Here is a 72,089-nt window from a genome sequence, read left to right on the forward strand (position 1 = left end):
CCATACTTTGCGAAATAGATCAATTGAAAAACTTTTCCAATGAAACTCATTTCACAATCCCCAATCCTTATTATTAGTATAAGAATACCAAATTCTTGCCACTTTTAGAATATGTCAGATTCTAACATTTTATGCAATGATTCTTTCGTAATGTCATAGCACAAAAGTCACCAAGACCCGGCTAATGAAATTACAAGGTATTCTATCATAAATTGTTACAAGACAATTCCATAGACGTGAAGTCTCACATTCAAAGTACATTCCTTTGAACATCCTTCTCACATAAAAGTTTCTAATCTAGACATATTTCTTAATATCCAACTCCCATTAATGGAAACATTTTCATATTTGCCATATGACAACTCATTCTTAATAGAATATTATCTATTCATAATAATGTCAATATAGTCCATCTAGTACTATACTTCCAACTACTCACAAGCGATAAATCCTCAGTGAACCTCAGATCGTCCTTTGATAGTTGTTTAATTATTTTAGTCAAAACCGATTCTAGTCCCTTTTTCCCTCTTAATGCCCTAGGCATTTGGAAAATTTTAGAATGGTCAAATATTACAGCATATGCAATCGATCCTATACCCGAAGCGTATTGGACACGATGCATAATGTCTCACATAAAGACATGATACTTTATCAGTCTTTTGCCATAATATTTTCTTAGCCATGTTCTCACAATTCGAACTATGAAGAGGGATGCCGTAATCATAATCGAATTTTGAGAACGTGTTATGTATCCTTGACTAAATTTTATTAACATTTCTTGATCTAAGCTTTTAGATTTTGAAACGAAGTATAATATTCTCTCCCTTAATTATAGCAAAACAACTTTTCAACCCCTACAACTTTGCAAAGTTAATCTTTGTTTTCTATAATTAATATTGCTAACTCGCAATACTTGAAATAATAATCATGCTCCCACTAACACAATGATTATTTCCATACAAGCATAACACTTATGCTCCCACTAGCTTTGACATGTATTCAGAAAACACTTGAACTTCTAGAAAACAATGCTTATTGAATTCCTTAAGTTCATATTTCTAATACCTAATGCTTTGTAAGCCTTTATCTAAGCTTTTTAAGCTCATACACCTTTCCTTAGATAGCTCACATGTGTGTCTAAATAATTCAGAATTTATGTTACTAAGTCCCAAATGTTCAGACTAATTGCCAAATCTCATAATTCGAACTATGAAGAGGGATGCCGTAATCATAATCGAATTTGAGAATACAATTATCACAATTGCTATCTTCTTAAAATCTCTCTTAGTGAAAGCATTTCCTCACAATCATTTTCATGAAGGAGGGAGACCTTGTGACACTTAGATTTTAAAGTGTATGTATTCCTATCCATTTGAATTTGTCATAACAATAATCGTAAGACAATGTTCGTGACAAATCTAACTCATATGGACTGAACTTGTTCAATCTCGATTTCCTGCCTCATGGTAGCACGAATGCCCACCATTGCTTCCAGGTCGTTGAGTAGTTCACCCTTTCCTATCAATGTACTTTCCATTGATTAGGGTGCCTTGCCTTTATGCAATCAATTCATAGAACTCGTATTGCATAGTTGACTTCATCTGGAATGGCGTAGAAACAAAATTATGTCAACACGATAGGTCGCCAACCTCAAGTCGTGTGCTAGTGATTAACTATCGGTTTATTCTTGATTTGTTCTTGAAACTTTTCAAGACAATTGAGACTCCCACTGACCTCTTGACATATATGATTCTCTTGTCAGGAACCTTTCCTAGACAAAACAAATATTCAAGAGTTAGTGTAGTTCTTATCAAGACAAAACACTTCACATAATTGGTCCTAGTTGGTCTTTGTCTTATCCAAGACAACCAACTTACCAATTTCAAAAGTGCAAGAATAAGAAAGCCTTTTCCAAACTCCACATTTGATGAGTGTTATAAACCTACTTAAGACTTGTCACTCAATTCACAATCTTGGAATATAACTCTAAGACTTGATATTGGAACGAAGTATGATTGACTTCTTGATTTTAACCATTTCTACAATTCTTGATTCCTGTTCTTAGACATACAAATGCACTAAGACTCACTTGGAGGATCAATTGAGATATGGTTCTTAATCATTAAGACTTATCATAAAACACAATAAAAGGTACTCTCCCTTCTTCTTAGAATAGAGAAACTTTTATCTTTCTGCCTACTTGATTCTTCTTATTCGTTCTGCTATTGATTGAAACTCTTTCAATCAACTCAGAAATATACTTAATCTTATAAGTATAACCATATTTACTAAACTTTAGTAAATCATGACGAATATCTTTATCACTATTGTGGTGGACTTGATCAATGCACAACCTAGTGTACTCGATCTCCTAGTCCTTCTCTTGACACTTTGTCAAAGAATTAGTCTAATTTCCAAATATGAAGTTTCTCATTCATCACGCAACCAAGTTGCATGACTCCAAGTTTCTGTCCAACTGAAACTTGGGCGATGAGAATCTTTCCTTATTTGGCAAATTCTCGACATTTCCACAAATAACATAATTAAGAATCAAATCCATTATTGCTAACAATAGAAACAATCAAACATCAATTTTTCATACACACCATTGCAAGGATAAATAAATAAGACAAAATCAAAATTTATTTTATTGCGGAAAAACTTGTCCTTACAATGCAATTCAACTGAAAAACTATGCTATTACATATTTCTTATCAATCTATCCTAACTCTAGAGTAGCAGCTCAAAAATCTGATCCTCGAGTCCATGCGATCGAAATCCATTTCTTCATGATCAGATTCAGCACGCTTCTTCCTTAAGCTTCCTCTCTTTTCTTCGATCCTGCAAAAACATCAAAATGTAATCTTGTCACATCATGTATTAAGAATCAAAGAATAGGAGCTTATAGAGTTAGTTAATAGATTTTACCTGAAGTAGAGCCATACGTCTTGACTCTCCCATCTCTCAGATCTCTCAGGTAAATAGGGCAACTTCGTCTCCAATGCCCCTTCTCTTGGCAATAGAAGCAAATGCACTCTTTTGGAATGGCACAAGGAACTATCTTAGAATTTTCCTTTTCTGGATTTCCAATGTCACCATTTTCAATGTCCATTGAAGTTTGGGAGTTTGATTCACCAGACAAATTTGCTTGATCAGCACGCCAAATCATTGCTGATTCAGCAGCTATAAGCAAATAGGTCAAATCAATGAGGGTCACGTCATGGTTCATCATATAGTACTCTCTAACGAACTCACTATATGATTCAGGAAGCGACTGAAGAACCCAGTCAACAGCTAACTCACCTGAATTCTCGACACCCAACATCCTTAACCTGTCAATGTGTGACGTTATCTCCAAGACGTGTGCACACACAGGTTTCCCATCTTCGTGTTTACTTGCCAATAGGGCTTGAGTGAGCTTGAACTTTTCAAGCCTTTGAACTTGTGGGTTAGGGAGAATAATTGGAGGAGGTGGAGGAAGTGAAGCATGACTCTCATTTCCTTGATCGTATCGTGGAACGTCATCTTCATTTGGAAAGCTTGTTCTAAGGGATTTGGGAAGACCATGATTGTCAGAACTAGACATCTACAAAACGGGAGAAAATTCAAGTTAAGTTGATTGAGTCCTTAATAAAACACCCAAATGAGATATTAAGGCTAGGATCCAACACAATACTCTACAACCTAGAAGAGGGATGCCGTAATCTAGTTGCAGAATATTTGAAGGTAGGTAAATGACGATTTACCAATTTCCACCATGAAAAACGAAAAATGAAGTTTAAGTTTTAAATGAATTGAAACTCCTAGATCTTTTTGAGATTCATTGAACCTTTCAATGGCATGTTTAATCTCGATTATGCCCTTCATATTTGTGACTGGGATGCCGAGGATCACAAACAAGGTGTGAATAACCATACGAATCACGTGGTGCACTCAATGATACTATCACCTAACCAATATGCCGGTTATCCACACACGCTCCATTGATCTATGATAAACATCGAGCCACCCTTCGCCACCAATGTCAACCCCAAATTAGTGTGCCTGTTAACCACACACGCTCCACTAACGTTTGACAATGGTACGAAGTGTAATTCCATGGATTAGCATACAATTTCACATTTTGCATAAAGTAACTAGAATTTGGGAATTTGTAAAAGCATGTAGTTACTTTGTACTTCATTATAATTATAATGCAAGGTTTCTTCCTATCCTACCCGTTCGGCTAACGACCCTCCACTAGTCAAGAGTGCGGTGGGTAAGAGTGGATACCCATTCAATCGCCATTTTATAGGCAATTTCCTTAAACACCCCTTATAGACCAGCTTCGTGAATGAGGCCTACTAACGATAAGACTGACTGTTTACTCATACATATATATAATTTTAGACTTTTAATGTTATATATAGTATAGGGTGTATTTTATACTTTTAAAATACTAGGTGGTCTAATTTAATAAATTATACTTTTAATTTAATTAAATTTAAACCAAAACTTTATGGAATTATTAACTCTCCTTTAATTATACACTTTAATTAATTAATAAAACCATCAGGGTGTAATTTGAACTTTTCAAAATACTAGGGTTTTAATCATATTTAACTTTTTCGAAAAATTAAAACTTTTTAATTTTAAACTCTTAAATATTAAAAATTATTGATTTAATAATTATCCAAAATTAAACAATTAATTTAAAATTATTAAATCTTGTAGGATTATCTATTAAATTAGACAATTAATTTAATCTAATCCTATATCCCCTAAGATTTGAAAATTTATGGAATGAGATAATCCATAAGATCTTTAATTATCTATTTAAGGAATCAAGGATAATTACAAGATATGGCATTATCCAAATCCCTAAAATTTGGGAATCCTATCTAGGGGACAAGGCAAATTTCGAAATTCTAGGGTTAGACAACCCTAAAATCGAAATCTTGGGGCCAAAGGAAAGGGTTTAGGAAACCCTACCAAAATTTCGAAATCTGGGGTTTAGAAACCCTAATTTCGAAAATCAAGCCTCCAGGGTTTATTAGCCATAAACCCTAATTGTCATATTCATACATTTGTATCAAATCTAATTGAAAACAAAAACCTAAGGCTCTGATACCACTGATAGGTTTTATACAAACAATCCTATGTGTGCATGCAACCCTAATTGGATCTATGTTTTCACTATTAGACATACAACTTTATGAACACAAAAAGAAACCTGGAATGCTCCTCTAATTTTCGAAATCTACATAGGAGAATAGAATACATACCTTTTGTTGTTATATAGCAATAACAACTAGTTCCTTGAATTTCCTTAGCTCTTGAAAGCAAGTACCACAAGTGTAGTACCTCTAATGGCTCACAAACACACTAGGTGAAAGGATGAATATGGGAGAGAGGAGAGAAGGGTATCTTGCCCTAAAATTCGTCCCTTTTAGGGTTTCACAAGGGTTTCCCAAGGGTTGGACGAATTCTAGTGCCTTAGGGTGCTATTTATACTGGAGGCTAGCTAGGGTTTCAAGGTGGAAACCCTAATCCCTTAGCTTAGGGCCTAAGCAAGTCCATAGACTCCTTTCCTTAAGCCCTTGGACGAAAACTCCTAGATCCTTCTAGGATTTTCGTTCAAGCCTTAATAAAGGTGATCCAATAGCCCAAAGTCTCAACTATCAAATAATTACAAAACAGCCCCTGTACTTTTAATTAATTCCTTTAATCCCGAAATTAATTCCTAATTAATTTCTGATTAAATACTAATTAATAATATGATTCCAAATTATTATATTAATCATATAATATAATAAATAAATCATATTTATACCCTAATCAACCTCTCTCCTCAACTGTCATCCTGTCTAGTCACCCGTGTGAAGGCAACCCAAAAGGACCATGCTCACAATCGGGTCAAGTACATACCAAAATAGTTATGGACTTAGACACTAATCCAACACCTCAAACACTAGCGCTCAACCCGAGGAGGAAACTCCTGTTGAACCGATTGACGAGTCCTTACCTCTAAGACGTTCCGATAGATTTAGTGTCCCGCCCGTATTATATGGCTTTCATATAACTGTTGAAGGTGATATATTTATTAGTGATGGTACACTGATAAATATAGATGATCCCTAACAACTACAATGAAGCCATGACAGGCCCGGAGTCTGCTAAATGGAAAGAGGCAATGGACAGCGAGATTCAGTCCATGTATGACAATCAAGTTTGGAACTTGGTTGACAATGTACCAGGTCGTAAGACGGTCGGGTGCAAGTGGATCTTCAAGAAAAAGACCGACATGGATGGGAAAGTGCACACATTCAAGGCTCGACTGGTTTCGAAAGGTTTTACTCAAACTCCAGGAGTTGACTATGACGAGACCTTCTCACCAGTGGCTAAGATCAAATCTATAAGGGTTATGCTAGCCATAGCTGTGTTTCATGATTATGAAATATGGCAGATGGACGTCAAAACCGCTTTCCTTAATGGAAAGTTGGCTGAGGATGTTTACATGAATTAGCCAGAGGGTTTTGTGGATGCAAAGTACCCGAATAGAGTGTGCAAGCTTGAAAAATCCATCTATGGATTGAAGCAAGCATCGCGCAGATGGAATCTTTGGTTCGATGAGAAAGTCAAAGAGTTTAGGTTTTCGAGAAGCGAGGATGAGTCCTGTGTATATGTCAAAGCTAGTGGGAGTATAGTTAGCTTCTTGGTATTGTATGCGGATGACATACTACTCATAGGAAACGATGTCCCGATCTTGCAGGAGGTTAACTGGTTAAGACCTGGCTTGGGAATTGTTTCGCTATGAAGGACCTCGGAGAAGCTGCTTACATTCTAGGGATAAGGATATTGAGAAATAGGAGTAGGAGACTAATAGGACTTAGTCAAAGTACTTACTTGGATAAAGTGTTGAAACGTTTTAGCATGGAGAATTCCAAGAAAGGGGAGTTACCAATCCAAAGCAATACCAAGTTGAGTAAGACTCAAAGCCCGAGTACCGAAGCTGAGATAGCAGAAATGATTCGAGTACCATATGCTTCCGCCATTGGCTCGATCATGTACACTATGACGTGTACTCGCCCTGATGTGGCTTTCACTTTGAGCATGGTCAACCGATATCAAGGGAACCCTGGTAGGGCTCACTGGATAGCAGTAAAGAGCATTCTTAAGTATCTACGAAGGACGAAAGACTGGGTCCTCGTACTTGGTGGAAGTGAAGACTTGAGAGTGACAGGGTATAGTGATGCTAGTTTTCATACCGACAGAGATAACTTCCTCTCTCAGTCGGGCTAGGTATTTACCCTGAATGGAGGAGCAGTGACTTGGAAAAGTTCCAAGCAGGAGACTGTAGCTGATTCAACGTGCGAATCAGAGTACATAGCAGCGAGCGAAGCATCGAAGGAGGTAATATGGTTGAAGAACTTTATTGGAGACCTTGGAGTTGTACCAGCCATAAAAGAGCCTATGGAGATTTTCTACGATAACGAAGGAGCGGTTGCCTTGACCAAGGAACCGATGGATCATGGGAGATCCAGGCACATCGACAGAAAAAACCACTTCATTAGACATCGGGTAGAAGAGGGACTCCTCGTAGTAAAGAGGGTATCGTCCGAAAAGAACCCAATTGGTCCCCTCACAAAGGGTCTGAGCAGGGTTAAGCACTTACAGCATGCGAGGTGCATTGGTCTGAAGGACGATATAGTTTTAGTGATTAGATAGTTGTTTAGAAACTTGTAATAGATAAAATGTAATTGACATTTGATGATTGAATAAAGGAGTTTTATTTATGAGTAAAGTTACTATCTTGTGTAAATTGTTTACTATTGGTTCACTTTTGCATGTTTTGACTTCCAGAATAATAGGATTATTCAAATTATCCACAGTTGATCATACTTTGGAAGTAGGCTATGAGGTTAGACTGTCATGAATTGGCTTGTAGATTGTCTAAGTGTTTAGACCTAGCAAAAGTTTGCTACAACGTTCATGAGTACTTCTGAAATAAGATTTGAGTATTGGATTAAACCCACGCTCATATGAATCACTTCATGGAATTTATCACGAGTGATTGTGAGACGATAATATCATATAGTCTTTAAATCGAGATATATGATGTGTTGTCTACAAGTTGGTTGTGCATTGATAGTGCGTAAATGCAACAATAACTTGATGTTATAAAACATATTGTTGTGTATGATTTACTAAGTAAATAGTACAAGCATATAAGTCAAAGTTTATCTGTTCCTTTTATCCTAAGAGGATTAAAAGCGATATCTTGGGCCCCTCGATGATTTTGTGTTGACTTATGTGTCGGGCCCGGTCAGGACTGAATTGATGTGTTCAATTAAGTTTTGTGTCAAACAAATCAGAAATCGAGAAACAAATTGTTGGACAATGAGTATGAATTTATTCCATGTCTTTGTCCACACGGTATCTTGAGAACGGAGGACTACATGATCCCTTATCTAAAGGACGCGTTATTGACTAGGCCAGAGTTCGACAACAGCTTTTGAGAGCTACGATTGCTAATCGGATTTTGAAGTCGTACTTGCAGTTATAGTTATTAGACTTATCCAAGTGGGAGACTCTTGGATTAGGTGTCTAAGCCCATAACTATAATTGGTATGTACTTGACCCGATAGTAGCATGGTCCTTTTGGGTTGCCTTCACCATAGCAACTTGACTGGATGAATAATGGAGAAAGAGGTTAATTGTTATTTATTAATATATTACAAGAATAACATATTAATTGAGAAATAATATTATTTAATTAGTATTGATCAGAAATTAATTTGGTGATTAAAAGAGTCTAATTGAATTAAAGGGGACTAATATTGCAATTATATGATAATTGAAAGTTGGGCTTATAAATCCCTAGGAAGGGGTGGACGAATTTCCTTGTGTAGCCCACATGGAATTCGTCCATAAGGGCCTTCTGGAAGGGTCTTGTGGGCTGCTTGAGGATTAAGCAACCAAATTAGGGTTTTACCTGAAACCCTAGTAGCTCAACTATATAAGGAACCCATGGGGTGCCTAAAATCGGCCACTACATTCTAAGAAGAATACCCTAGCCGATTTTGAGCCTCCTAACCTCTCTCATATTCTTCCAACTTGCTACTTGGTGTTTGTGATCCATTTGAGGTGCAACAATTGAGGCACTAAGCTCTTGAAGGTCAAGATCTACAAGCTACAAGTAAAAGATACTCTTCTAATCTTGTATTATGTTGTGAATTTCGAAAATTGTATGCTAGTTAGGGATCATGCTTTGGATAACTTGATTTGCATGTATACCTTGAGAAAAACATAGATCCAAAGCATTCGGGTTGCATGTACATCATATGAATGTTGTAGTGCTCAAAAGCCATCCGTTGGTTGACTCTTAAACTTCTTCAAGAGCAATCTCACTCCCACTAGCCTCTTTGGATATCAGCTTCCTCTCCCGGAAGACTGCCTTCGAGCAACAAACACTTTATTCTTTGAAGGTTTGTAAAAAAATACCCAAAAGACTTGGTATGATATCCAACAAAGTAACACTTCTCGTATATGGGTTCTAGTTTGTCGAGCACTTCATGAAGAACGAAAGCCTTACAATCTCTAACCCTTACATGTGCTAGTGAGGGTGGAACCCCACTTTAGATTTCAGAGAGTGTCTTGGAAAACTTAGTGGTTGGTACAAGGTTAATGACTCTTGTATCGGTCTTCATGATACAATCCATGAGCTATGCGGAAGCATAATGTAACTCATCATGAATCAAATCAAATAATGATTGGTTTCGCATCCCAACTACATTGTTTGTAGCAATGTCTTGATTGGATATTATTGTGAAAGGATTTCACAATTCCTTAGATGATCGTTGGATTTCTTGACTAAGATGCTCACTACCCCTATTGGATCTGAGTATCTTATACTTTTGCACAGTCGATTCTTTATTTCGTTTTAGAAAGCTCTGAACACCTTGAAGATCTCAGACTTATGTTTAATCAGATAAACACATTCATATTAACTAAATGTAACAAAGTTTTATCTAACCATGTATCGTAGCCAGTCTGAAAGGACGCATTAGTGTAAACTAACTCCAATAGATATTTTCCCCACCAATTGGTGCTCTAGTCATCAATCTTGATAAATAAGAATTGCATTTATCATAAGGTTGGTGGTCAAATGACTTCCAAAATCTTTTCCACTTGGATATTTGGTAATACATTTCTCATTTATGTGATCAATAGGACAACCCCATGAATACATTTCATCTAAAAGTTTTAGATGTAGTTGAATCAACGTTGAACTATTGTTATTATACTAGTTTTATAGATTTCATGACTGAAACTTGGGGTAGCCCATGACACATGGATGTAAGACCATAGGGGTAGCCCATGGCATTTCAGGGTAAGACCATGGGGGTAGCCCATGAAACTTGGATGTAAGACAATGGGGGTAGCCCATGACATTTCAGGGATAGACCATGGGGGTAGCCCATGGCAAATGTATGTATGGTATATGATATTTTGGGGAACTCATTAAGCTTTGTGCTTACGGTTTATGTTTTAAATGTTTTCAGGTACTTCTAGTACCAAAGGGAAGGACATGACTTGATCGCTTCGCATCCCTTGGAGGCTTTTTCCGCATTGATTATTACTATTTTACTCTGATGTTTGAGAGATACATTTTACTATGCTTTCTTTTTGAACAAATAACTATATGGATTTGGTGGTTTGAAATGAAAATTTTTACTAGTATTTTTGGGACGTTACATGACGACTCACAACGATCGTTGGTAGAGAAACGGTGTTTGGAGGTGATTATCTTGGCTACGGTTTGGGTGTTATGGAGACATAGGAATTCAGTTTTGTTCGATAACAAACCAATTCGTAGAGATGTTATTTTTTATTATATGGTTTGAATTCGTTCAATTGGATAAATAATCGAGCTTCCAAAATATATGTTAATTGGTATGCTTGGATGAAGTCTCCTTTGTAATTAATGATTTGTTTTGGTTCTAGTTACTTGCTGGAACCTTTTTGATTATATGACATACTTGTTGTTCAAAAACAAAAAGGTGAGAAAATGAGTTTTTTTTTAAAAAAATGTTTGGATTAGCTTTTATAGTTGCAAAAATCAATAAGTCAATATGTTAAAAAGTTTTTGGCTTAATTTTGTTTTTTATCTACTTTGTAAACCTAATAAGTTATAAGTTGTTTCAAGAAGTTAGAAATTGTGAAGTCTTAAAATCTCATTTTCAAATACTAAACAAAAAAGTTTTTTTAAATGCTTTTTTCTATACGGTAAATATAACAAAAATCATTAAGTTTACACAAAAAAATCACTTTTCACATTGCATTATTTTTTGTCTCAAATTGGATATTCGTTTTCATTTTTTTACAATTCTGACCACTTGACTGGTCAACCCGGTTTTCTGCTGACGTGACATGATGACGTGTTAGTTTTTGATGACGTGGAAAGTTAGCATGGCATGCTGACGTGTCAAAATTAAAAAAATAGTTACACAAAAGACACTAAGTTTTCACTTTTTTCAATTTTGACACTTTATTTTTTTTGTTCCAAATCAAACATCATTTTGTACATTCATATCATAATGTTATGTATAAATATGTATCAGTTATATTATAAAGATATTTTTAAAAAATACACAATTTTAAAATGAGTTATGATGTGTGAAATGCACAGTCAAGCAAGCTAATATGGTCTTGGGAACACAAAGGTTTGGGGGTCGTTTTAACTACCAAGGGACCGTTAACTGTATATATCGATAGTTTTTTGTTCTTGTTGATATACTTCTTGATATGTTGGAAAAAATTATAACATGCTAATAATGAATGAAAAATATAGTTATAATATAACTAATACATATTTATACATAACATTATGGTTTGAATGTAAAAAAACCTTATATTTATACAAAAAATGTCGTTTTGAAGTGAATATATATATATATATATATATATATATATATATATGGAGAATGGTCAATTTTGATTGAAAAAAATGATATTCGATTTGGAAAAAAAACATTGAGTGTCAAAATAAGGCTATCGCGTATACAGACCACGAAGCCCTCCGTGGTTTACGTGGCAACGAAAAAAGTTCGTGAACACCACCCCGACCATTCATGGTCGGGCGTGGTCGTGGTGTTCCGTGTTGCCGACGACGAAGCCAAACGCACAATAGGGCTCTTCCTCTTCTTTGACCATTTCACTAGCCCTTGAACGGCTAAATTTTAAAAAAAAATTGTTTTTTTAAATAAATTTTTTTACATACAATTTTCACCTATAAATACTCCATTCTAAACCTTATTTCTTACACCATTCTTTTCTTACTCTATACACAAAATACCCACAACATTTTCACAACAAAAAAATATGGTTCTCAACCAAAACACCCCTCCAAACTATAGAAATCGCAAACCCGATAACGCTTTTGCGTTAGACACAACCACTCGCCAATTCCCGACCATGGAATCACCTCAAGGTGGTTTTGTATAATACTTCAAACCGGTTCCCCTATCTAACAAACAACACTTTTTCAACAACAATATCAAGCTTTCCCGGCCTTCCAACAACAACAACTTCAACAATATCAAGCTTTCCAACAATTCCAACCACAACAATTCCAACCGCAACCATCACAACCACAACCATCACAACCCCTCATTCGCCGGATTTTGTTTCGGAAACTAAACCTTCACCACCAACTCAACCTAAAAAGAAAAAAGGAAAAAAACGGCACGACCCAACACCACCCAAGAAAGAGTCCCATGGACAATAGAGGAAGAAGAAAAAGTTCGTGTAGTGTTTTACGAGCTAACAGGAAGTGAAAGCCGAAATCCCGATCAAATTAGCTCGAAGTGGCGTGATATTCGACTAAAGTGCACCAAATTTAGAGGAATTTACAACAACGTCCTAAACATACGAAAAAGCGGGGCAAACGATTTTGATGTCTTTAAGGCGGCTTTGGACCAATTTGAAAAAATAACGCCAACACTCAAAGCTTTTCCGTATGTGAAACCTTGGCTAAAGTTGAAAGATGCTCCGAAATGGAAGGAGCAAACGGAATGAGGTTCAAAATCTTCCGGTTCAAAGCGTTCTAGAAACCCCGACGGAACGTCTCAACAATCAGATGAGCGAACACATTTCGACATCAACGATGATCCGCTCGATATTGAAGACGAGCAACCTCTTCGTCGACCCGTTGGAAGAAATAAAGCAAAAAAGCGGCTTCAACGGCTTCGGGATCTACTGTTATAGATCAATTTGGAGAGAAATTTTATCATTATGTCACGTTCAAAAAACGAAGGCGGAGATGTTGAGTGGTGTGTTTAGTGGTAGGTATCCCATGGGTAATGGTAGGGAATGTGGTGATGACGTGACACCCACCACTATAATAATTAGTAGTGGGTAGGGATGAGAGTGAGTCTAAACCCGGACCCGGAAAACCCAGGAACCGGTTAACGAGTTATTTTAGGACCGAGAACCAGACCGGTATATAGGAACCGATTCCGGTTCGGTTCCAGGTAAGGTACCGGGTAAAGTGGGTCTAGAACCGGAAAACCCGGAAATATGAAAGTGGGTCGAATGAAACCGGGTAAAGTGGGTCTAGGACCGAAAAACCCGGGGAACTGGATAAAGTGGGTCGAATGCATGTTTTAAAATTTCACAAAGTCAAAAATAAAGCTGAGAAAAAAAAAGGAAATTCGCAGCTTTAATATCCCAACTTTGGGAGACTATAAATCAATGAATATGAAACCAAAAATGACAAAAGTATAGTCTAAAACCATGTACAAATTCTATACTACACATTGGAAAAAACCTCATGCTATTCTGACTTCAAATAAATTAGATATTCATGTTTTAAAACTACCACAGAATACAAAGAAAGCTGAAAAACATAAATTTTTTAGCTTTGATATCCCGACTTTGAGAGACTATAAGTCAATGAATAAAAACCAAAAAATAACAAAATTATAGTCTAAAATCATGTACAAACTATAAACTACACTCTGGAAAAAACCTCATGTCAATCTGACTTCAAACGAATGAGATATGCATGTTTTAAAACTATCACATAATACAAAGAAAGGTGAAAAACATAACATTTACAGCTTTGATATGCTAACTTTGAGAGACTATAAGTCAATGAATAAAAACACAAAAATAACAAAAATGTAGTCTAAAATTATGTACAAACTATAAACTACACTCTGGAAAAAATCTCATGTCAATCCGACTTCAAACGAATGAGATATGCATGTTTTAAAACTATCACAGAATACAAAAAAAACTGAAAAACATAAAATTTCCAGCTTTGATATCCCGACTTTGAGAGACTGTAAGTCAATGAATATAAACCCCAAAATGACAAAATGATAGTCTAAAATCATGTACAAATTATAAACTACACTATGGAAAAAACCTCATGTCAATCCGACTTCAAACGAATGAGATTTGCATGTTTTAAACTTTTCACAGAAACCGGTTCCGGTTCCTAACACGGTTCCGGTTCTTAAACCCGGTTTACCCGGACCCGAAGGACCCGAAACCCGGATTACGCGGAACCCGAATAGAGCCACTCTTTAAACCCGGGACCCGGACCGGTTTTACATATTCCGGTTCTAACGGTTCCGGTCCGATTCCGGTTTCGGTTCCGATTTTCCGGTTCTAAATCTCATCCCTAGTAGTGGGTATAACGGATGGTCTAATATAAATTTAATGATTTTTATGATATTTAGAGGGTGTTTGGGAATACTTTTTAAATGACTTTCCCAAAAAGTTATAAAGATGTTTGGAAGATGCAAAAGTTTTTTTCAAAATAACTTTTTATAAAGAAGAAAAAAGTGCGTTTTTAAAAGTCAAGAAAGTGTAACTTTTTGTAACTTTTGGACTTTTAAAGTTAAATCACACTCAAAAGTATACTACTCAAACACTTTTTAAAACCCACTTTTGGCTTTTGTTTTCCTCAAAAAAAAACTTTACAAAAAGAAATTTTAAGCTTAAAAATAATTTCAAAACACCCCTTAACTTGTTAACTTTTACAAGTTAGATGATATTGAAAAGTTGCAACGGAGGGTTTAACTTTCAGAGCACCTTCTTCTTTATCCCCCCTTCAAATTCAAGTTTCAACCCAATCAAAACCCTAAAACCACGCCACAACAAACATCATCACCATGTCTTCATCTCCATCCGAGAAATCCCAAAACCCACAATCAGATCACACCGCCGACCACCCTAAAACCCTACACCCTCAAAACCCAGATCAAGAATCTACAGAGCCGTCTCCAACACTCGAAGAAACTGAAAATCAAGAAGCCGAAGAGGAAGGAGAATGCGGATTTTGCTTGTTCATGAAGGGAGGCGCCTGCAAAGAAGTTTTTATCAACTGGGAAAAATGTATTGAAGAAGGCGAGAAAAACAATGAAGATATAGTCGATAAATGTTTCGAAGCTACCTCAGCGTTAAAGAAATGTATGGAAGCGAATCCAGATTACTACGGCCCAATTTTGCAGGCGGAGAAGGCGGCGGAGCAGGAAGCAATCAAGCAGTTGGACAAGGAGAAAGAGGCCGCCGCCGCAGCCACATCAGATTCAGGGGAGGAGCAACAGAAACCGGCGAGTTCTTAATTTTTGGGGAAAATCGATAGCATAAGGAAAATTTTGAGGTAATTACGACGAAAAACTGAGAATCAATGAAATTTTTTGTTAAATTTTACAATTAAGATACTTGAATTTAGCGTAACCACATGACTGGTTGCTTAATTTTCTAGTTAAGTTTTGATTTTCGGTTTACATTGAAGATTGATTGCACAAAATGACTACGCCCGCATTCTTGATTTGCTTCTTGTATCAACTATTGTCTATTAAACAGAATATGCAGAAAGAATCGAACAAGAAACAATCAACAACATACAAACAAATCGAAATTACATTTCCATTCATCTTGATCAAATTAAGTATCACTATTTACTGTTGCATCGCCGAAACATTCTTGAGGGTTTGCATAAAAATAATCTTCTTCCTTGGGTTTGGTAGCAACATTCCAACGATCATCTGGTTGGCCTATTCTTTTCCCGTGTGCCATTTTTACAGCACCCGAGAACTCTATCCATGAGATCGTCCCATTTTGGTGCAAATCTATTAAATTTATAAGTTCTTTTCTATCTAATCTTATAGTTTTCTTGAATCCAAGGTATCTGCATATATAAGTTTTCAAGCTTCTCATTCTTGTCATTTATATTTGTCTATTGCTATTAGAACAAGAGTTTCTACAACTATGTACCTCATACGTTTGAGTTCATCTGCTTCCTCGTCTGTGCAACCATGTGTACAACCCGAGAACGCCAACATGTCCATTTCGTATCTAAAGTGCAACGCGACAAATGGTCCTTTTTCACGAAGAATGTGAACTAATTTGTCACCAAGAGCCTCTATTTTGTTGCAAGGTTCATCATCCTAACTTTCTTATGGCCGAGTTGAATTGTTCGCTGTTATGAACTGGATTCTAAGACCAGATTCAATAACATAAAACAATCAAGGATTCTAATATTGATTGAAAAACAACCTGAGAAATCCCATATTGGGTGTTCGGGAGTTTGGAAAAAAGATATAAATTTTCATGATTTAACATCGCATTGAAGCCGTAAATACGTGAAAATGATCAAATTAACCTAGATTTTCGAAATGAAGAACTTGGTGTTGAGGAATTTTCAAAGAGATTGGAGATTTCGGGATTTAACCATCGAATTGAAGAAACAAAAAGCGATCGAATTAACCTAAATCTTTGAAAAGACAAACTGGGTGTGTGATTTGGCAAAAGATAGATACTTTATGGAAATAGATCAAGTAATGGCGATGGTGGAGACGAGTAATGAGCAGCGGTGGTGGTTATTTGCTGTTAATGTGTGATTGTTCAGTGGAGGTGAGAAAATCACAAGCAAATTACTTTTGATGTTCGTAATAGAATTTCAATTTATTTTTGAATGTTTTTTAGATAATATCCAGCAAAGATTATTATTATTATTATTATTATTATTATTATTTTAAGAAACATAGAGTGAATTACAGTTTTGGTCCGTTTGGTTTGGTTAAATTTGTATTTTTTGTCCAATCTTTGAAATATGGTCAAGACGCATCCTTATGGTTTAAAGATATTACGTTTTTGGTACTACTTTACCCTTTCTGATATGTTTTTTTTCAATGTTCTAAGGGTAATTCCTTAAAAACCATTATTTATACATATCCGTTTTGATTTAACCCCAATATTTTTTTTTTGTTATTTATTTGCCACCGTTAATGAGATGACGTTCCATTTATTAAACCTTACCCGGTTAACAACCGGTAATCAAGTCCTTGCCGGTTGCCTCTTTTTCACTCGAGTACTAATTCTTGGGAACGTGCATAGTAGCCACCACCTTTTCCCTCGACTGACTAACAAAGGGGTTATCAGATACGATCATCGTCAAAAGAGGGTTTTGGAAGAGGGTTTTCGAAGGTTTTCAAGGGTTTGATGGCATAATCATCACGGAGAAGGAAAAGTAAAGAATCAAAGACGACAAACAAGACAAAGTTGAGATACGTACGTGATGAAGAGTCCGATGATGGTCTTCTTGAGTTAGGATTGTTGGATGTTGAACCAGATAACTTCAATCCTACATCTAACTTGTGTGACGACCCTTTTCTTAACATTTTATGTGATGATAAAATGTTAAAGAATAATCAATTTGAAGGGGACGATGAAGCTGATGTTGAAGATATTCACCAGGAAGAGCATGAGCATGAACACCTTGAAGATGAAAATGACCTGGAAGTGGGTGTCGAGTTCAGGGTGCACGATCCTACCGTCAAGTGGAACCAAATGAAGCCTACAGTTGGTGAGTTATACGAGTCCCATGCTCAGTTAAGGTTTGCACTCACTAACTACGCTGTAGCTAATGGATACCAACTTTGGTTCATGAAAAATGATAAAAAACAGGGTAATTGTTAGGTGTGGGAAAAAAATGCAAAAAAACCATGTCCTTTTAGGATCATGCTTCATGGAAGTATAATGAACGTACTTTTCAGATAAAATCTATGGTTGAAACACATCTTTGTGCAAGGAATTATAATTTTGGACATTTGGTTAGTTGTAATTGGTTAGCAAAACACTACATTAAGGACATAATTAGGAAGCCCAAAATGACATTGCCCGAGATGATGGAGGATGTCCTTACAAAATTCTTAGTGAAAGTGTCAAAGGGGCAATGTCATAGAGCAAGGGTAAGGGCAAGGGAAATGATAGAAGGTAAACTAGAGGAACACTATGCTAAAGTATGGGATTATGCCAATGAAATCCTTAGATCTAACCCTGGAAGCACATGCAAAGTAGGAGTGTTAGTAAATCCAAATGGGGTGAATTATTTTCAACGTTTTTATGTATGTTTTAAGGCATTGAAAGATGGGTGGAATAGAGGGTGCAGAAGTGTGATTGGCTTAGATGGATGTTTCCTAAAGGGACAAATCAAAGGGGAGATTTTGACTGCTATTGGAAGAGATGCTAACAATCACGTGTATCCAATTGCATGGGTTGTAGTAAATGTAGAGAACAAAGAAAATTGGACTTGGTTTTTACAGCTTTTTGTTGATGACTTGGGTGTTGAGGGTGGAAGGGGTCTAGTTGTCATTTCAGATCAACACAAGGTAAACATAAATACTACAAATTTTGTCATGTATTCATTTATATTGTCTAACCAATATTAATGTTGTATTTACTTGTTTCAGGGGTTGCTAGAATCTGTGAAAGCTATCCTTCCACATGTTGAACATAGGCAGTGTGCACGACATATTTATGCCAACTTCAGGAAGAGGCATACAGGTTTAGACTTGAAGAACTTGTTATGGGCTGCTGCAACTAGTTCACATGAAGGGGATTTTGTGTCTAACATGGAAAAAATTAAGAAAATCAATTCAAATGGATATGATTGGTTGATGTCTAACAATCCGCAATCATGGTGTAGGGCATTTTTTGGACAAGGTTATGCATGTGAGGTAGTGGAAAATGGCGTTTCTGAGTCCTTCAACTCCATGATCATAAATATTAGGAAAATAGATGAGGTAAATACTTACCATTAAGTTGTTACTACTTGCCATTAAATTGTGCTTTATACTTAACATGAAATTGTTATTTTTAATTTTTATTTATAGGAACTGGAAAGTGATAGCAACTGGGGGGTCTGTATTTGAGACAAGGTATGAGTATGCAGCTTACAAAGTGGATTTGGAACACCACTATTGCACATGTAAAGTATGGGAGATATCTGGAATACCATGTGTGCATGGTCAAGCAACAATAAATTACACTCACATGAATCCAACTGATTTTCTAAGCATTTGGTTCCAAAAACAGAAATTTGTGGCTGCATATACCACAAATATATCACCAGTGAATGGAAGCAACATGTGGGCACCCACTGACTATATAAAGCCATTACCTCCATTGACAAGGAGAATGCATGGTAGGCCAAAAACCAAGAGAAGAAGGCATGTGTCTGAGGTCAATGATTCCAAGTTCCCAACTGTTAGAGCTAGAGTTTGTAGGACTGTTAGGTGTAGCAAATGTTTACAATTCGGACATAGCTTGAAATCCTGTAAGAATGAGCAAGTGATGAAGGAGTATGTGCCATCTAGAAAACCAGGAAGGCCAAGGAGGGATGAAAATGGGATAACAAATAGGGATGGAGAGGGAACTTCAAAACAAAAGAAAGTTAAGCTTACAGTGAAAAGAAAGAAGAAGAAGACAAAGAAGGCTAGAGAAGGATCCTCAAATCAAGCAACTTTTGAAACTGCAAATGATGCAACTGTACAGGAAACTGCAAATCATGCAACTGGACAGGAAGAAATTGGAACTGTACAGGAAACTGCACATGAGATTGTGAATGATGCAGATGCTAGTATTGAGGAAATTGATGTATTGATGTTGCAGAAATGTGGTTATGAACCTCATGCGATTGCACAGGCTTTGGAAGCAGACTTAGAAGAGAATGTTAATCAGATTGAAGATAACTTGCTTGAAGATAACTTGGAAATGGTATGCCAACCTTTACTTTAAATTTCTTATAATTAATATGTGATTTACATAGGGTAATTAACTGGATCATGTCTTACAGGGTGTAGATGGTAATGAGATTGAAGATCGCTTGGAAGCAGACTTAGAAGAGGATGTTAATGAGATTGAAGATAACTTGCTTGAAGATAACTTGGAAATGGCATGCCAACCTTTACTTTAAATTTCTTATAATTAATATGTGATTTACATAGGGTAATTAACTGGATCATGTCTTACAGGGTGTAGATGCTAATGAGATTGTGCCACCAGTGCAAGGGGAAGTTGCTATACAAGGTTTAGATGTTAATGCTTGGGTTGGTGAAGATGATGAGGAAATTGATGGGGGAGATTGACTTCATTGAAGATACACAAGTTGTTGGGAGGCCTAGGAAAAGGAAGATTTCTAAGAGAATTGTGAAGATCAAGCTGAAGAAAGCAGTTTATGATAAGGATGGAAGAGGTTCTAGTATTAAGAAACCAGTTAATTTGGAGTAGGACTATTTAGGAGGGGGTATCATGGGCACTATGTATTTTGCTTGCCCTTTTTGTTAACATTTCATCAGCTTTTGGCAACAACCATCCAATTGTATATCAACATCTAGTAGTATTCAATTAGGCCTTTTTGAACAATGGTAGTTAATGGCCATTAGAAAGATTGTTGGGTAATTGGATGTTTGGTTCTGATTGTAATACCCCCTTTTATGTTATTAAGAATGCAAGTATTCGAAGTTAATGTCATTTCACTTTGCTTGTCATTTCACTTGCTTACAATCATATGTTATTTTGCTTACACAAGTTTTAGTACATTCCAGTTAATACCAAGTTTTACCAAGTTTTAGTACATTTCACTTGCATACACAAGTTTTAGTAATACCCCTTTGCTTACACAAGTTTTAGTACATTACCATAACTACATTGTAATGAATCACTATAATGCAAATACCAAATCACATGGACATAAATAGCATTGGATTACCATCAATACACTTCTCCATCAAACATTACCATAACTACATTGATCACCTGCCCTAACCAAAATAACAAACCTACAACAACCTTAACCATACCAAAATACAAAAAAATTACAACTGCCCTAACCAACTGGTTCTTAAAATACAATGCCAATTATAAGAATTATTCCAATAATCACCAACATCACCAAAACAAACTTTAGCAACTTGATCACCTGCAGAAAACCATTGGCAATAATTTCGTTATAGGGCTCCCTGTCATTAGCATAAAACTCCAACTCGTCTGTGTCAAGCCACTTGAAATATTTACACCCTTTTTTGGTACCCTGCCAACAAAATCTTCATTTAATAACTTTTGAAAGATAACAAAATGGGAAAACAAAATCCCTTAATTTTACCTTATAGTTAGGGCATGCCTTGAACTTTCTTCCTGGGTTTTTATCGGTTCTTGAAACTGAGTATTGTAGTTGATCACCACAATCACACTTGGTGCGATAAATCGGTTTGATGATAGAAGATGTTGAAGACGAAGCCATGGAGAAGAAGACGTGATGTGTGAGGAAGAACACCTAACCAAGAGTGAATGAGAGATTTTGGGGCAAATAACGATTTTGGGTATGTAAAGAGTTAGGGTTACCTGCTAAACCGACGACACCGGCTAGCATTGACTTTTCATAACCAGTCAACACAATTAATGGCAAATAAGTAACAAAAAAAAATATTGGGGTTAAATCAAAACGAATATGTATAAATAATGGTTTTTAAGGTATTAACCCATGTTCTAAATAATGTAAGGTGTGACTTGGCGGCAATGTAAAACCTCAAACATTTTTGAGCAGTAGCGAGCCACGCCGTTTGTAAGGCGTGACTTAAGGCGACAATTTTGTATATAATTAATAATTTTATATATATTTTCTACTATTATTCATTTTATACATATATATGACTTACGACGACATTTTGTTAAAGTTTGGCGACAAATACAAGCCTTGAAGCCATGACAAACTTTTTAAAACGTTGGTTTTTTTTATTACATATTTACAATTAATAATAGGAAGAAAAAAAACTCATCCCACCCCCACCCACCACATTGTATACATATCTAAAACATCGTACCCTTCTTGACCTTTCCTTCTCACTACCTCCTTCCATCTCTATCCTTACAGTCAGTCATACCATCGACGTCCCAAGATTTTATCGTTATGTGCTCCTCTTTCACCTGATTGTGGGTTGTTTTATCAGATTGTTGGATTTGCCTTCACCATCGTTCCTTATTTTTTTTATCTTTGTCCCATTCTCTCTCTCTCTCTCTCTCATTCACCTGATGGAATATGTGCAATACAAAACAAAAACAATAGCTACAAAGGCAACGGAAGCACAAAACATATTCCAAAAACGGATCACAGATTCATAACCAATTCGCAACGATTCTTACATCATGGTTAGGCCATATACACATCCTTTGAAAGTTTTTCATTAAGGAAAACAATTCTTACATCCATTTGTCATATTTCATAATCATAAAATGTTGCTATGGTAAGTAATATCCTAATAGACTTTATCATTGCTATTGGCGATAAGGTTTCAACATGGTCAATTTCTAATAGACTTTATATGCACATTCCCATCCATGTTTGTCTTCTTCTTGAAGACTCATTTACACCCAACTGTTTTAAGGCCAGGTGTGTGATCAACCAAGTGCAAACCTTGGTTATCTTACATGGATTGAATCTCTCTCTCCGTAGTCTCCTTCTATATAGTAGCATATAGGCTTGCCACAACTTCCTGATAGCTAGTCAGCTCATCTTTGCCAACCATTGACTCATCTCCTTCAGTAATATGTAGGACATAAAACTTAGGTGCATGACGTTCTCTACTACATCTACGAGGAGGAGATGAATGTATGTTAGACTCCTCAATAACCCTTTGTCGAGACTCAACAGATCTTTCAACCTCTGTTTGAGTGCCAGTGCCAACTTTAGGTTCCATGTTGGTTGACTCTTAAACTTCTTCAAGAGCAATCTCACTCCCATTAGCCTCTTTGGATATCAGCTTCCTCTCCCGGAGACTGCCTTCGAGCAACAAACACTTTGTTCTTTGAAGGTTTATAAAAAAACCAAAAGACTTGGTATGATATTCAACAAAGTAACATTTCTCGTATCTGGGTTCTAGTTTGTCGAGCACTTCATGAAGAACGAAATACTTACAATCTTGAACCTTTACATGTGCTAGTGAGGGTGGAACCCCACTCCAGATTTCAGAGAGTGTCTTGGAAAACTTATTGGTTGGTACAAGGTTAATGACTCTTGTATCAGTCTTCATTATACAATCCACAAGCTATGTGGAAGCATAATGTAATGCATCATGAATCAGATCAAATAATGATTGGTTTCACATCCCAACTACATTGTTTGTGGCAATGTCTTGATTGGAGATTATTGTGAAACGATTTCACAGTTCCTTAGATGATCGTTGGACTTCTTGACTAATATGCTCACTACCTCTATTGGATCTGAGTATCTTATCTTTTTGCACAGTCGATTCTTTCGTTTTAGAAAGATCTGATGTGACATCCCCTAATTTCTCGGCCAGAAAAGACCGATTTAATTTATGCTTTTTAAACTAAAATCAGAGAAATCTTTTTAAAAGATGTTGCAGAATTGGTCCCCAAAACAAAATATGATAAAAGTTTGTCAAAACCTTTCTTTAAGAAATATATAATTTCATTTCATATCAAAACCTCGGGATGTCATGTTCCGATACAGATCAAAAGCATAAACAAGACATTATAAGCCTTTCAACAGTTATTTACAACTACTGGCCTATAATACAAAAATCTCTCATCTTCCTCCGACTATGCTCGGGGTCCACTACCTGTAACATAAAAAGCTGAGTGGGTCAGGCTTGGGAGCCTGGTGAGCATATAGGGTTTTCAACCCACAGTAATAATAAACTTATTAAGTTCACCAATCAACAATAACCCTGATTACCCGTTCCCGTTATCCTCACTTTACGTCCCTAAACACTTTTCACAAGGGACCTAGCCTAAAGAATATCATCGGGATGGACACTACTGCTAAGGGGTTTCCTCAACCATACATGTCCTAAAGGCAACCATGAGGGGGATGGAGTACATCGAATGAACACTCTAGTTCATTAACACCTACAGGTTGCGGACCTGCTAATGTTTCCCACTGGACTGTCTAGAAAGTCCGTGATCGTCATCCAAACTCCGCTAGATGACTGAATCACAAATCACATCGAGGCCTCTCATTACTTTTATTTTATCACACATCACTATCTACCCATGTTCTACCCAACATATTTGTAGATAAAAATACTTATACAGTTTAAAACTTGTATAAAACATCAACTCAACAGTCACCTCAAATAAACAATTAATATATTTGCACATAGCACGTATTATAAGGTAAATACTTCATATCTATGTGTAAAATGAAAGTGACTATACACTCACATGTTTTGATGAAAATCGGGCAGCAATTCGTTTCCTAAAACGTTCGTTTCTAATAAAACCGGGAGTTTTAATCAGAAACCGGGCTCTGCGAGGGTCGGGCTTCGAAACCGAAAAGATAAATTTTCCGGGCTTCTCGGGCTCTTCGTGGCGTATTCCGGGGGTTATAATCGATACCGGGGCTTTGGGGAATGTTAAGATGAAGAAAATATGAAGAAAGGGGTGAAAGATGGTGAAATCCCAAAAGTACCCGAGAAGGCTCGCAGGACCCTTCTATTTATAGGGGTCCACAGGCAAGGGTGCGCAGGTGGCTGCACGTGCGAAGGCCTCGCTGTCCTCTCCTGATTGGACCGAGGTCTATTGGTCCGAAGTAGGGTTCCGTAGCTTCTTGCGAGGGCTTCAGACATGTGAAGGAGGACACGCGTCGAACATGCATTGGACCGCTCAGCAGCTCGGATGACTCAGCCTCGTTTCGGACATGTGGCACACGCGAGGCGAGGACACGTGGCTCGCATTACTCACCAATTTCGGACACGTGGCACGATCTAAGCGAGGGTGACGTGGCAAAAACGTGACTATGCGAATTTTCTCGATTTTTGTGCAAAAACTTCTAAAATCCATAACTTTTGCATACGAGCTCCGTTTTTGTCGTTCTTTATATGCACACGTAGGTAAAATTACTCTCTACAACTTTCGTTTAGACTTCGTCGGCTAATTTTGACTTTAATTTTTATATTATTATTTTTAACAGACCGGGACAGGAAATCCGTTAAAAATTCATAACTTCTTCATCCGACGTTCGTTTTCGTCAAACTTTTTACCGTTGTGCTACTAATGACGAGACCTTCGATTCTCGTTTAGGTCGTGTCAGCTAAAAATCACTCGATCTAAAATTCGAGTTTTTAGCTGTCTACTGCTAAGCTGAAACTTCGAAAAATCATAACTTCCTCATACGAAGTCAGATTTGGGCGTTCTTTTTATCGAACTTCTCGGTTTAACGAACACTACGAGTTTAGTTTAGATCACTAAGGCTAAAAAGTAGTTTATCGAAACTCACTTTTTACGACATTCGGCCCCGTGCCGGTTTGTCGCGAAACTTCGACAAGTCATAACTTCTTCGTTATAACTCGGATTTCGGCATTCTTTATATATCCGTAATCCTTGTCACGCCCACTACAAGTTTCTTAATAGATATCGACTTTATCTAAAATTTAATTTTTGACGCTCATTTTTATTCTTAATTAATTAAACCCTAATAATTAAGCATAAAACACATAATTCACATAATATTCACATAATTCCTTTTCATTTCTTCAAAATGAGTTACAAAGGTTAACCTAGACTATAATGTCAATATTAATGCCTAGCCTAGAAACACGGGCATTACAATTCTCTCCCCCTTAGGATGATTCCGTCCCCGGAATCATACATCAGCAAACAAATGCGGGTAGCGACTCATCATGTCACTCTCCGTTTCCCAAGTGAGATTTGGCCCATTCGTATGTTTCCAACGCACGAGCACTAAATCGACCATCTTGCGTCTCAGCTTCTTAGTCTTACGGTCAACGATTGCCTCAGGTTCTTCAATCAACCTCTTGTTTTCATCCAACCTTAATTCAGAAATGGGAATTATGTCGGGCACATCTCCCGTGAAATTTATCAAATAACACACATGAAATGTGTTATGAATACCCTCCAGTTCTTCCGGTAATTCTAGCTTGTAAGCTTGATTCCCGATCCTCTGAAGAACTTTAAATGGTCCAATAAACCTTGGACTCAACTTTCCTCTCTTACCAAATCTTATAAGTCCCTTCCACGGCGAGACTTTAAGTAAAACCGAATCTCCAACTTCGAAGGATATCGGTTGTCTTTTCTTGTCAGCATAACTCTTTTGTCGATCTTGAGCAGCTAACATCCTTTCCCTTATCACTTTTAACTTTTCAGCAGTTTGATGGACTATCTCAGGTCCCATAAACTGCTTTTCCCCAGCTTCCAGCCAGCATGACGGCGTTCGACACTTTTCTCCATACAAAGCGTGATAAGGTGCCATCTTGATGCTTGAGTGGAAACTATTATTATAGGAAAATTCTACTAGAGGTAAATGTTCATCCCAGTTACCTTGGAATTCTAGGGTACATGCTCTCAGCATATCCTCCAATGTTTGAATCGTTCGTTCGCTCTGACCATCAGCTTGCAGATGGTAAGCTGTACTCAAACACAACTTGGTACCCAATTCCTCTTGTAGACTTCTCCAAAACCTTGAGGTAAAACGGCTGTCACGATCGGATACAATCGTTAACGGAACACCGTGTAGCCTCACAATTTCCTTCACATAAGAATTCGCAAGTTTATCCATAGACCATTTCTCGTTAGCGGCTATGAAATGCGCACTCTTAGTGAAGCGATCAACGACCACCCAAATCATGTCGTGACCGTTCCTTGTTCTGGGCAGTTTAGTCACAAAATCCATAGTGATATCTTCCCATTTACCCATGGGTACAGGTAAATGTTCTAAACTCCCATACGGTTTCTGATGTTGTGCCTTAACCCTAGCACAAGTTACACACTCGGCCATATACTTAGCAACATCGAGCTTCATCGTCGGCCACCAGTAATAGGGTTTTAGGTCCCTATACATTTTCGTACTGCCGGGATGAATCGAGTACATGGTTTTGTGAGCTTCTTCCATCAGAAGACCTCTTACTCCTCCCGTCTTAGGTACCCAAATCCTATCTTTGAATACCTTTAATCCTTGACCGTTTGTATCAAACACCAACGTTTTGCCCAAACGTTCCTCCTTTCGGTCATTCTTTTCTAAAGCTTCCTCCTAAGCTTTCTTTATACTTTCCACAAATGTCTAAACGACTTTAATTCTCAACGCTCTTGGCCTTCTCTTTTCAAGATTTACCTTCCGACTGAGAGCATCAACAACAACATTTGCTTTACCAGGGTGGTAAAGTATCTCACAGTCGTAGTCCTTGAGTAGTTCCAGCCAGCGCCGCTGTCTCATGTTCAATTCCTTCTGATTAAAGAGATATTGAAGACTCTTATGATCAGTGAAAAGTTTACACTTAGTACCATAAAGATAATGCCTCCATACCTTTAAGGCGAATACTACCGCTGCCAACTCCAGATCATGAGTGGGGTAGTTCTTTTCATGCTCTTTCAATTGCCTCGAGGCATACGCTATCACTTTATCCCTTTGGGTCAGAACACAACCTAACCCAACTCCAGAGGCATCACTATAGACTGCGAAGTCATCAACTCCTTCAGGTAACGAAAGAATCGGTGCTTCACACAATCTCTTCTTCAACTTCTCAAAGGCTTCCTTATGCTTTTCATTCCAAGCATAAGTAGCTCCTTTGTGGGTCAAAGCTGTTAATGGAGTAGCGATCGAAGACAAGCCTTGGATAAATCTTTGATAATATCCAGCTAATCCTAGAAAGCTTCTAATCTCCGTAGGACTTTTTGGTTGTTCCCACTTCATCACAGCTTCAATCTTTGCTGGGTCAACCATTATTCCTTCTTGGTTAACCACATGACCTAAAAATTGGACTTCTTGAATCCAAAATTCACATTTGGAGAACTTGGCATACAACTTCTCCTTTTTCAAAACTTCCAGCACTTCACGCAGATGCTTCTCATGCTCCTGCTTGCTTTTAGAATAGATCAAGATATCGTCTATGAATACTATCACAGATTTATCAAGGTATGGTTTACAAACCCTATTCATCAAATCCATGAAAGCTGCTGGGGCATTGGTTAATCCGAACAACATAACCAAAAATTCATAGTGTCCATATCTTGTTCTGAACGCAGTCTTCTCGATATCTTGCTCCCTCACCTTTAGTTGATGGTATCCCGACCTAGGATCGATCTTCGAAAAATAGCTCGAACCTTGCAACTGGTCGAACAGGTCATCGATCCTCGGTAACGGGTACTTGTTCTTTATCGTCGCTTTATTCAGCTCTCTGTAATCGATGCACATTCGCATGCTCCCGTCTTTCTTCTTTACAAACAACACAGGGGCTCCCCAGGGTGATGAACTCAGTCGAATGAAACCTTTGTCCAATAACTCCTGAAGTTATGTCATAAGTTCTTTCATTTCGGTTGGCGCTAATCGATATGGTGCTTTTGCTATCGGCATCGTTCCTGGTAACAAGTCGATATGAAACTCAACTTGTCGATCATGGGGCAATCCGGGAAGATCTTCGGGAAAGACTTCCGGATAATCACACACCACCGAAATATCCGGCACCTCCTTCTTTTCCTTCTTAGCATCGATCACAAACGCTAAATATGATGTACACCCCTTGGCCAAACACTTTCTGGCTTTCATTAGGGAAATGATTCCAAAGTTTACTCTGCGTTTGTCTCCATACACCATAAACGACTCTCTCCCTGGCGGGTTTACTTTTACTATCTTTTTCCTACATAATATCTCGGCATCATTGGCGCTAAGCCAATCCATTCCTAAAACTATGTCGAATCCATTTAACTCGATAGGCAATAATTCCTCGTGGAACTTGTTCTCATCCAAGTCAATGAGGATATTTTTCATACGATGGCTAACAGGTACAAACTTGCCACTAGCAATCTCGACTAATAAGGCATTAACTAGTCTATCTACAGGCAAAGCTAGTTTTCTACCAAATTCATGCGATATAAAGGAGTAATTGGCTCCAGAATCAAACAAAATTTGGGCAGGCAATTCATTTACGAGAAAGGTACCTGAAGCGACATCGGTTTCTTCTTTCGCGGCTTCAAGTGTCATCTAAAAGGCTCTCGCCTTCGGGTTTGGTGGTAGATTGGGCTTTGCTGCATCCTTCCTCTTTGGACAGTCTTTCAAAACATGCCCTACTTCATGGCACTCAAAACATACCCTCTTGTCGGACGGACACACGTTGGCATAATGCCCAGTCTTTCCACATTTGAAGCAAGTCACCTCCTCACTACATTTCCCAGAGTGATTTTTCTTGCACTTCTCACACCATTTCACTTCACCTCCTCCTCCAAACTTCTTGGACTTTGAAAATTTGCTTCTCTTGTTGGAACCTGAAGTTCCTTCAAATTTTCTCTTTTCACCAACATCTGCCCTCTCCAGACCCTTCTCTCTGATCTGAACCTCAACATTCTTAGCAGCCCAGATGGCGGCTTTCAAAGTGGGTGCTTGCTTAACCATCGGACCAAAGTACGCTGGTAATCCGAGGGCAAACTTGTTAACCTTAGAGAGTTCAGTTGGAACTAGATAAGGAACAAACTTCAGCTTTTCTATAAAACTAGCAGCGTATTCAGTAATGCCCATCTTTCCCTTCTTTAAATTCTGGAACTCATTATTAATTTCCAGAAGGTCCTACTCAGAGCAGTACTGCAATTTCAGTTGTAGCACAAAGTCTTCCCAAGACATCTTACTAGCTTCTCCCTTGGGCATCGAATCAGCTAGTAACTTCCACCAGATCAACACACCAGACTTTAACAGAGGAATTGCAAGTGCGGTCTTTTGTTTGTCGCTGCACTCACAACTTTCAAACATCGTCTCCATTTCGGAGATCCAATTCATGACTTCCACCGGTGTCGGACTCCCAGATAGACATGGTGGTTTAGATGCCATGAAATCTTTATATTTGCACCCGCGTCCATCAGCTCCTCCATCCTGGTTGTTTTGTCTAACTATCGGTGGGTTGGCTTGACCAAGAGTCCCACTATAGTTCCCTCCTACTGATTGCCCTTCATTCAATACGGGGTATTCAACAAGTATCGTAGTCTCTTCCCTATGATGTTGTAGTAATCGCCTTGTCTCCTCCATTTGGCGATCCAGCATCGTCTGTATCATTGCTTGTACCCCAGCCATCGTCATTGGCTCAGGTGCAGCTCCTACAATAGGTACTTGCTCAACTACTTGAGGTTGAGGCTGTTGATCCCTGTTTCCGTTTGCATTTGCAACTCCACTACGAGTTCTTGCCATTACAATCTATATACCGAATAAGGCGAATTTAGGTGTTTATCCTTGTTAGACATTTCAATTCCCTTATCACTCCGAAACGTTTACATGTTAGTTCTAATCTCGTAATCGTACGGTTAGAATCCTACACACATAAGGTTTCCAGATCCGGTCGGCAACAGACCCTAGATCCGAACAAATAATGGCATATATGGCCAACACATAGCATTTAGCACATAAGGGCATTTTAGGCATCTTTCCTAAAATAAACTAGTGCTCGTGTCTAAAATATGGTAGACACTCATCTCACAATCATCACTTAGCATTCTAAGTTTAAGTCTAGAAATCCTACAATTTCTTAGTTCGCTTAAACTAATGCTCTGATACCAACTGTGACATCCCCTAATTTCTCGACCAGAAAAGACCGATTTAATTTATGCTTTTTAAACTAAAATCAGAGAAATCTTTTTAAAAGATGTTGCGGAATTGGTCACCAAAACAAAATATGATAAAAGTTTGTCAAAACCTTTCTTTAAGAAATATATAATTATGTATTTTGGGCAGATATTGTCGTAATTAATTATGTATTTTGGGCAATTATCTTGATAAATTAATTTAGAATGTTGTATTTAATGATAAATGATATTTAATAAGCTATGAATTGGATAAATACAGTTAAAATCGAAGCTGAAAATTAAAAGAAGAGGTTTAGACAAGAATGGAGCTGATATGGATGAAGATCAAAAGTTGCCTAATTTCAAAAAACCGCCACGCGGTAATTACAGGTAGTAACACAACCTAGCGTTAGAAATCGAGAAGGATCGGGACACATTACAACCCGTGACAAGGTAAATACATGTTTGTGACGCGATATCCCTATTTCTATATATATGAGATTTATTATTCCAAAATTGATATGTTGGAGATAGCAACTCTCATTTACGAAAAGTTACTCGTATAAAACCCTATTTAATTGAACAATAAATGGAGGACTAGTGATGTAATAGCCCAAATTTTCAATAAAAATTTTCATTTTTAAATATCGAAATCATTTCCATAAGTTATAAAATCCCAATCACAATTGTTTTCAAAATCCATAACATCAGATAAATTATTCATAAATCAGAGTGTCCCCAAACAAAACGCCAGAGAGTGCATGCCGCACCATCACGCTGGGCCCTTGCCCTTAGATCATGAAGTACCTGAAACGACCAACAAATTGTAAGCTAATGCTTAGTGAGTTCCCCAGAGCATACCTCACATAAACCACATAATCATATAATCCATATCAATCACATAAGCAACATAATCCATGTATATAGACATATAAGGATGCCCTGGAAACCCTCCAGGGTATTACTCCGGGTGCCATGGGAACCCCCACATGGTCTTAGCCCAATGCCTCGGGAACCCCCCGAGGTCTTGACTAGGGGTGCCATGCATACCCTCCAAGGTCTTATAACCTAGTGCCTCGGGAACCCCCCGAGGTCTTTACTTAGGATGCCTTGGAAACCCTCCAAGGTCTTACACCCAGTGCCACGGGAACCCCCCGAGGTCTTACATGCAAGTATCACAAAACAACTAGCATACCATTTAGCATGTAAGCAACTAGTATACCACATATCACTACATCACTATTGTACCGCATATCACAAAATGGGCCGACCTTGGTGCCTTCGACCCATTGATATGGTGAGGAGACTCACTTCTCAAGAATGCTGAACTGATACGATCTAATCCCGACTCACAGCTCCGAACTCAACTGCCTACAATCACCATGTGACTAACTTCGTCAAAATCCTGAAATACCAAAGATACCCTAAGTCAAACATGGTAAGAGTCAAAGTCGAAGTCAAGGTCAATAATCCATGTTGACCCAACTCGTCAAGTGTATTTGGCAACTCGTCGAGTTCCTTCAGTGTTCAGAAAACTGGGGAAAACCCTAGCCAACTTGCCGAGTTATCTCACCAACTCGTCGAGTTTGCTCAGTATTCAGAAATCGGGGAAACCCCGAGCCAACTCGTCGAGTTCTTTAGTCTGCCAACCCACTTAATGCATTAAGTCCCTTTTTCTCGAATCCAAAGGTTCCAAACTTCAGATCCCTAACCATAGAGACGACTAGGAGGGTAAAGCTTCCAAATTTACCCCTGAGATCATCTAATAAGCTTTAGACCCAAACCCTAACTCCTTTGAAGATGGTCTTGACCCATTAAACCTCTAGCTCTTTGCTTCAATGTTTCATATGGCAGATATGAGGTTCTAGGGTGGTTTAATCACGTAAAGTTTCTAACTTTACGTCCATGCATGGCATTCAGGGGCTAAAACAATCCCACATGGCTTATTAAGATATTTAGGGCATGAGGGAGGGCCATGACTTAATAACAATGGCAACTTTACGTCCAAAGAGGCCATGAGGTGTCCAGATCTGAAGTCATAGCTTCAAACCATGCTCAAGTCCAAGAATGACCCAAGAATAAGCTAAAATGACACAAAACCCTCTAATGGAGAGATCTGGCAAATTAATGATCAATGTATCAGCTTTATACCTCAATATGAATGCCTCAACAGTGAAGACACCGGATCTACAACCTCTTTCTTCAACTACGTACTTCCTCCTTCAAGCCTCTTCAAACAAACACCAAGAATGCACTCTTTAAGCTCTCACACACTCACAATGATAGGAAAAGCACGAACTAGGGTTTCTCTGGACAAAAGGGTGATGAGGGAGGATATTAAAGGGGGTTTAAGGCCTTTAAATAGGATGCAAACCCTGAAAATTAGGGGTTTCCTTTCCAGCATCTACTCGTCGAGTTGGGGCTCCCCAACTCGTCGAGTTGAGTCCTTAAACCCGCGTCCAAAAGAATTCCTACACGACGAGTTGGAGCTTCTCAACTCGTCGAGTTCTAGTCCGAAAACCTTAAAATATTGAGAAATAAATAATACATGGACCAAGCGTTACAAATCTCCCCATTTGAACTAGACTTCGTCCTCGAAGTTTGCTGATGCGAAAAGGTCCGGGTAATGCTCTCGCATCTCATCATCCGGCTCCTACGTCCATTCCGAGTCCTTCCGGTGCTGCCATTGTACCTTTACTAGCTTCACCTCTTTGTTACGTAGCACCTTAGTTTTCTTATCCAAAACTACAACGGGCCTCTCAATGTAGTTCAAGATCTCATCCACCTGAATGTCGTCAAGGGAAATAACCGCAGTCTCATCAGTAACACACTTCCGAAGCTGAGACACATGGAAGGTGTTGTGAATCTGGCTAAGCTCCTCCGGCAGGTCCAAACGGTATGCCACCTTGCCCGCCCGGGCAATAATCCTGAACGGACCAATAAATCGGGGCCCTAACTTGCCCCTCTTCCGAAACCTAATGACACCCTTCCATGGTGACACTTTTAGCAAGACGAAGTCTCCCACCTGGAACTCGAGATTCGAGCGATGTCGTTCAACATAGCTCTTCTAGCGGCTCTACGCGACCCTCAGCCTGTCGCACACTTGCTGGATCAATTCGGTAGTCTTAAGCACCACCTCGGTGCTTCCCATGACTCGGTGCCCAACTTCACCCCAACAAACTGGGGTCCTACACCTCCAACCATACAACATCTCCAACGGGGGTCGGTCGATACTAGCATGATAACTATTGTTATATGAAAACTCTGCTAGTGGGAGGTATGTATCCCAACTCCCTCTGAAATCCAATACACATGCCCGCAGCATATCCTCGAGCGTTTGGAACGTCCACTCGCTCTGGCCGTCTGTCTGGGGGTGGTAAGCAGTGCTGAAGTGTAACTGTGTGCCTAGTTCCTCGTGGAACTTTCTCCAAAAATTGGATGTAAAATGGACATCCCGGTCAGAGACCATCGACACTGGCACCCCGGACCTGACCACCACTTCTCGCACATAAATATCTGCTAATTTCTCAACAGAGATGCTCTCGGAGACTAGAATAAAACGGGCGCTCTTCGTCAACCTTTCCACAATGACCCAAAGAGAATCCACGCCCCTAGCCGTCCTCGGTAACTTCGTGATGAAGTCCATGGCGATCTCTTCCCACTTCCACATAGGAATGGGGAGCGACTGAACCTTACCGTGAGGCGTCTGATGTTTGGCCGTGACCTTCCTGCAGGTCAAGCACCGCTCCACGAACCATGCGATATCTCGCTTCATGTAGGGCCACCAGTAACTCAATCTCAGGTCTCTGTACATCTTCGTAGCCCCCGAATGTATAGAGAACATGGACTTATGTGCCTCCTCCAATTTCTTTTGTCTCACTCCCCCAGATACTTGTACCTACACCCGGCCACACTACGTCAAGAGTCCCTGACCATCCCGTACAAACAAGGGAAACTGACCCCGAATCCGCTCTATCTTCTAGTTCTCCTTCTTCAAAACCTCCACCTGAGCCTTCTTGATCATATTTAACAAGGGGGAAAATCACTGTCATCCTCAGACAAACATCTCTAATCGGAGCGTTGTCCGCTTTGCGGCTCAAGGCATCGGCCACCACGTTGGCCTTCCCTGGATGGTATAAAATTTCGCAGTCACAATCTTTTAGTACATCCAACCACCTCCTCTGTCGCATATTGAGGTTCTGCTGATCCATCAAATATTTCAAACTTTTGTGGTCAGTATATATGGTGCACCGAACTCTGTACAAGTAATGCCTCCAGATTTTGAGGGCAAACACTACAGCCCCCAATTTTAGGTCGTGAGTGGGGTAGTTCACCTCATGAGGCTTCAGCTGCCTCGAGGCGTACGCGATCACATGCCCCCTCTGCATCAAAACATCCCCTAACCCTGTGATAGATGCATCACAATACACCACCAAATCATCCAGCCCCTCAGGTAATGCTAAAATTTAGGCCTCACATAACCTCTGTCTCAAGGTCTCAAAAGCCAACTGCTGATCCGAACCCCACCGAAATGTCACATTCTTCTAAGTCAAGCGAGTCAAGGGTACGACGATCTTGGAGAAATCCTGAATAAATCTCCGGTAATACCCCACTAGGCCCAAGAAGCTACGGATCTCAGATGCATTCTTCGGTACCTCCCATCGCATCACTGCCTTAATCTTGGCTAGATCAACCAAAATACCCTCTTGGTTGATGATGTGCCCCAAAAACTGCACCCCACGCAACCAAAAATCACACTTCGAGAACTTGGCATTAAGCTTTTCCGTCCTCAGTGTCTCCAATACCTCCCTCAAATGCTGCTGGTGCTGCTCCTTGGTATTAGAGTAGACCAAGATATCATCGATAAAAATGATCACAAACCGATCCAACATCGGCCTACACACCCTGTTCATGAGGTCCATGAACGCTGCTGGGGCATTGGTGAGCCCGAATGACATCACCACAAACTTATAGTGACCGTACCGAGTCCTGAAAGCTGTCTTCGATATGTATTCATCCCTAATCCTCATCTGATGATACCCCAACCGAAGATTAATCTTGGAAAACCAATATGCACCCTGAAGCTGATCATACAAATCATCGATCCTCGGAAGTGGATAACGGTTTTTCACCGTTCGCTTGTTCAGCTCCCGATAATCGATGCACATCCTGTGTGACCCGTCCTTCTTTTTACAAACAGGATTGGTGCTCCCCAGGGTGAACTGCTCGGACGAATAAACCCTCGGTCTAGCAGCTCCTGAAGCTGCATAGGCAGCTCCTGCATCTCAGGCGGAGCTATCCGGTACGGTGCCTTAGTTGTCGGAGCGGCACCCGACACCATATCAATGCGAAACTCAACTTGCCTCTCCGGAGGCACTCCAGGAAACTCTTTGGGGGAAGACATCTCGAAAATCCCGTACAACCGGTACACTACTCAAATCTGTCGTTGGCTCAACCCTCGTATCTGAGATGTATGCCAAAAATCTCGAACAACCCTGATGAAGAAGTCTCGTAGCCCTCGCAGCTGAACAGAGAGTTGGCCCCTATGAGGCCATCTCCTCATGAATAACCAGTTCCCGCCACTTGGGGTTCGAACTCTCACCAGTTGGCGCTTGCAGTCTATCATGGCCCCATTGGCCCCCAACCAATCCATCTCGACAATCACCTTCAACCCTTGTAATGGTATCAGAAACAAATCAACACGGAATCTCTCCCTAAACACATTCAGGACACAATCTTGATATACCCTTTCATCACTCACGGTGCGGTCGTCCGCAATCTCAACCACCAGCTGGGAATCCAGAGTCCCTGAAGCATCCCATAACTTCTTCCTAAGCGCAAGGGATACAAATGATCGGGTAGCTCCCGAATCGAAAAGAACATGAGCTGACATACTGTTGACCAGAAAGGTCCCTATACAAGTGCACATATGTATACATATAAGCATAATCAAATAATATCAAACAAGAAAATAGATTACGTACCAGTCACGACGTCTGGTACAGCTCGAGCCTCCTCTGTGGTCAGCTGAAGTGCGCGACTCTTCACCGCAGGAGCTTTCGCCTTGGCATGTCGGCCAACAGTGATCCTCATTGTGGTGGGCGCAGGTGCCGCCACTGCTCCTCTTCCTCCCTGTAACCTTAGACAATCAGCCCTTTTATGGCCGGTTTGGTTGCAGTGGAAACAAATCAAGCCCTTCTTGGGGCAGTCCCTGCTCACGTGGCCGGGCTAACCACAAGTATAACATACTATGCCCGTCACCCGACAAACTCCTCCATGTGACCTCCCGCACTTGGCACACTGGCCACGGCCCTGCTGGCCCCTACCAAAAGAATTAGAGGTCTTAGGCTTTTTAGCCTGACCCACAGCTGTCTGAACCTGCTCTAGCTTCCGCTTGATGCGGAACTCCAACTCCATGTCCCGTTCCCGTGCCTTCTCCACCATCTCATTCAGGGTTTTGCAACCTGAAAAGCTCACAAACTCACATATATCATCCCTCAGCATGGAATGATACCTCGTCCTCCTCATATCCTCATCCAAAGCATACTACGGGATGAATAACGCTCGTTCCCGAAACTTGGCGGTGATCTCTGCCACAGTCTCGGTGGTCTGTTATAACTCCTGGAACTCCCTCATAATTCGTTGCACCTCGATGGACGGTGCAAACTCCAACTCAAAGGTCATAACAAACTCCTCCCATGACATCTCAGCCACTCGAGCTACTCCCACCTGGTGGGTCACCTCCTCCCATAAGTCCCTGGCTCGGTCCCTCAACATACAAAAAGAAAACCCCACATTCGCCGCCTCGGGGCAAGAGCTCGTGCGCTGGGCGTTCTCCATGTCGGCCACCCAACGTCGGCTTACTATGGCGTCCTGGACCCCAAAGAACTCAGGCGCTCCGTATGCCTTGAACTTCCAGAACGAGGGAGTTCGGGCCCCGACCTGGCCCGCAACAATCTCGACTTGGAAATACCTGAGCCGCAACAATCACTGGGGTAGCGTCAATAATACCCCTTGTAACCTCAGCTGCGATGAGCTCGTGCAGCCTCTCGTCAATGGGCTCAGTAGCGTAGCCCGACCCAGATCCAAATGCAGATCCTGATCCTGATCCCGATCCCCCTGCTCCGTGATGTGTAAAATCGTGAATCCCAGGTATAAATTTAAATGTTTATTATATTCATATTAATAGGGAAACTCGACGAGTTGGAGGCCCCAACTTGTCGAGTAGAGACCGAGATTGGCCGCATGATTTTAGAGCCAACTCGACGAGTTGGTGGACCGAACTCGACGAGTTGGAGCTGATTGTGAAAACACTAATTTTTAGGGTTTGCACCCTATTTAAAGGACCTTAAGCCCTTTACCCCGCATCCCTCATTACTTTATCACCCAGAGGCAAACCCTAATCGAGCTATCTTCCATCTTGTGAGTGTGTAAGGCTAAGAGTGTATGTTTTTGGTGCATTCCTTGAAGAAACTTGAAGAGTAAAGGGCTTGGAATAAGAAAGAGGATTTAGATCCGACATCCATTCAGCTGTAGCAGTAATTTGAAGGTAAAAAGCTATTACCTTGATCAATTGTTTGTTAGATCTCTCCATTAGAGAGTTTATGGCCATTTCTAGCTTCTTCTTGAGTCATTATTGGTTTTGAGTATGCTTTCAAGCTAAGACTTTAAATCTGGACACTATTAGGCCCTTTAGGCCTAAAGACTCAAGATTTATCAAGCTTTGGCCAATCTTCATGCCTTAAACCTCTTGTTGAGCCTTGTTTTGGCAAAGTTAGCCCCTAAATGCCATGCATGGACGTAAAGCTTGCAGCTTTATGTGGTATCTCAGCCTTAGAAGGCTACATCTAGAGTTTGGAGCCTTAGTCTTGCTTAAAAACGTCTGAATGAGAGAAAGGTCTGAAGGAACTCGACGAGTTGGTGAGCCAACTCGACGAGTTAGTTAGGGTTTTTCCCTGATATTCTGGACATTGTGCAAACTCGACGAGTTGACTCAAATTTTCCTAATTTTCTGGGAACAGAAGGAACTCGACAAGTCACATAGATGCACCCGACGAGTTGAGTCAACATGGATTGTTGACTTGAGTGTTGACTTTCGTTGACTTTTAGGGTTTGGTCAAGTTGTGGACTTTAGAGACCATGGAGGGGTAAAATGGTCTTTCACCTTTTTTGAGATTTAGTAGAGGAGTTAGCTTAACATCCTTGGAGTATTAATTAAAATTGTTAATTAGAGATGATTGTGACATATGTAGGCAGAGTCTAGGCCGACAGTTTGAGTGCAAGACATACTTGCTTTACTTACGAGGTGCGTCTTCTCACTATACTTACTTGAGTGGTAATCACTGTGCGACCGGAGGGTCTTATTTGTCTTATCGACCGGAGGGTCTTAAGTTCTTATATTGAGACATGTGATATTATGCTTTCTGTCTTTGTGATTTATGTTGTATATTATCATGTGCATTTATTGAGATAAGACTAGAGGGTCCAAACTGAGTCGTGAGACCGGAGGGTCATCACTGAGACACATGACCGGAGGTTCCTTATCGAGATATAGCTACGAGAGGCTAATCATTTGTGTGTGGTATTTTTGGGAACTCACTAAGCCTTTTGCTTACAGTGTTGTGTGAATTGTGTTTCAGGTACATCTCAGGATCGCGGGAAGGCGCCGACATGATTGTACACACCAGCTTGTTGATTTATGTTTTTAGGATTCTGGGATATGTGACAAACAATTTTGATGTTTGGCTTTTGAAACATTTATAATTTGGATATGAGAGATGTTAAACTGTGTTTTTGTGTTGATTTAAAAATGAAAAATTTAGTTAAAAATTTAGAGTGTTACAAGTTGGTATCAGAGCCTTGGTTTGAGGGATTCGGATGTACCATCGGGTATGTCTGGACTCAAACTGAGGATTTGAGAAAATTTTCTAAAAAGAAATGATTTTCTAGACGATCAAAAGATTTTAAGAGGATACGAGTGTTGGGTTTTGAGCATTCTAACACTCCTATGGTGTACATGCAACCCTATAAACCTTGGATCTATGTTTTCTCTATTATACATACAAATATTAAATATTCCAAGGTTTCATCCTAACTAGCATATTATGAAGCACCTATACTACAAAGTTCTAGTTACATGGCATACCTTTTGATGTAGCTTGATTTCTTCAAGCTTTAAGAGCTTAGCCCCAATAGTGTGGAAGCCTCAAATGGAATCACAAATCACCAAAACACCTTGGAAGAACTTGAGAGAATATGTATGCACACTAAAATCGGCCCACTCTTATTTTCACACACTTGTGCCAATTTTGTGAGCCAAGGACCCCTTTATATATTATGGAGGATTAGGGTTACATCCATGTAAACCCTAATACCCATGACCTTTCATTTACATAGGATCCATGGGTTAAAAGCTCCATGGACCATCCATGAAAGCTTAGCCCAACCTAAATGAACTTGGCCCATTCCATATATATAAGAGTCCATATTTAATTAGTTCTTTTTGATCACTTAATTAATTCTAAATTAATTCTTGATCAATACTAATTAAATAATATGATTCCATATTAATATATTAGAACTTATAATATATTAATATAAATCATAAATATACTATTCTCAAAAGACTATCCATATAAATTGTGCCGGTGAAGTGCAACCCAAATGGACCATGCCAGGTCGGGTCAAGTACATACCAAATATAGTTATGGACTTAGACATTAATCCAACAGTCTCCCACTTGAATAAGTCTAAAACTATTATTGAGTATGACTTCAAAACCTAACTGGCAATCGTAGCTCTTAAAGCCGCTGTCGAACTCTGACCTTGCCGATGAACTCTGACCTTTGTCAATGACTTGTCCATTAGATAAGGGATCATATATTCCTCCATTCTAGATATCATATGGACTGAGACATGCATTATCAATCATTCTTTCTGTCCATTTGTTGTTTCCCGATTTCCGATTTATGATGACTGACTGATTGAACAAATCAAATCAGTCCTGGCTTGGCCAAGCACTCACATGTGTCATCGCTAAATCATTGAGGGGCCCACAGATATCGCTTTTATCCCGAAGGTAAAAGGAATGGATAAACTTCGACTCATATGGCTTGTTCTACTACTTGTTGAATCATACACAAATGCACGTTTTATAACATCGAGTTACCAATGCGTTTTCGTGCAATCAATGTATAACCAACTCATAGTAACAACTCATATCTCTAGGTTTTAAGAATATAAGATATTATCATCTCATGATCACTCGTGATAAAATCCATGAAGTGATTCAAATGAGCGTGGGTTGAATCCAATACTCAGAACTTATGAGCACTCATGAGTGTTGTAGCACCGCTTTGTCCAACATCTTAGACCTCTATAAGCCAACCCATGATAGTCTTGATTCATATCTACTTCCAACATATGACCGACTGTGGATGGTTTGAATAACTTAATCATTCAGGAAGAGCGACTTAGTTATTCTGGAAGTCAAAACATGCAAAGTGAAACACAAGAATAAATGAATCAAATATGGTATCAAACCCTATGAATATAAATAAACACTTTTATTTATCACCATACCGATTACTCATTATTCATTGTTTCGGTTTTATCAACTTTATACTTGAATTAAAAACACTAGTTGTCTCATGCACCAAGCATGTACACTATGTTTTTCTTAAACAATAGCTTTGCCATACACCAAGTATGAACTCTATGTTTGTCTATGATCCTTACTTTGTGAAATAAACCAATTGAACATAATTTCAATGATTCTAATTTCACACTCCCAAATCCTTATCGAAAAATGTGAGAATTTCAAATTCCTATCATTTATCGAAATCTGTTTAGATTTTAAACTTATATGTACTGACCCTCCTGTAATGAATATGTACAAAGTCACAAAGACTTGTCAACAGTCATTATAAGGTATTCCAATGGAGATCAACTCCATGGAAACTAAGTCTAATATTCAAAGTACATTGCTTTGGACATGCTTCTTGCATTAAGTTTTCTAATCTTACACAGATAACTTCCACCTATGGAGACAACTCCATATTCTCATTTTGACTATCACTTCTGAACAAGAGATGCCTCTTTTCAGAATATGTCAATATGGTCCTTCAAAAATCAGCACTATACTTCCAACTGTCCCTGAGCAACCAATCTTTGGTAAGCCTCAGATTGTCCTCGACAATTGCTTAATCATTTTAGTCATTTCCAATTCTAGACCTTTTCCCTTCTTAATGCCTCTGGGCATTTGGAAAAATTTAGAAATGACAAATATTATAGCGCATGCAATCGATCCTGTACCCAAAGCAAATGGTACACGATTCATGATGTCTCACATAAAGACATGATTCTATACCAGTCTTTTGCTACAATATTTTTATTTGCCATGTTTTCAAAATTTGACTATGAAGAGGGATGCCGTAATCATAATCGAATTTTGAGAACGCAATATATAGAATTTCCTTAAGTTGAACCAATCCAACATGAAATTCATATATATATATTCTTGACTAAAGATGATTAAGGTCTCAATCTAAGCCTTTAGAACTGAAATGAAGTATATCCTCTCCCTTAATTATAGCAAAACAACTTTTTCAATCCCTGCAGCCTCACGAATTGAAACTTTTGTTTTCTATAATTAACATTGCTAACTTGCAACACTAACAATAATTATCATGCTCCCACTAACATGATGATTATTAGCATAACACTTATGCTCCCACTAGCTTTGACATGTACTCAGAAATCAGCTGGACTTCTAGAAATCAATACTTTATTGACTTTCTTACCAAAGTTCAGATTTCTGATACGAGATGCTTTGATAAAACTTTATCAAAATCATACACCTTTCCTTAGATAACATGCATGTGTGTCTAAACAATTTCAGAACTATGAAAAGGGATGCCGTAATCATAGTCTCAATTGTTTAGACCTTTTGCCATCTGCTTCAAATCTACTTGGTGGAAGTGTTTCCTCACCATCATTTTCATGAATCGGAGAGAAACCTTATGACCCTTAGATTTTATGGTGTATGTGTTCTTATCCATGTGAATCGTCAAAACCATAGTCACAAGACAAGGATAATGACAAATCCAAACTCATATGGACTGAACTTATGCAATCTTAACTTCTTGCCACCTGGCAGTACAGGGCCTGCCATTGCTTCCAAGTTGTTATGCAACCAATTGAGAATTTTCAGAATCCTATGCAAATCCAACTTTAACTGGAATGAGCACATAATATGTCAACACGATAGGTTATAAACCTCAAGTCGTGTGCTAGTGAAGAACCTTAGGTTTTATTCTTGATTAGTTCTTGAAATTCTTTTTAGGATCTTTAAGACTCCCACTGTCCTCTTGACATATAAGACTATCTTGCCAAATATTCAAGAGATAGTGCAGATTCTTTATCAAGACAAACACTTCACACAATTGGCCTTAGTTGGTCTTTGTTTTATCCAAAACATCACAACTTACCAATTTCAAATGTACAAGAGTAGGACACTTTTACTCTTACATTTAACAAGTGTTTTAAACCTTTCTTTAAGATATGTCACTCAAGTTACAATCTTGGAGTATGACTCTAAGAATTGTTTTGGAACGAAGTATGACTCATCTTCTTGATCTAACCATTTCAACAATTCATGACTCCTCTTCTTAGTCATAAGAATGCACTAAGATGACCTTTAGAGGACTAATTGTGATATGATTTCTAAATCATTAAGATGATCACAAACATGATACTAAAGTACTCTCCCATCTTTTTAGATTTGAGAAACTTTTATCTTTCTGCCTAATTTGATTCTTCCCATTCGTTCTGCCATACATTGAGACTTTTCCAATGTTTCAGAATTATACTTAAACTTGTAAGTATAACCATATTTACTAAACTTTAGTAAATCAAATAGTCTTAACGAGCTTTGTGGTGGACATGACCAGTGCACAAGAATGTGTACTCGATCCCTTTAGTCCTTCATTTGACTCACACATCCATGTGAACAAGTAATCAGTCTTGATTTTCCAATGCTTGAAAGTTCTCATTCATCATACTATTCAACTTGCATGATTCCAAGTTTCGGTCCAATTGAAACTTGGGCGATGAGGAACTTTCCTGATTTGGTAAATTTAGACACTACTACAAATGAAAGAATCAAATCCATTTTCCAATATTGCTGTCAGTGGAATCATATAAGCAACAATTTTCCACAAATGCCATTGTAACGATACTTCAAATAAATAAAATTAAACAATTTTCTTTTATTTTAAAACTTTGCGGAAAAACTTATCCTTACAATCCACATGGAAAATTGTTGTTATCTATTCCTTAGCAATATATCATAACTTCTTAAGCAACTGCTCAAAATTCTGATGCGATCAAAATCCACCTTCGCGATCAGAATCAGCATATACTTCCTTTAAGATTTCTCTCTATTCTTTGATTCTTAAAACATCAACATGTGACCCAGTCACATCATGTAATGAGGATCTCAGAATAGAACTTAACAGAGTTAGATAATGGGCTCTACCTGATGTAGAGTCAAACTTATTGACTTTAACATCCTTAGGTAAATTTGGCAGCTTTGCAATCAACGCCCCTTCCTTTGGCTAAATAAACATATGGACCCTTTGGTAATGGGACTATCTCAGACTTAGCCTTTCTCTTTACCATTTGGTCAACCGGGTTGACTATGGCCAATCCCTTTCCATTGGGAAGAGAATGCTTTTTCTGGATTTCCAGTGTCACCATTGTCACTGTCCATAAAGTTTTTGGGAACTTGATCTTCTAATCAAATTTGCTTCACTATCGTTCCAAATCATTGCTGATTCAGCAGCACCAAGCAAATAGATATGATCATTAAGGTTCATGTCATAGTCTGTATCATAGTAGTCCCAAAGGAACTCACTATGTGACTTAGAAAGTGATTGAACATCCAACTTTCTCAAGACTTTGAAAACCAACTCTCCCGGCTTGTCAATATGTGACTTCATCTCTAAGATGTGATCACACATAGACCTTGCTTGCCATTAGGGCTTGAGTGACCTTGAACTTGTGGGTTAGGGAGAATAATTGGAGGAGGTGGAGGAAGTAAAGTTCCAAGAGATTTGGGAAGATCATAGATGTCTGAACTCGACATCTTTTGGGAGATATTTAAGATAGTTGATCTAAAGTCCTTAATATAACACCCAATATGAAATATTAAGGCTAGGACCCAGCAAACTATTTTATAACTTGGAAGAGGGATGCCGTAATCCAAGCTATAAAATATTTGAAGGTAGGTGAATGGCGATTCACCAATTTCCACCAAGATAAACGAAATGTATTATTAGGTTTTAATTGGTTTTGAAACTCCTAGATTCTTTTGAGATTCATTGAACTTTTCAAAGGCATGTTTCAATCTCGAGTGTGCCCTTCAGGTTTTGTGACTGGGATGTCGAGGATCACAAAACAAGGTGTGAATAACCATGCAAATATACTTGGTACCCTTAATATTTACCCCTCAATCGATGTGCCGGTTAACCACACATGCTCCACCGATACTATGATAAACATTAAGTTACCCTTTGCCTACCTTGTTAAATCAAGCTAGTGTGCCGGTTAACCACACACGCTCCACTAACTGACTTAAGCAAAGTGCAAATTGTAATTTCATGGGTTAGCACCAAATTCACATTTTCCTAAGTAACTAAGATTGGGTATTATTAAGAGTTTAGTTACTTAGTATTTATCATTAATACTTTTAATGAAGGGAGAATTATAGTCCTTGTCCTACCCGTTCGACTAACGTCCCTCCACCGGTCAAGGAAGCGGTGGGTGAGAGTAGACACCCATTAAACTGCCATTTTATAGGCAGTAACCTTATACCCCCCTTATAGACCGGCTTCGTGAATGAGGCCTACTATTGGTAAGACGACTTGCTCTTATACATATAATATATTAAAATTTTAATATTATAATAGTATAAGGGTGTATTTTAGACATTTAAAATACTTGGTGGTTTAATCTATTAATTAAACTAAACTTTTAATTTAATTAAACTCAAACCATATCTTTATTTATGGATTTAATAATACTTTTTTAATTAAACGCTTTAATTAACTATTAATAAAGTCCATAAGAGTTAATTTGAATTATTCAATAAAACATCATAATTCCAATTATTAAATTCAAAATTAAAACCATTTAATTAATTGTTTAAGTTATGAACCCAAGAGTTTTAGAATTCAATTCTTTTTTTTCCATAAAAAGTTTTTTCCAAATTTCAAAACTTAAGGGCAAGTTTTTTTAACTCTTGAAAACCTTTGGATTCCATAACTTATGGAGTTAAATACTTGTTTTATGATGAAACTTTTCATGTTCCATAACTTAAGAACAAGTTATGGAATTCTTTAAAACATTAACTCCAAATTTTGTATCTCCATAAAAACTTTAATCAATTTTTTTTAAAAAAAAAAACTTTCATATCCATAACTTATGGAAGTTTCAAAACACTTAAGATCACAACTTTAAAAAAAACTTTTGAGCTGCAAAATTTTATGACAAAATTTGTAATTCCTTAAAACATTTAGATCAAACTTTTAAAACTAATAAAATAATCATATCATTTTATCTTTTACTAAATTTGACCTAATTCAACTCATATAGCAAATGATTCAAATTTTACAAATAATTAGTTTTTCACACAACAAGTAATTATCTTAAAATTTGACAAACGTCATGTTTTTTTTCCTTTTTTTTCAACTTGAAAATAAAACATTTGCATCAATATAACAGAAAACAACCTGTCTTTGATACCACTGTTGGGTTTTGAGCATTTTAACACTCCTATGGTGTACATGCAACCCTATAAACCTTGGATCTATGTTTTCTCTATTATACATACAAATATTAAATATTCCAAGGTTTCATCCTAACTAGCATATTATGAAGCACCTATACTACAAAGTTCTAGTTAGATGACATACCTTTTGATGTAGCTTGATGTCTTCAAGCTTTAAGAGCTTAGCCCCAATAGTGTGGAAGCCTCAAATGGAATCACAAATCACCAAAACACCTTGGAAGAACTTGAGAAAATATGTATGCACACTAAAATCGGCTCACTCTTATTTTCACACACTTGTCATAATTTTGTGAGCCAAGGACCCCTTTATATATTATGGAGGATTAGGGTTACATCCATGTAAACCCTAATACCCATGACCTTTCATTTACATAGGATCCATGGGTTAAAAGCTCCATGGACCATCCATGAAAGCTTAGCCCAACCTAAATGAACTTGGCCCATTCCATATATATAAGAGTCCATATTTAATTAGTTCTTTTTGATCACTTAATTAATTCTAAATTAATTCTTGATCAATACTAATTAAATAATATGATTCCATATTAATATATTAGAACTTATAATATATTAATATAAATCATAAATATACTATTCTCAAAAGACTATCCATATAAATTGTGCCGGTGAAGTGCAACCCAAATGGACCATGCCAGGTCGGGTCAAGTACATACCAAATATAGTTATAGACTTAGACATTAATCCAACAACGAGATGAAGCAGTGTGTACAATCAGCCAGAGCCCGAACGATGATTTCCCAAAATACCCTTACTTGTTTATATTTTGAGATGAGATATTTATGAGATATTAGAGCTACATGCTAGATGATAGGCTAGGTATTTTGGGGATTTAGAGCTAGAGTTGCCTGATTCATTATGCCTTAGCCTAGGAGGATGCTGTTGTTTGACATTACCTGCTATTTGCTCTCTGTGTGTGCTGAGTAGGGGTACATGGCAGGAAATCTTTGAGAGATAGTTTTGAGTCAAAGAGTAATCTATGAGGAATACCTAGATGTTCATTCGAGGGATCTACTGAGAGAGTAGTTTGATATCCGTGAGGGATTAGAGTACTTGTGAATTAGGATCCTAGGAGGAGGACTTGGGACAACTATGGGTTGGTGTGGAAGGTAGTATTGGGCCCGTACTACTGAAAGCACCAGATCTGTACGCGACCCAAGTAAGAACCTTAGGATACTAAGAGGCATGTAGGGATGGGTAATTGTGAGTGCGTTTTAGCCAGTCCCTTATGATTTTTTTGTTTGTGTTTCAGAGAGACTATGGTGATTACTCGCAGCAACCCCCGGGGGGGGGGGGGGGAGTACCAGTGACGAGGAGATCCGTAGGATCATTGCTGAGGAGGTTGGCACAGCTATTAGGGAGGCCATTCCAGAGATGTTCGGGTCTATTAAGATAATGTTGATTGAGACTTTTGACGAGCGTTATGCTGCTGTCACGGAGGCTGCTGCTGTCGCAGCCCTTGCAACTGCGAGGCCACATGGAGGTGATTCGTTGTTGCTTCGAGAGTTCAGCAAAACGAAGCCACCGGAGTTTGACGAGACCCAGGACCCGATTTCTGCTATGAGATGGATTTCTGATATCAAGGGATGTTTTTATACTTGTTCATGCCCTGAGGACCTGAAGGTTCGATTTGCGCTGAACCATCTTCGCTTGGGAGCGAAGGACTGGTGGAGGTTTGTGACGACTGATTATTCTCCTGCAGACCATGCATCAGTGACTTGGGCGAGGCTCACCCAGTTATTCCGAGACGAGTATGTTCCCCAGGTGGAAAGGGAGGGATTGGCCAAGGAGTTTCTGTGTCTCAAGCAGAAGATAGAAACCGTGACAGAGATTACGAGGATGTTTCATGAGAGATCGTTGTTCTACCCTGAGCACATGTCTACGGAACAGGCACGTGTAAGCTGGTACTTGAGCATTGTGAGACGAGATATTCCGGAGTTCATGGTGAACTCATTGTTGGGTTTTGAGCACTATAACACTCCTATGGTTCACATGCAACGCTAAATACTTTGGATATATGTTTTCTCTAATTATACATGCATTTTGTTTTTCCAAAGAATTCACCCTAGCTAGCATACAATTGAAGCTATATAATAATAACTTAGTTTGGATGCTTACTTCTTGAGTAGGGTAGAGTTCCTGACCTTTGAAAGCTTGAGCACCTCAAGTGTGATGCCTCTAATGGTTCACAAACACCATATGCAAGAGGAGGCTTGACAGAATAGGTTAGCAAGCTCAAAATCGTGTATCACTCTCTTGGAATGATGAGGCCACCGATTTTGGCTCTAGGGGACTCTATTTATAGTGCGGCAAATGATAGGGTTACACTTTGTAAACCCTAATGACCGTTCATATACTTAGGCTCCATGGTTTAACGTCCATGGACTATCCATGGATTATCTCATTGGTTTAGCCCATCCTAAATAACCATGGATCATTATCCCACACTATTAGAATCATTGATTTACACAATCAATCGCCATATATTTAATTAGTCTCTTTTGATCACTAAATTAATTCTAAATTAATTCTTGATCAATACTAATTAAATAATATAATTTCATATTAATACATCATACTTGTAATATATTAATAAATCATAAATAACCTTATTCTCAAAAGTCCATCCTATCAAATTGCACTGATGAAGGCAACCCAAAAGGACCATGCTACAATCGGGTCAAGTACATCCCAATTATAGTTATGGGCTTAGACACTAAATCCAACAGTCTCCCACTTGGATAAGTCTAATAATTATAACTGCCAATGTAACTCTAGGATCCAACTTAGCAATCGTAAGCTTTCAAAAGTCGCTGTCGACTCTGCCCAGTCAGTGACGCAGCCTTTAGATAAGGGATCATATAATCCTCTGTTCTCAAGATATCGGCTGGACAAATACATGGAACAATGTCATACTTATTGTCCAGCTGTTTGTTTCCCGATTTCCGATTCGTCTGACATAGAACATAACTGAACACATCAATTTAGTTCTGACCGAGCCCAACACATAAGTCAAAACAGAATCATCGAGGGGCCCAAGATATCGCTTTTAATCCTCTTAGGATAAAAGGGAACATATAAACTTCGACATTATATGCTTGTACTAACTACTCATTAAATTATGCACAACGATACGTTTTATAACATCAAGTTACTGATGCGTTTTTGTATCATCAATGCACAAGTAATTCATAGTCAACAACTCATATATCTAGGTTTGAAGACTTATATGATATTATCGTCTTACGATCACTCGTGATAAATTCCATGAAGTGATTCAAGTGAGTGCGGGTTGATCCAATACTCAAATCTTATTTCAGAAGTACTCATGAATGGTGTAGCAAACTATTGCTATGCCTAACGCCTTAGACAATCTACAAGCCAACTCATGACAGTCTTCTTTCATACTTACTTCCAACGTATGATCGACTGTGGATGGTTTAAATAATCTTATTATTCAGGAAGTCATAACATGCAAAGTGAAACACAAGAATAATTCTAATCCTATATGGCCCCAAAACTTTTGAGCGTAAATAAAACACCTTTTATTTAATCACCATATTGATTACTCATTATTCATTGTATAATGTTTCTATTGATCAACTTAATACTTGAATTAAAACAATAGTTATCCCATGCTCCAAGCATGCACACTATGTTTACCTATGGTCGTTACTTTGTGAAATAAATCAACTTGATTTCCAATTAAACTCATTTCACAATTCCAAATCTTTAAGTGTAAGAATACCAAATTCTTGCCATTATCAGAATGTGTTAGTTCTAAACTATTATGCAAAGATTCTTTTTGTAATGTCTAGGTACCAAAAGTCACAGAGACTTGACCAACGGTATTACAAAGTATTCCTTTGGAGATTGTTACAAGACAATTCCATGGAGATGAAGCCTCAAATTCAAAGTACATTCCTTTGAACATCCTTCTTTGCATAAAAGTTTCTAACTTACTCATATATTCTTGATATCCAACTCCTATTATGGAAACGTTTCCATAATTGCCATATGACTATCCGTTCTTAACAGAATCCTATCTATTCAGAATTATATCAATATGGCCCATTCATTACTATACTTCCAACTATCCATAAGCAACCAATCCTTAGCGAACCTTACATTATCCTTGACAGTTGTTTAACCACTTTAGTCATATTTAGTTCTAGTCATTTTTCCCTCTTAATGCCCTAGGCATTTAGAAAATTAGAACACATGAATATTATAACATATGCAATCGACCCTATATCCGAAGCATATAGGACACGATTCATAATGTCTTACATAAAGACATGATACTTGATCAGTCTTTTATTATAATATTTCTATTTGCCATGTTCTCACAATTTGAACTATGAAGAGGGATGTTGTAATCATAATCGACTTTTGAGAATGAAATTAACATTTCCATATATATAATTTCCTTGTGTCGAATTCATATATGTCTGTGACTAAATTTGATTAAAAAAATCAATCTAAGCTTTTAGAATTGAAAAATGAAGTATAAGTTCCTCTCCCTTAATTATAGCAAAACAACTTTTCAACCCTGCAACTTTGCAAATTGAAACTTTGTTTTCTATAATTAACATTGCTAACTCGCAACACTTACCATAATAATTATGCTCCCACTAGCATAATAATTATTATCTTACTAGCATAACACTTATGCTCCCACTAGCTTTGTCATGTACCCATAAATAAACTGGACTTCTAGAAATCAATACTTGTTGACTTTCTTAACAAAGTTTAGACTTCCGACACGAGATGCTTCGATAAGCCTTTATCTAAGCTCACACACCTTTTATTAGGAAGCTCATATGTGTGTCTAAAATTTTTTAGAACTTACAACAATAAGTCTCAAATGTTTAGACCTTTTTCCATTTCTCACAATTCGAACTTTGAAGAGGGATGCCGTAATCATAATCGAATTTGAGAATGAAAATATCACAATTGCTAACTCTTTAAAATCTACTTAGTGAAAGCGCTTCCTCACAACCATTTTCATGAATTGGAGAGAAACCTTATGACACTTAGATTTTATGGTGTATGTGTTCCTATCCACGTGAATTTGTCATAACCATAATCACAAGACATGGTTAGTGACAAATCCAAACTCATATGGACTAGACTTGTTCAATCTTAATTTCTTGCCACCTGGAAGCTCAAGGGCCTACCATTGATTCTAGGTTGTTATGCAAACAATTGAGTACTCGTAGAACTCACACGCATAGTCAACTTCAACTGGAATGGGCACATAAACAAGAATATGTCAACACGATAGGCTACAAACCTCAAGTCGTGTGCTAGTGATTAACAATAGGTTTACTCTTGTTTAGTTCTTGAAACTTTTAAAGACCTTTAAGACTCCCACTGACCTCTTGACATATAAGTTTCTCTCTGTCAAGCACATTACTTTGACAAACAAATATTCAAGAGTTAGTGCGATTTCTTATCAAGACAAGCGCTATTGACAATCGGTCTTAGTTGATCTTTGTTTTATCCAAAACATTACAACTTTACCAATTTCAAATGTACAAGAGTAGAAAACATTTTACTCTACATTTGCTGATATGTCACTTAATATACAAACTTTGGAGGATGACTCTAAGATTTGATTTTGGAACGAAGTATGATTCATCTTAATTGATTTAACCATTTCAATAATTCATGATTCCTCTTCTTAGCCAAATAAATGCACTAAGATGTCCTTAGAGGATCAAATTGTGATATGGTTTTTCATAATCATTAAGTTGATCATAAAACACGATACTCAACTACTCTCCCATCTTTTCAGATTGGAGAAACTTTTATCTTTCTGCCTAATTTGATTCTTCTTATTCGTTCTACTATACATTGAGACTTTTTTCAATGACTCAGAATTATACTTAATCTTGTAAGCATAACCATATTTACTAACTTTAGTAAAACATAATGAATAGTCTTATCGTTGTTTGTGGTGTACTCGATCCTTTACTTGACTCACATTTACATGTGAACAAGGAATTAGTCCTAATTTCCCAAAGTTGAAGGTTCTCATTCATCATACAATACAAGTTGCATGATTCCAAGTTTCTGTCCAATTGAAACTTGGGTGATGTAACGCCCGTGTTTCTAGGCTAGGCATTAATGATGATGTAATAGTCTAGGTTAACCTTTGTAACCCGTTTTGAAATAATAAAAATGTATGATTTGAGTATTATGTGTTTTATGCTTAAATGTTGTGATTTGATAAATTAAAGATAAAAATAAGCATTAAAATAAAATATCAGATAAACCCAATATCTATGAAGAAAGTTGTAATGGTTGTGACAAGGATTCCGGATATATAAAGAATGCCGAAATCCGAGTTATAACGAAGAAGTTATGACCTGTCGAAGTTTCGCGACAGAACCGGTACGACACTGCGTGACGTAAATAGTCAATTTACGATAGAACGATTTTTAGCCTTAGTGATCTAAATGAAAGTCGTAGAGTTCGTTAAACCGAGAGTGTGCATAAAAAGAACGCCCAAATCTGACTTCGTATGAGGAAGTTATGATTTTCCTAAGTTTCGACTTAGTAGTATGCAGCCCAAAACTCGAAATTTGGATCGAGTGATTTTTAGGTGAAACAATCTAAATGAGAATCGAAGATCTCGTCGATATTAGTGCAACGGTAAAAAGAAAGACGAAAACGGACGTCGGATGAAGAAGTTATGAATTTTTAACGGACTTTTCCTGTCCCGGCCTGTTAAAAATATAACTTTAAAAATAAAGTCAAAATTAGCCGACAGAGTCTAAATGAAAGTTGTATAGCATAGTCGCACCTACGCGTGGATATAAATAATGTCAAAAACGAAGCTCGTATGCGAAAGATACGAATTTTAGAAGTTTGGAAATTCGGAGTACGCCCAGCGTAAGGGAGTACGCCCAGCGTACTCGTGTTCATGGTCTGAGTTGGGCCACGTAGCCTACTCCATCGCATGGTCGACGCGTGTACGTAGCTCTGATGCATCCGAGATGATCCACCCGTACGCCCAATGTACTCGGTGTACGCCCAACGTACTGAGCCGTAACACAGTACGCCCAACGTATGAGGACATTATGCTCAGCGTAACCTCGATGTTCAGCCACTATAAATAGAACTCAAGGCTGCCCGATTTTTGTTTACTTTCTTTACATCTCTCACCCTTATACTCTCTCCTAAATTCCAAGAAATACCCCCGAAGCCTAGTGTATCGTCCTAGCACCCGAAGCAAGTTCCAGAGCCCCGAAGATCCCGAGAAAAAGAGTTTTCGAGCCGAAACTCTGTCCGCGTGAAGTTCGGTTTTTGGGAAAACATCCCAGCTTTATTGGAAACGATCATTTTAAGAGACGAGGTGCTGCCCAATTATCGTCTTAACAAGTGAGTGTGTAGTCATTTTCATCTTACACATAGATATGAAATATTTTCTATAAAATACGTGCTATGTGTAATTATATTGTTTCTTTATTTGAGATGATGTTGAATAGATGTTTTATACAAGTTTTAAACTGTATATTTATTTTTATCTACAAATATGTTGGGTAAAACATGAGTAGATGAAGTAGTTGATGTGTGTTAAAATGATGAGAGGCCTCGATGATGATGATGATGTTGTTGTTGTTGTTGTTGTAGTCATCTAGCGGAGTATAGATGACGACCACAAACCTTTCTAGACAGTCCAGTGGAACGCTAGCAGGTTCGCAACCTGTAGGTGTTGGTGAACTATATGTTCGCTGGTGTACTCCATCCCCCCTCATGGTTGCCTTATTTGACATAAATTGTTGAGGAATCCCTAAAGCAGTGTTGTCACCCCGATGAAAATCCTTAGACTAGGTCCCTTATGATAGGTGTTTAGGGACGTAAAGTGAGGATAACAGAAATGGGTAATCAGGGTTATTGTTGGTTGATGAAATTAATAAATTTATTTTTGGTTGATGAATTTAATAAATTATTATTATTTGTGGGTTGAAAACCCTATATGCTCACCAGGCTCCTAAGCCTGACCCACTCAGCTTTTTATATTACAGGTAGTGGACCCGTAGTATAGTTTGGATGATGACGATGAATTTTTGGATTATAGGCCAGTAGATGTAAATATCTATTGTAAGGCTTATAATGTACTGTTTATGCTTTTGGTCTGTATCGGAACATGAAATCCCGAGGTTTTGATATATAATGAAAATACATATTTCTTTAAGAAATGTTTTGATAAATTTTTATCATGTTTGGTTTTGGGGACAAATTCTGCAACATCTTTTAAAAAGATTACTCTGATTTTATTTTAAAAACATAAATTAAATCGGTCTTTTATGGCCGAGAAATTTGGGGATGTCACAGTTGGTATCAGAGCATTAGTTTAAGCGAACTAAGAATTTGTAGGATTTCTAGACTTAAACTTAGAATGCTAAGTGATGATCGTGAGATGAGTGTCTACCATATTTTAGAAACGAGCACTAGTTTATTTTAGGAAAGATGCCTAAAATACTTTTATGTGCTAAGTGTTATATGTTTTCCATATATGCCATTATTTGTTCGGATCTATGGTTTGTTGCCAAACGGATCTGGAAACCTTATGTGTATAGGATTCTAAGCGTACGATTACGATATTAGAACTAGCATGTAAACATTTTGGAGTGATAAGGAGAATTTAAATATCTAAATTCTCTTTATTTGGTATATAGATCAAAATGGCAAGAACCCGAAGTGGAGCTGGAAATGCAGATAGAAATCAGCAACCTCAACCCCAAGTGATGGAACAGGTGCCAATAGTAGAAGCTGCACCAGAACCCATCACCATGGCTGGAGTACAAGCCATGATTCAGACAATGATGGCTGAACAAAGGGAGGAAATGAGGCAAATATTGCTGAACAACAGGAGTGAACCTTTAATTCCTGTTGAACAACCTGAATTAAATGACATTTAGTCTGGGGAAGGAAACTACAGTAGACCTGTTGGTCAAACTGAACCGCTTGTGGTTAGGAGAAATAACCACAAGGATAGAGTGGAGAGAAATGGATTCAAGTATAGAGACTTTATGACTTGCAAGCCATCAACTTTCAATGGAAAATAAGATCCCGTCGGAGTAATGGATTGGATCTCGGAAATGGAATTGGCTTTCATGACATGTGGTTGCCAAGGCAAGTTACAAACCATATTTGCAGTGCGTCAGTTCAGAGGTGGTGCTGTTCGCTGGTGGGACACTTTGGGGAAGACCCCAAGCTCTAATGAGCCACTGCAACTGACTTAGGCAGAGTTCTTGGTGCAATTCAAGCGCAAGTACTACTCGGCCCAAAATGTGCTTGAACTAGAAAACCAATTTCTGACATTAAAGAAGGGAAGTATGACCATTGATGAATACACCAACAACTTCACAAACAAAATGGAGTTTTCTTTATGTATTGTCCCAGATGAGCTGACAAAAATAGACAGGTACGCAAAGGGACTTCCATTGGAGTATGCAGTGCCAGTGCGTCAGGCACTTACTTTGGAGTCAGCAATATGCGCTGCCAAGTCTGTTGAAGATATGATTAAAGGGAGAGCGGCCAGCAAGGTTGAAGTTGGCGAAAAGAGAAAGTTTGAAGGAACTTTAGGTTCCAACAAAAAGAATAAGTTCTCGAAGACTGGTTCAAGAAAATTCGGAGGAGGAGTAGAAGCGAAATGGTGTGACAAGTGTAAGAAGAAACATGTTGGGAAATGTAGCGAGGAATTCACTTGTTACAAATGTGGAAAGCCTGGGCATTATGCCAATGAATGCACCTTCAATAAGAAAGTCTGCTATGGGTGCAATGAAGAAGGGCACATTTTGAAGGATTGCCCGAAGAAGAAGGATGCAGTAAAGCCCAATCTCCCACCAAAGCGAAAAGCCAGAGCTTTCCAGATGACACTGGAAGCTGCAAAGGATGCAGTGGATGTCACATCAGGTATCTTTCTCTTAAACGAATTGTCTGCCCAAATTTTGTTTGATTCTGGAGCCAACTACTCCTTTATTTCGCATGAACTTGGTAGAAAACTAGCTTTGCCTGTTGATAGACTAGTTAATGCTTTAATAGTCGAGGTTGCTAGTGGCAAATTTGTACCTGTTAGCCATCGTATGAAAAACATCTTCATTGACTTGAATGTGAATAAGTTCCACGAGGAATTATTGCCTATTGAGTTAAATGGTTTCGACATCGTGCTGGGAATGGATTGGCTTAGCGCCAATGATGCTGAAATATTATGCAGGAAGACGATAGTAAAAGTAAACCCGCCAGGGAAAGATTCGTTTATGGTGTATGGAGACAAACGCAGAGTAAACTCTGGAATCATTTTCATAATGAAAGCCATAAAGTGTTTCGCCAAGGGATGTATATCATATCTAGCATTCTTGATGGATGCTAAGAAGGAAAAGAAGGAGGTGCAGAATATTCCGGTGGTGTGTGATTATCCGGAAGTCTTTCCCGAAGATCTTCCCGGATTACCCCCTGATCGACAAGTAGAATTCCGTATTGACTTTTTACCAGGAACAACTTCAATAGCAAAATCACTGTATCGACTAGCACCAACAGAGATGAAGGAGCTTATGACACAACTTCAGGAATTATTAGACAAAGGTTTCATTCGACCTAGTTCATCACCTTGGGGAGATCCGGTGTTATTCGTAAAGAAAAAGGATGGGAGCATGAGAATGTGCATCGATTACAGAGAGCTGAATAAGGCAACAATAAAGAATAAGTATCTATTGCTAAGGATTGATGACCTGTTCGATCAGCTACAAGGTTCAAGCTATTTTCAAAGATCGACCTAAGGTCAGGATATCATCAGCTAAAGGTGAGAGAGCAGGATATGTAGAAAACTGCTTTCAGAACAAGATATGGACACTACGAGTTTTTGGTTATGTCATTTGGACTAACCAATGCTCTAGCAGCATTCATGGATTTTATGAATAGGGTTTGTAAACCCTTCCTTGATAAATCTGTGATAGTGTTCATAGATGACATTTTGATTTACTCGAAAAGCCAAGAGGAGCATGGCAAACACTTGCGAGAAGTGTTAGAAGTCTTAAAGAAGGAGAAGCTGTATGCTAAGTTCTCCAAATGTGATTTTTGGATTCAAGAAGTCCAATTCTTGGGCCATGTGGTGAACTGGGAAGGGATAATGGTTGATCTAGCAAAGATTGAAGCTGTGATGAAGTGGGAACAAACGAAAAGTGCCATGGAGATCCGAAGCTTTTTAGGATTAGCTGGATATTACCGAAGGTTTATCCAAGGCTTTTCTTTAATCGCTACTCCATTAATAGATTTGACCATGGAGTGAGAAGCACAAAGAAGCATTCGAGTTGCTAAAGAAGAAATTATGTGAAGCACCGATTCTTTCTCTACCCGACGGAGTTGAAGATTTCGCTGTCTATAGCGATGCGTCTAGTGTTGGGTTGGGTTGTGTTCTGACCCAAAGAGAAAAGGTGATTGCGTATGCATCTCGACAGTTGAAAGAGCATGAAAAGAACTACCCCACTCATGATCTGGAGTTGGCAGCGGTAGTATTTGCTCTAAAGATATGGAGGCATTACCTCTATGGCACGAAGTGAAAACTTTTCACTGATCATAAGAGTCTCCAATATCTCCTTAATCGGAAAGAATTGAATATGAGGCAAAGACGCTGGATAGAGTTACTCAAGGACTACGATTGTGAGATACTTTACCACCCCGGTAAAGCCAATGTTGTTGCCGATGCTCTCGATCGGAAAGTCAATCTTGAAAGAAAAAGGCCAAGAGCATTGAGAATAGAATTTGTCTCGACAATTATGGAAAGTATAAAGAATGCTCAAGAGGAAGCTTTAGTGAAAAATGACTGAAAGGAAGAACGTTTGGGCAAAACATTAGTGTTCGATATAAATGGTCAAGGACTGAAGGTATTCCAAGATAGGATTTGGGTACCTAAGACGGGAGGAATAAGAGATCTTCTGATGGAAGAAGCTCACAAGACCATGTACTCGATTCATCCCAGCAGCACGAAAATGTATAGGGATCTGAAACCCTACTACTAGTGGCTGACGATGAAGCTTGATGTTGCTAAATATGTGGCCGAGTGTGTGACATGTGTGAGGGTTAAGGCACAACATCATAAACCATATGGGAGTTTAGAACCTTTACCTGTACCCATGGGTAAATGGGAAGACATCACTATGGATTTTGTGACTAAACTGCCCAAAACAAAGAACGGTCACGACATGATTTAGGTGGTCGTTGATCGCTTCACTAAGAGTGCGCACTTCATAGCAGCCAACGAGAAATGGTCTATGGATAAGCTTGCGAATTCTTACGTGAAGGAAATTGTGAGGCTTCACGGTGTTCCATTAACGATTGTATCAGATCGTGATAGTCGTTTCACGTCAAGGTTTTGGAGAAGTCTACAAGAGGAATTGGGTACGAAATTGTGTCTAAGTACAGCCTACCATCCGCAAACCGATGGTCAGAGCGAGCGAACAATTCAAACATTGGAGGATATGCTACGAGCATGTACCTTGGAATTCCAAGGTAACTGGGATGAGCATTTACCTCTAGTAGAATTTTCCTATAACAATAGTTTCCACTCAAGCATCAAGATGGCACCTTACCAAGCTTTGTATGGACAAAAGTATCGAACGCCATCGTGTTGGCTAGAAGCTGGGGAAAAGCAATTTATGAGACCTGAAATAGTCCATCAGACTGCTGAAAAGTTGAAAGTGATTAGGGAAAGGATGTTAGCAGCTCAAGATCGTTAAAAGAGCTATGCTGACAAGAAAAGACAACTGATAACATTCAAAGTTGGAGATTTGGTGTTACTTAAAGTCTCGCCGTGGAAGGGACTTATAAGATTTGGTAAAAGGGGAAAGTTGAGTCCAAGGTTTATTGGACTGTTTAAAGTTATTCAGAGAATTGGGAACCAAGCTTACAAGCTAGAACTACCAGAAGAACTAGATGGTATACATAACACTTTTCGTGTGTGTTATTTGAGGAAGTTCACGAGAGATGTACCCGACATCATTTCAATTTCTGAATTAAGGTTGGATGAAAGTAAGAGATTAATTAAAGAATCGGGGCAATTGTTGATCATAAGACTAAGAAGCTGCGACGCAAGATGGTTGAATTAGTGCTTATGCGTTGGAAGCATACGAATGGGCCAAATCTCACCTGGGAGACGGAGAGTGACATGATGAGTCGCTATCCGCATTTGTTTGCTGATGTGTGATTCCGGGGACAGAATCATCCTAAGGGGGAGAGAATTGTAACGCCTGTGTTTCTAGGCTAGGCATTAATGATGATGTAATAGTCTAGGTTAACCTTTGTAACCCGTTTTGAAATAATAAAAATGTATTATTTGAGTATTATGTGTTGTATGCTTAAATGTTGTGATTTGATAAATTAAAGATAAAAATAAGCATTAAAATAAAATATTAGATAAACCCAATATCTATGAAGGAAGTTGTAGTGGTCGTAACAAGGATTCTGGATATATAAAGAATGCCGAAATCAGAGTTATAACGAAGAAGTTATGACATGTCGAAGTTTCGCGACAGAACTGGTACGACATTGCGTGACGTAAATAGTGAATTTACGATAGAATGATTTTTAGCCTTAGTGATCTAAACGAAAGTCGTAGAGTTCGTTAAACCGAGAGCGTGCCTAAAAAGAACGCCCAACTCTGACTTCATATGAGGAAGTTATGATTTTTCTAAGTTTCGACTTAGTAGTATACAACCCAAAACTCGAAATTTAGATCGAGTGATTTTTAGCCGACACAATCTAAACGAGAATCGAAGATCTCGTCGATATTAGTGCAACGGTAAAAAGACAGATGAAAACGGATGTCGGATGAAGAAGTTATGAATTTTTAACGGACTTTTGCTCTCCCGACCTGTTAAAAATATAACTTTAAAAATAAAGTCAAAATTAACCGACGGAGTCTAAATGAAAGTTGTATAGCATAGTCTCACCTACGCGTGGATATAAAGAACGTCAAAAAAGGAGCTCGTATGTGAAAGATACGAATTTTAGAAGTTTGGAAATTTGGAGTACGCCCACATAAGGGAGTACGTCCAGCGTACTCGTGTTCATGGTCTGAGTTGGGCCACGTAGCCTACTCCATCGCATGGTCGACGTGTGTATGAAGCTCCGATGCGTCCGAGATGATCCACCCGTACGCCCAGCGTACTGAGCCGCAACACAGTACGCCCAGCGTACGAGGACATTACGCCCAATGTAACCCCGATGTTCAGCCACTATAAATAGAACTCAAGGCTGCTCGATTTTTGTTTACTTTCTTTACATCTCTCACCCTTATACTCTCTCCTAAATTGCAAGAAATACCCCCGGAGCCTAATGTATCGTCCTAGCACCCGAAGCAAGTTCCAGAGCCCCGGAGATCCCGAGAAAAAGAGTTTTCGAGTCGAAACTTTGTCCGCGTGAAGCCCGGTTTTTGGGAAAACATCCCGGTTTTATCGGAAACGATCATTTTAAGATACGAGGTGCTGCCCAATTATCGTCTTAACAAGTGAGTGTGTAGTCACTTTCATCTTACACATAGATATGAAGTATTTTCTATAAAATACGTGCTATGTGTAATTATATTGTTTGTTTATTTGAGATGATGTTGAATAGATGTTTTATACAAGTTTTAAACCGTATATTTATTTTTATCTACAAATAAGTTGGGTAAAACATGGGTAGATGAAATAGTTGATGTGTGTTAAAATGATGAGAGGCCTCGATGATGTTGTTGTTGTTTTTGTTGTTGTAGTCATCTAGCGGAGTATAGATGACGACCACAAACCTTTCTACACAGTCCAATGGAACGCTAGCAGGTTCGCAAACTGTAGGTGTTGGTGAACTATATGTTCGCTGGTGTACTCCATCCTCCGCATGGTTGCCTTATTTGACATAAATTGCTGAGGAATCCCTAAAGCAGTGTTGTCACCCCGATGAAAATCCTTAGACTAGGTCCCTTATGATAGGTGTTTAGGGACATAAAGTGAGGATAACGGAAATGGGTAATCAGGGTTATTGTTGGTTGATGAAATTAATAAATTTATTTTTGGTTGATTAATTTAATAAATTATTATTATTTGTGGGTTGAAAACCCTATATGCTCACCAGGCTCGCAAGTCTGACCCACTCAGCTTTTTATATTACAGGTAGTGGACCCGGAGCATAGTTTGGATGATGACGAGGGATTTTTGGATTATAGGCCAGTAGATGTAAATATCAGTTGTAAGGCTTATAATGTACTGTTTATGCTTTTGGTCTGTATCGGAACATGACATCCCGAGGTTTTGATATATAATTAAAATACATATTTCTTTAAGAAATGTTTTGATAAATTTTTATCATGTTTGGTTTTGGGGACAAATTCCGCAACATCTTTTAAAAAGATTACTCTGATTTTATTTTAAAAGCATAAATTAAATCGGTCTTTTCTGGCCGAGAAATTTGGGGATGTCACATGTGATGAGAATGTTTCCTTATTTGGTAAATTCAGACACTACCACAAACGAAAGAATCAAATCCATATTGCTAAAATAGAAACATACAAACATCAATTTTCACAAATGTCTTTGCAAGGAAATATAAATAAGATAAAAAGTGAAAATTTTATTTATTTATAAAATTCCTTACAATGCAATTACATATGAAAACTATGCTATTACAAATTTCTAAGCAATCTATCATAACTCCTAAGCAGTAGCTCAAAAATCCGATCATCGAATCAGGCGATCAAAATCCATCTTTTCACGATTAGATTCAGCTCACTCTTCTTTTAAGCTTCCTTTCTTTTCTTTGATCCTACAAAACATCAAAATGCGACCCTGTCACATCATGTATTAAGAATCTCCAAATAGGAACCTAATAGAGTTAGATAGTGGTCTTACCTGAAACAGAGTCAAACTTTTTGACTTTACCATCCTTATGGTCCTTCAAGTAGATATGGCAGCTTCGCAACCAATGTCCCTTCTCTTGGCAATAGAAACAAATGGACTCTTTGGGAATGGTACACGGGACAATCTCAGACTTAACCTTTCCCTTTCCCTTAGAAAGAGAAATCTTTTCTGGACTTCCAATGTTTCCATTGTCAATGTCCATGGAAGTTTGGGAAGTAAATCTTCTAATCAAATTTGCATTACCAGTGCGCCAAATCATTGTTGATTCAGCAGTAATTAGCAAATTTGTAAGATTGATAAGGGGCATGTCGCGGTCTGTCATATAGTAGTCTTTAACAAACTGACTATACGACTCGGGAAGTGACTGAAGAACCAAGTCAACAGCCAACTTCCTCGACACAACGACTCCTAACATTCCCAACCTGTCAATGTGTGACTTCATCTCCAAGACATGTGCACACACAAACCTTCCATCTTGGTGTTTGCTAGCCAATAGGGCTTGAGTGACCTTGAAATTTTCAAGTCTTTGAACTTGTGGGTTAGGGAGAATAATTGGAGGAGGTGGAGGAAGTGAAGTATGATATTGTGGAATATCATCTTCATGTGGAAAGCCTTTTCCAACATATTCGGGAAGACCATAGTTGTCTGACCTAGACATTTATAAAGGGAGAAATTCAAGTTAGTTGATTTAAGTCCTTAATAACACCCAAAACGAAATATTAAGGCTAGGACCCAATACAATATATTACAATTGCGAAGAGGGATGCCGTAATCCAATTGTAAAATATTTGAAGGTAGGTAAATGACGATTTACGAATTTCCACCATAAAAAACGAAATAAATTATTAAGTTTTAATTGGTTTGAAATTCCTAGATCTTTGAGATTCATTGAAATTTTCAAAGGCATGTTTAAATATCGATTGTGCCCTTCAAGTTTGTGACTGGGATGCCGAGGATCACAAACAAGGTGTGAATAACCATGCAAATTGACTTGGTACACTTAATGTTACAAATCACCTAATCAATGTGCCGGTTAACCACACACGCTCCATGGATCTATGATTAACATCAAGTTACCCTTTGCCACAGATTGTCAGTCCCAGATTAGTGTGCCGGTTAACCACACACGCTCCATTAATGACTTAACAAGGTACAAAGTGTAATTTCATGGATTAGCACCATTTCATATTTTCCTAAAGTAACTAAGATTGGGACTTTTAATAAAAGTTTAGTTACTTTATATTTATCATTATACTTTTAATGAGGGAGAATTAATGTCCTATCCTACCCGTTCGGATAACGACCCTCCACCAGTCAAGGAAGCGGTGGGTGAGAGTGGACACTCATTAAACTGCCATTTTATAGGCAGTAACCTTATACCCCCTTATAGACCGGCTTCGTGAATGAGGCCTACTAACGGTAAGACTGACTTTTCTTATACATATATATATATATATATATATATATATATATATATATATATATATATATATATATATATATATATAAGTATTAACTTTTAATATTATAAAGTATAAGGGTTGAATTTTAAACCTTTAAAATTATAAGGTTTGGAATTTAAATGTTTCAAAAGTGAGACTTTACAAATTCCAAAACATGAGGGCAAGTTTTGAATCTTGTCAAAACTCTTCATATCCATAACTTATGAGTTTAATGTGTGTTTTATGAAAAGACTCTTGATAATCCATAACTTGAGGACAAGTTATGGAGTTCATTAAAAACATTTATGAAAAGAGTTTTCATGTTCCATAACTTGAGGGCAAGTTATGGAACTCATTAAAGAATATTTAGATCAATTCTAACAAGGAAAAATTATCATATAATATTCTATTCATCTAATCTAACTCATGTAGAAAGGCAATCCATATCAAATAATACAAATAATTACCCTATTATCTTATTATTTGACAATTGTCCTTTCATTTTCATAACATATGAGGTTAATGCCATTTTAATGTATGAGACTTTTCATTTTCCATACCTTGAGGACAAGTTATGGAGGTCATTAAAATTCATTTAGATCATTTTTCTAACAACTAAAATTATCACATAATTTATGATCTAACTAAACTCATAATCAAGATAATTTCAAGTCAACAATTTGAAAGCAATTTTGTTTATCATATAAAAACAACAATTATTTTAAAACTTTGACAATTATCTTGTGGTTGGATGAGTACAAGAACTACCATATCATAAAAACACATTTCTAATGATCCAAAACAGTGTGTGGTAGTGTTCCCAATCCAAACCAGGCCAAGAAACTAGAAATTCTGCAACCAGAGCCTGCTACTCGACGAGTGCATGAACTGGACTCGTCGAGTTGCTCTTTTACTGAGTGGACTCGTCGAGTCAGTTCATGGACTCGGCGAGTTCAGCAGTCAGAGGCCAAAAATTCGACTTTTTCAGCTTTGAAAAATTAGTAAGCATCAAATATAATAGAAAACAATCCTAGACTCTGATACCACTATTGGGTTTTGAGCACTATAACACTCCTATGGTGCACATGCAACCCTAAATGCTTTGGATCTATGTTTTCTCTAATTATACATGCATTTTTTTCCAAAGCATTCACCTTAGCTAGCATACAATTGAAGTTATATAATAAAAACTTAGTTTGGATGCTTAGGGTAGAGTTCTTGACCTTTGAAAGCTTGAGAACCTAAAGTGTGATGCCTCTAATGGTTCACAAACACCATATGCAAGAGGAGGCTTGAGAGAATAGGTTAGCAAGCTTAAAATCGTGTATCACTCTCTTGGAAAGATGAGGCCACCGATTTTGGCTCTAGGGGACTCTATTTATAGTGTGACAAATGATAGGGTTACACTTTGTAAATCCTAATGACCTTTCATATACTTAGGCTCCATGGGTTAACCTCCATGGACTTATCATAGATTATCTCATTGGTTTAGCCCATCCTAAATAACCATGGATCATTAGCCCACACTATTAGAATCATTGATTTACACAATCAATCCCCACATATTTAATTAGTCTCTTTTGATCACTAAATTAATTCTAAATTAATTCTTGATCAATACTAATTAAATAATATGATTTCATATTAATATATCATACTTGTAATATATTAATAAATCATAAATAACCTTATTCTCAACAGTCCATCCTATCAAATTGCACTAATGAAGGCAACCCAAAAGGGCCATGCTACAATCGGGTCAAGTACATCCCGGTTATAGTTATGGGCTTAGACACTAAATCCAACATTCATCATATCAGACATTGGCTGAACTACAGACCAATGCCAGGAGGAGGGAGATTGAGCTGGAGATTCAGGCCAAGGAGGAGGGAGAGTCTCAGGGTAGAGACAGGAGACCAGTTTAGTCGCAGCCGACGACCAAGCGGGCTAAGCCTGCTGATACGAGAGCAGGAGGCCAGAATGGTTGAACTTGTGGTAAGTGCGTCAAGAGTCATGAGGGATCTTTCCGAGCAGGGATTTGCTACAAATGTGGCAAGGTGGGGCATATGGCGAAGGACTGCCCCAAGGGATTTTCAATTTGCTTTCATTGCAACCATACTGGCCACCGAAAGGCCGAGTGTCCTTAGCTCACTCAAGGATCAGCCCAAGCTTCCTCTCCTATTGCTTTGCACATTACTGATGGCCGGCCGGTGAAGGCCGAGGCTCCAAGAGCTCGTGGGAGAGCCTTGCAGCTGACTGCGGAGGAGGTCCGCGCAGCACCTGACGTTGTTGCTGGTATGTATCTCCTTATTTATGATATTATTATTATCTGTTTATGATTATATTGTGTTTTATATGGATACTTTCCTTGTGAATTCTGTTCCTGCTTTGGTGTTATTTGACTCGGGTGCGAGTCGATTCTTCGTGTGTTTATCATTTAGTCATCACATTAGTGTTAGACGCAAGGCTTTGAGTCGACCACTGAGGGTTTCAATAGCCGAAGAGCATGCGGTTTTTGCCACTGGTGTATTCCGAGGATGTGTTTTGGAGATTTTTGGTGTTGGGTTTCCGATAGATTTGATACCGATAGCGATGGGGAATGTCTGTGTCATAGTGGGAATGGATTGGTTGAGCTGGTTTGGAGCTGTGATTGACTGCGAGTGTCAGATGGTGATGATACGAGACCCTAGTGGGGGAGTGCTTAGGGTCTATAGCGAGGGGACTAGATCGAGATCCGCTTTCTGCTCTGCCGCTAGGGCAAGGTAGAGTCTAAAGTAGGGATGCATGGGCTTTTTAGCGTATGTGATGGATACACGGGTTTTCACTGAGAGACCGATTTCCGTTTCAGATGTTCTAGTGGTATGTGAGTTCCCGGATGCTTTCCCCTAGGAATTGCTGGGTGTGCCTCCTGAGCGACAGGTGGAGTTCTGGATCGACCTAAATTCGGGGGCGACGCCTATTGCCAAGGCACCATATCGCCTTGCGCTGCCAGAGATGCAGGAGTTATCCTCGTAGCTCCAGGAGCTGTTGGAGAAGGTTTTCATTAGGCTGAGTAGCTCGTCGTGGGGAGCGCCGATCCTTTTTGTCAATAAAAAGGATGGTTCACACCGGATGTACATCGACTACCGGGAGTTGAACAAGTTGACGGTCAAGAACCGTTATCCACTACCAAGGATCGACGATTTGTTTTACCAATTGCAGGGAGCATCTTGGTTTTCCAAGATTGATTTGAGATTTGGGTATCATCAGATGAGGGTCTGCGAGGAGGATATCCAGAAGACGTCCTTCCGGACTCGTTATGGGCATTACGTGTTTGTGGTGATGCCTTTCGGGCTCACCAATGCACCGACATCGTTTATGGACCTCATGAACCGGGTGTGTAGGCCCATGTTGGATCGGCGGTGATCGTGTTCATTGATGATATTTTGTTGTACTCGAGGTCTAGGGAACAGCACGAGGAGCATCTTCGGGAGATTCTTGGGGTGTTGAGGATGGAGAGGCTTTATGCCAAATTCTCCAAGTGTGATTTCTAGTTACGAGAGGTCTAGTTTTTGGGACACCTCGTTAACCAGAATGGGATTTTCGTCGACCCGGCCAAGATTGAGGCAGTTATGCAGTGGGAAGTGCCGAGGTCCCCATCCAAGATCAGGAGTTTTCTGGGTCTGACAGGCTATTATCAGAGGTTTATCAGAGATTTCTGCAAGATTGTTGTTCCTGTCACCAAATTGACTAGGAAGGGCATTATCTTCACTTGGGGGCCTGAGCAGCAGGCATCATTCGAGACCCTTCGCCAGAGATTATGCGAATCTCCAGTGCTAGCCCTTCCAGACAGAGTAGAGGACTTCGTAGTCTACTGTGATGCATCCATATCCAGATTGGGTTCCGTGTTGATGCATAGGGGACACGTGATAGCATATGCATCGAGGCAGCTGAAGCCTCATGAGATGAGATATCACACCCATGATTTGGAGCTGGGGGCGGTGGTATTCGCCCTCAAGATTTGGCGCCACTATTTTTATGGTGTCCGATGTACCATATACACGGACCATAAGAGCCTAAGATACCTTATGGATCAGCCCAACCTAAATATGAGACAGAGGAGGTGGTTGGATGTAGTGAAAGACTATGATTGTGAGATTTTGTATCACTCGGGAAAATCTAATGTGGTAGTTGATGCCCTGAGTCATAGAGCAGTGAGTGCTTTGATTCGAGACGTGTGTATAAGGATGACAGTGATAACTCCAGTCTTAGATGCCATCTGAGAGCCCCAAGTGGTGACCATGAGACCATAGAACCGTAAGAGAGAGCGGGTGACCAGGCAGATTTCTGAGTTTGAGACTGGTAGTCGGGGGCTTATGACCTTCCATGGGCGGATATGGGTTCCATCTATGGGTGGAGCCCAACGGATTTTGATGGAGGAGGCCCATAGGTCGAGATTTTCGATCCATCCTAGGGCCACCAAGATGTATTTGGACTTGAAAAAGGATTATTGGTGGCCATGTATGAAGAGAGATGTTGCATGGGTAGTCGAGAGATATCTGACCTATCGTCAGGTCAAGGCAGAGCACCAGCGCCCCCATGGCCAGTTGCAGCCTTTGGAGATTCCCCTGTGGAAGTGGGAACAGATCTCCATGGATTTTATTACCAAATTACTGAGGAATACGAGGGGTGTCGATGCGATCTGGGTGATTGTAGATCGGTTGACAAAAAGTGCTCACTTCCTGGCTATAAGTGAGAGCTCTCCAGTAGAGAAATTGCCCGAGGTCTATGTTCGAGAGGTGGTGGCACGACATGGGGTGCCAACATCGATAGTTTCAGCACAGCATACCACCCACAGACAGACGGGCAGAGCGAGCAGACGATTCAGACGCTCAAGGACATGCTACACGCATGCGTTATGGATTTCGGTGGGAGTTGGGACTCCTACCTGCCCCTGGCTGAGTTTTCATATAACAACAACCATCACTCCAGTATTGGGATGCCTCCTTTTGAGCTTTTATATGAGAGGAGGTGTCAGACTCCCATATGTTGGGGGGAGGACGGGAAGAGAGTGATGAGGAGCACTGAGATAGTGCTCAAGATGACAAAGAAGATTCAGCAGGTTAGACAGAGGTTGATGACGGCCCAGAGGTGTCAGAAGAGTTACGCAGATCGAAGACGTTCTGAGCTAGAGTTCCACGTCGGCGATTTTGTCCTCCTGAAGGTATCCCCATGAAAAGAGGTTATTCGATTCAGGAAACGGGGCAAGCTGGGCCCTAGATACATTGGTCCATTCAGAGTAATTGCTCGAGTGGGTAAGGTAGCTTATCAGTTAGAGTTGCCTGCAGAGTTGAGCCAGATTCATAACACTTTCCATGTATCCCAGTTGAGGAAGTGTGTAGCCGACGAGACGGCAGTGGTCCCTTTAGAGGACATTCAGGTTGATGATCGCCTGAACTACATTGAGAAGTCGGTGGAAATTTTGGATAAGAAGGTGAAGATCTTGAGAAATAAGGAGGTGCCCTTGGTTAAAGTTCAGTGGAAGCATCGGAAGGGATCTGAGTGGACTTGGGAGCCGGAGTCTAAGATGCGTGAGCAGTACCCAGAGCTGTTTCCAGAGAATGACTTCGAGGGCAAAGTCTGATTCTAGTGGGGGAGAATTGTAACATCCTGACTCACAGGTATAAATTTAAATGTTTATTATATTCATATTGATAGGGAAACTCGACGAGTTGGAGGCCCCAACTCGTCGATTAGAGACTGAGATTGGCCGCGTGATTTTAGAGCCAACTCGACGAGTTGGTGGACCGAACTCAACAAATTGGAGCTGAGTGTGAAAACCCTAATTTTTAGGGTTTTCACCCTATTTAAAGGACCTTAAGCCCTTTACCCCGCCTACCTCATCACTTTATCACCCAGAGGCAAACCCTAATCGAGCTATCTTCCATCTTGTGAGTGTGTAAGGCTAAGAGTGTGTGTTTTGTGTGCATTCCTTGAAGAAACTTGAAGAGTAAAGGGCTTCGAACAAGAAGGAGTCTTTAGATACGGCATCCATTCAGTTATAGCAATCATTTGAAGGTAAAAACTGATTACCTTGATCACTTGTTTATTAGATCTCTCCATTAGAGAGTTTATGGCCATTTCTAGCTTCTTCTTGAGTCATTATTGGTTTTGAGTATGCTTTGAAGCTAAGACTTCAGATCTGGACACTATTAGGCCCTTTAGGCCTAAAGCCTCAAGCTTTATCAAGCTTTGGCCAATCTTCATGCCTTAAACCCCTTGTTGAGCCTTGTTTTGGCAAAGTTAGCCCCTAAATGCCATTCATGGACGTAAAGCTTGCAGCTTTACATGGTATATCAAGCTTAGAAGGCTAGATCTAGAGTTTGGGGCCTTAGTCTTGCTTAAAAATGTCTGAATGAGAGAAAGGTATGAAGGAGCTCGACGAGTTGGTGAGCCAACTCGACGATTTGGTTAGGGTTTTTCCCCAGTATTCTGGACATTATGCAAACTCGGCGAGTTGACTCGAATTTTCCCGATTTTCTGGGAACAGAAGGAACTCGACGAGTCGCATAGATGCACTCAACGAGTTGAGTCAATATGGATTGTTGACTTGAGTGTTGACTTTCGTTGACTTTTAGGGTTTGGTCAAGTTGTGGACTTTGGAGACCATGGAGGGGTAAAATGGTCTTTCACCCTTTCTGAGATTTAGTAGAGGAATTAGCTTAACATCCTTGGAGTATTAATATATATTGTTAATTAGAGATGATTGTGACATATGTAGGCGGAGTCTAGGCCGACAGTGTGAGTGCAAGACATACTTGCTTTACTTACGAGGTGAGTCTTCTCACTATACTTACTTGAGTGGTAATCACTATGCAACCGGAGGGTCTTATTTGTGTTATCGACCGGAGGGTCTTATGTGCTTATATTGAGACATGTGATATTATGCTTTCTGTCTTTGTGATTTATGCTGTATATTATCCTGTGCATTTATTGAGATAGGACTAGAGGGTCAAAACTGAGTCGTGAGATCGGAGGGTCTTCACTGAGACACATGACCGGAGGGTCCTTATTGAGATATAGCCATGAGAGGCTAATCATTTGTGTGTGGTATTTTGGGGAACTCACTAAGCCTTGTGCTTACAGTGTTGTGTGAAATGTGTTTCAGGTACATCTCAGGATCGCAGGAAGGCGCCGTCATGATTGTACACACCAGCTTGTTGATTTATGTTTTGAGGATTCTGGGATATGTGAAAAACAATTTTGATGTTTGGGTTTTGAAACATTTATAATTTGGATGAGAGATGATAAATTGTGTTTTTTTGTGTGGATTTAAAAATTAAAAATTTATTTAAAAATTTAGATTGTTACATGACGTGTCATCACCATACTGCACTGAAATACCATAAGACATAATGATCAGGATATTCAAAAAGGGAATCCTTCCACACCGGTTCTTCTTAGAGCTTCCAGATCTAACATTAGTTCGGGTACAGGTCCTGTACTTTCAGTAGTACGGGCCCAATACTACCTTCCACACCTGCCTGTACCTTCCCCAAGGCTCTACCTGATAACCCTAATTCGTCCCAGAACAAAATATATCTCACAAACTACTGCATAGTTCAAATCCTAGGCTATCCTAAGATTTGCTCAATCCCATCAAACCAGAACTCAAATCAATCATAACAGGTTGCCTTATGCATGCAAATTATACACAAAACATGATCAAATAGACTTTTGAATAACATACTCTACCCTAGAACAACAACCAGACAATGAAGAGGAACTAAGGCCAAATCAATCATTCAAAGGCTATAAGACCCTAACCGTATATAATTTTAAAGGCATACACATAACAAGATTCATACGATTATCACATTCCAAATATCATCATAGCATGGCTAATATACTGGGAAAAATTACTTACTTGAGCTCGGCCGATTATGCGCATTTCACTCTCTCTATTTCTTACGAGAAATTGGTTTAAAAGTCTTTAACTTTGATTTTTTTTTTAAAACAGTTTTACCATTTCCTCAGTTTGAG

At 38.8% G+C, this 72,089-nt stretch overlaps 4 protein-coding genes across 4 annotated transcripts; 3 read left to right on the forward strand and 1 right to left on the reverse strand.

Moving 5' to 3' along the window:
• Nucleotides 1–15,032: 15,032 nt before the first annotated feature.
• Nucleotides 15,033–15,764, forward strand: LOC145169512 (uncharacterized). The gene has a single exon (XM_079088055.1). The coding sequence runs from the start codon at nt 15,165–15,167 to the stop codon at nt 15,615–15,617; it is 453 nt and encodes a 150-aa protein (XP_078944181.1). The 5' UTR covers nt 15,033–15,164; the 3' UTR covers nt 15,618–15,764.
• Nucleotides 15,629–20,816, forward strand: LOC145169511 (uncharacterized). The gene is made up of 5 exons (XM_079088054.1): nt 15,629–15,655; nt 18,986–19,082; nt 19,173–20,055; nt 20,135–20,233; nt 20,313–20,816. Exons 2-5 carry the CDS (start codon nt 19,078–19,080, stop codon nt 20,424–20,426), a joined length of 1,101 nt encoding a protein of 366 aa, XP_078944180.1. The 5' UTR covers nt 15,629–15,655; nt 18,986–19,077; the 3' UTR covers nt 20,427–20,816.
• Nucleotides 16,251–19,077, forward strand: LOC145104173 (uncharacterized). The gene is made up of 3 exons (XM_079041456.1): nt 16,251–18,668; nt 18,750–19,002; nt 19,070–19,077. Exons 1-3 carry the CDS (start codon nt 18,063–18,065, stop codon nt 19,075–19,077), a joined length of 867 nt encoding a protein of 288 aa, XP_078897582.1. The 5' UTR covers nt 16,251–18,062.
• A 15,473-nt stretch (nt 20,817–36,289) lies between the features above and the next one.
• Nucleotides 36,290–36,948, reverse strand: LOC145104174 (uncharacterized). Its single transcript, XM_079041457.1, has 2 exons — nt 36,840–36,948; nt 36,290–36,768 (listed from the first exon to the last, which is right to left on the reverse strand). The coding sequence occupies exons 1-2, from the start codon at nt 36,946–36,948 to the stop codon at nt 36,290–36,292; spliced, it is 588 nt and encodes a 195-aa protein (XP_078897583.1).
• Between the last annotated feature and the right edge of the window lie 35,141 nt (nt 36,949–72,089).

This window comes from Lactuca virosa, chromosome 4 (genome assembly GCF_052849685.1).
Source record: "Lactuca virosa cultivar CGN04683 chromosome 4, Lactuca_virosa_CGN04683_v6, whole genome shotgun sequence".
NCBI classification, from domain to species: Eukaryota; Viridiplantae; Streptophyta; class Magnoliopsida; order Asterales; family Asteraceae; genus Lactuca; species Lactuca virosa.

Bases quoted from the DNA above. Each gene is read 5' to 3' on its own strand.
- LOC145104173 (XM_079041456.1), top strand. From the start codon at position 18,063: ATGGTTGAAACACATCTTTGTGCAAGGAATTATAATTTTGGACATTTG. The intron at 18,669-18,749 runs GTAAACATAAAT...TACTTGTTTCAG, and splicing joins TCATTTCAGATCAACACAAG to GGGTTGCTAGAATCTGTGAA.
- LOC145104174 (XM_079041457.1), bottom strand. From the start codon at position 36,948: ATGAGGATCACTGTTGGCCGACATGCCAAGGCGAAAGCTCCTGCGGTG. The intron at 36,769-36,839 runs GTACGTAATCTA...GCACTTGTATAG, and splicing joins TGTACCAGACGTCGTGACTG to GGACCTTTCTGGTCAACAGT.
- LOC145169512 (XM_079088055.1), top strand. From the start codon at position 15,165: ATGTCTTCATCTCCATCCGAGAAATCCCAAAACCCACAATCAGATCAC.
- LOC145169511 (XM_079088054.1), top strand. The intron at 20,056-20,134 runs GTATGCCAACCT...CATGTCTTACAG, and splicing joins TTGAAGATAACTTGGAAATG to GGTGTAGATGGTAATGAGAT. The intron at 20,234-20,312 runs GCATGCCAACCT...CATGTCTTACAG, and splicing joins TTGAAGATAACTTGGAAATG to GGTGTAGATGCTAATGAGAT.